The sequence below is a fragment of the Choloepus didactylus genome, chromosome 3, assembly GCF_015220235.1.
Source record: "Choloepus didactylus isolate mChoDid1 chromosome 3, mChoDid1.pri, whole genome shotgun sequence".
Classification (NCBI taxonomy): domain Eukaryota; kingdom Metazoa; phylum Chordata; class Mammalia; order Pilosa; family Megalonychidae; genus Choloepus; species Choloepus didactylus.
The window spans coordinates 74,569,844-74,641,932 of NC_051309.1; the positions used below are offsets into that span (position 1 = coordinate 74,569,844).

The 72,089-nt window shown below is 34.7% G+C and overlaps 1 protein-coding gene and 3 pseudogenes across 1 annotated transcript; 2 read left to right on the forward strand and 2 right to left on the reverse strand.

Annotated features, from left to right (window-relative positions):
* Positions 1 to 5,476: 5,476 nt before the first annotated feature.
* On the reverse strand, positions 5,477 to 6,120 carry LOC119528657 (annotated as a pseudogene).
* Positions 6,121 to 19,837: 13,717 nt separating this feature from the next.
* Positions 19,838 to 23,342, forward strand: CSN3 (casein kappa). The gene is made up of 3 exons (XM_037828963.1): positions 19,838 to 19,894; positions 21,717 to 21,749; positions 22,890 to 23,342. The coding sequence occupies exons 1-3, from the start codon at positions 19,838 to 19,840 to the stop codon at positions 23,340 to 23,342; spliced, it is 543 nt and encodes a 180-aa protein (XP_037684891.1).
* Positions 23,343 to 34,055: 10,713 nt separating this feature from the next.
* On the forward strand, positions 34,056 to 35,242 carry LOC119528660 (annotated as a pseudogene).
* Positions 35,243 to 47,710: 12,468 nt separating this feature from the next.
* LOC119530304 lies at positions 47,711 to 48,311 on the reverse strand (annotated as a pseudogene).
* Between the last annotated feature and the right edge of the window lie 23,778 nt (positions 48,312 to 72,089).

Here is a 72,089-nt window from a genome sequence, read left to right on the forward strand (position 1 = left end):
TTGTATATTTTCTTTTTTTCAGTTAGGAGTTCATGATTATTTTTCCATACTGATACCCACTTGCTCCAGCACAGTTTGTTAAAAAGATTATCCTTTCCTCATTGGATTGCTAGGAAAGTTTTTTGGAAATAATAGATTTTATGTATTTTATCTCTTTTTGGACTCTCTATTCTATTTCATTTAACTACTTTTCTATCATTACATCAATACTACTATAGTTTGAATACTATAACTTTATGTCTTTTGCATTTCCATATAAATTTTAGATTCAGTTTGTCAATTCCTACTTTGCTGGAGTTATATTTGGAGATGCTGCATCTATAGATCACTTAGGGGAGACTTGGCATCTTAACAATACTGGAAATTCAAATCACGATTATGGCATATATATATTTATTTAGATCTTCTTTAATTTATCTCTGAAATGCTTTGTGTTTTTCAGTGTAAAGGTCTTGCAACTTTTGTTAAAAAAAGCGCACATTAGAATCTAGTTTGATATGAGAAAGACATGCCAACATCTAAAGTTTATAGCTTCCTTTTGTTTGAGTTCTTCATCACAGTACATTTCTGAAGAAAAATAATGCAAGTCTTTCTATAAACCCAGAGCTGACAGATTCACCTTAAAAGTGAACCATAAAAGTCATTTCAAGCATAACTGACAAGTAGAGTTTCCACTGGAAACTTTTTTCTCTTCATCACTAACCTTAAAATTAAATTAACATTTTTTTTCTTTTCCTCACTTAGTTAGATTCACTTTTAAACATTAGAATCTGTAAAAATAGATGGCTCTTAGTTGATCTAGTAAAGTTTGTTCTTAAGAAAGAAAATCCATGGTTAAGAGAAAACTACTCATTCAATTCAGCTAATAATTATCTATTACCTGCAAGGTACACAGCACAGCACTAGATATTGTAAAGTCAGTAGACAAAAACTAAATATTCAAAAGACCTTGGAAAATGTTACATGACCAAATGTATTAAAACAATTGAGTCATATCGTTTGTTCATGTTTGCACATGGAAGAGGATTGAAATTAACTACTGAACACTGTAACTAATAAAAAGATTAAATGAATAAAATAAAATTAACTGGAAAACAATACTAGGTATTGTTTGATCTGTTAGATCCCAGAAAGAAAGGAACCAACATGTAGAAAGAGTTTCTAACCCAGAGGCCCCGCAGGTTATCTCACAGAAAACAGGTGCCCCATAAACTAAAGAATGAAGGCTGTTTAAGGCTGTCCCTGCCACAGTGGTGCCCCAACCCCAAAAGGTGGGTAAAAGCAAGATCACATATTTCTGTAGGACAAACAACTGAAAAGGCCTGCTCTCCCTAGATAGATAATGTAGCTGCTTTTCTGAGAAGAATAATGGGCTAGAATCCTAACAACCTATCAGCCTAGAAGTTGACAGACACCCACCCAATTGAGGCACAGGATGCACTCAGCAGGCACCCTTCTCCCCCAACACCCTTCCCTCCCCACGTGGGTTTTTCCTTTAAAAAATGCTGCTCTCAGATAGAGGGCCGGAGCCATTTTTTCCTTTCTTTCTTTTCTGATGGCTCCCACCTGCTTTCTTCTGCTTTCTTCCTCTAATAAACCTTAAACTCTCTACTTAAACCATGACTCGCTGCGTTTGTGTGGATTCTTGAACGGCTCTGAACCTAACATGATCCACAAGTCCAAAATCATACTATGAACAGTAATCCCAAGAAATATTGTGCAATTGCCTAGTAAAATTCATAATGGCAACTTTCATTTTTTCATTCAAAATCAGTTTTTATCATTTTAGATTAGAGAATATGACCTTTTTATTCCCTCCATAAAGCAATTCTTTGATTTTCCCAGTCTCTCCAAGCATATTAGGAATTAGTGAAATTCATATTCTTTGAACAACTAGTAATTTATTGAATACCTACTATGAGTAGTCATTATACTAAATACTGGAAACCTAAGAATTGAGAATGTATCACTCCTCCCCTGAAAAAGTTTACAGCCCAATAAGGGAAAAATATTCATGCAATAATTTTTGTCACTATTTTATTTTGAAAAATTTTAAAACTTCAAATGAACAAGAATAAATACACTGAACGACCAACTACATTTTGCCTAGATGTACCAATCATAAGCATTCTGTCATTTTTTATCACTTTCCACTATGAAATCAATTTTGTTAGTCACTGTAAGAATTTAAAAGAAATAAATTAGAATTAAATGGACAAGAATAGAAAAACTAAATTAGAGCAGAACAGAATGGATAGAATAGAATAGAATAGAATAGGATAGAATAGATCATAGAATAGAATAGAATAGAAAAACTATTCTGCATGTAGAAAGGATAGCAATTGTTTTATAAAATCTTTGTTTCAGTTATGCATGTGTGTGTGTACAGTGCACTGATTTATGCTTATAATGCATTTTTTATTAGAGAAGTTGTGGGTTTACAGAACAATCATGTAAAAAATAAAGGATTCCCTTATACCACCCCACCACCAACACTTGCATTGGTGTGAAAAATTTGTTACAATTGATGATAGCACTTTTTTGCAATTTGGCTATTTTTAACTGTGATTACATTTGTTACAACTGATTAAAGATTACTAAAGTAGTATATTAACAATTGCCCACTATTTACATAAGACTGTTTTCCCCATATTCCCAACTTATTATTTATATAATGCATTTTTATTTTTTAAAATTTAAAAGTTGTATTTTTTAAAGTTTGGCATCTACTTTAGAAGGATCATTATACAATATTATAGAAGATGGTTTGGAGAGAGAGAATATTGGAGACGGGTAATCTATCAGGTTGGTGCAACAGTCTGGAGGGAATTAGGAAGTAAACTAGGGGTGAGGAAGGATAGACTAAGGCATCAAGGCTGTGGTCCCTGGTCTTCTATTCAGCTTCAAAAGAGTTAATGCAGATCCTCTAACTTCTCATGGGACATTTTTCCCTAAAGCTCTGAAGCCTCCCCAAACCATAAAAGCTTGTAAAATCCTGGGCCCAAAGCAAACTCTTAGTTAATGAGAAAAAGCATGGGGTCATAAAGATGGTTAATCATCTCCCCATAGACAAATTCTGAATGTGTGATGGCAGGCCACAAGTCTTGATAGCAATCTCCTTCTAGGACAAAGAAGATACCTAGCTAATGCAAACCAAGGTTAATACAAACCTGATAGGACCCTAGAGTACAAAGGTTACTCTAGAAACCTGCCACCAGCAAAACTTCCCTTTTTAACAAGCCAGTTCACTTCCACTCCCTTGAACATGCTTTTCCCTTGAACATGTCCATGTTATCTCTTTAACCGGTATCTTTCTTTTTCTTTAATAAACTTTACTATTATTCCTACTGGCCTCTCTTGTCTGAATTCTTCCTGTGACAAGAGTTCTGCCTGGCAGGTGTTCTGCCTGGCACTGCTGCCAGCAGGGTACTGGTTACAAGGGGATGGCATTGAGGATGTAAAATAGATTGAACAGAGGACTATACAAGAGGAAAACCTTAATGACCATCAGCTGTGGAAGATAAGGGACAAGGAAAGTGTAGTTTGAGTCTCAGATTTCTGGTGTGTATGCCTATGGATAGAGTGACCATCAATTGAGGGATTAAATAAAAATGAGGTACAGATTTATAGGAAAATATAATAAGTTAAGTTCTGGTTTGAGGCACCCATCAGACCTCTAAATGGAGTATGTCATTGGATAAATGGGTCTGGGTACTGGGGGAAGAGTTTGAGCTGAAGGCATCAGTTAGGGAGTCAGGAGAATAAATTATTCAGAGCAAGTGTTGACTAATGAGAAAAGACTTCAAATGCAGTAAGTTAAGAAAGAAAACTCACCAAATAAAAATTAAAGTTGCTAATAGAAAAGTTGAAAAAGAACAGGAAAAAGTGGTTTTGCAGAAGCCAAGAAAGAGAAAAATGGTTTTTCAAATGGGGGTAGTCAGTGGTATCAAATGCAAAAAAAAAGGTAAAATAATCAAGGAAGGAAAGCACCTATGGTTTTAACAGCTATGGGGTAACTGGAAACTTTTGTTAGAGTGATTTCAAAAAAATATAGGAAATTGAGACAGGTTGTTAGATAAAGGAGTGATCGTTTTTATATGCACAGCAGATACCCACACATAGGGGCACACACCTCTGTCAACCCTAGCTCTGAGGAAATCTGCTCTTACCCTAGACTGGTTATGATGAAAATCAATATACAAAAAACAAAATCGGCTTAATAACTTAGGTTTCTGATTCAAACAGTTTTCAGTAAATCAGTGAGAAAAGGTTGATGCTCAGTAATAAGTAAAGTTTTATATATACTCTGGGTTTGCACTGATTTTTTTCTAACCTTCTGCAATAGTGACAGTATAAAGCACTTGTTAAAAGTATGGATTCTTGAACCAAATTCCTACTATTCAATACCATCTCTGTCAGAGTATTAGGTATGATAACTTATGCTGGTTGCTAACATTCTCTCCTCAGTTTCTCAGTTTTTTTAATCTGTAAAATGGGGGTGATGTTGATAATAGTGCTTTGGTCTTTGGGTTGGTTGTTGTGAGGATTAAATGTTGTAATACATATAAAGCACTTAGGTTCATGCATGAGCACTTAAAGTCCTCAAAACAGGTTAGTAGTTATCTTTCTGAGTTCTCTTGAGAACTGATTCCTGGAAAGGTTAAGAAGAGACTTTGATTACAGTCTTACAATTTGGGTTATTCAATCTCCACAGAAAGAGACATTAAAAGCAAGGATACAATTTTCTTGAGGTCTTTCTATTAAGAATTAAACTTGGCTACAGAATACAAACTATGTATACTTTTTTTTATTTTATGTATCCAAACCACATACCATTTTTATTTTGATAGTTCATGTATAAACCTTTAACAAACTTTCATGGCTTAGGCAAAACGAAGGCAGGTGGACATTATTTTACTTTGACTGCACTGACAATAAATCCCTTACACCAAATGGAAAACTGTTGACCTGTCATATCCAGCCTATTTGTGGGATATCATTCAAATGCACACACACACAAAAGTAGACACAGGGTGACTAACCTAATAGATTTTCAATTAAGAACAAAAAAGGCTATTAAAGCATAACATGGCACAAATTTCCCTAATAATGGTTTTGAAATTGTTATAAACAATTTCTAAACAAATTCTAAATGAAAAGGAATGGGTATGACAGTAACAAACAAGACTTCACCACTGAATATTGTGATGTGACTGCAGCAGTCTTATATTTGAAACTCAAAAAGGGAACAACTGTGTTCCAAAACAGCTAAATATGCAGGTACAAAAAATAAAGGTTTTTTTTTTTTTAACTGCCACATTCACTCCAAAGCCCATTCATCTCCTTCAGCATCCCAAAGATTAAGCACATGTTCTGCTTAGCTATATAATAAAGTGACAAACATGCTGCACCACTGACATCACAGGACAGTTGCCTATAAAACTAGACTCTGACGCTGGGCTCCAGCTTCACTTTCTCACAGGCCGTCATCCTCATCCGGCAGAGCAGTTGTCTGAGCAACCTCTGAGTCATGTTCATACTGTGCTGCCAAAGCTGGGTCCAGGACAACCTCTGGTGGGGCAAGAGCAGGCATGGCCACAAGCTCCAAGTTAGGGCCTTCAATCAGTTTTCTAGCAGCCAAAGGAAGGGCTTTTCAAAGTTGTAGTTACTTTTGGCAGAAAAGTCATAGTACTGAAGATTCTTCTTTTGGTGGAAGACGGATTTTGCCTTAACTTTCCTGTCCTTAATATCCACTTTGTTGCCGCACAACACGATGGGGATGTTTTCACACACTCATACCAGATCTCTATGCCAGTTAGGCACATTCTTGCAAGTAACTCTTGATGTTACATCAAACATTATAATGGCACACTGGGCTTGGATGTAATAGCCATCTCTCAGGCCACCGAATTTCTCCTGACCAGCCATGTCCCACACGTTGAATTTAATAGGCCCTCTGTTGGTATGGAACACAAGGGGATGGACCTCCACAACCAAGGTGGCTACATACTTCTCAAATTCACCAGTCAAATGATGTTTCACAAATGTAGTTTTTCCAGTACCACCATCGCCAACCAATACAAGTATAAATTGAACTTGGGGTTCTCCTTGGGCGTCCATTGCGATGGTTCTTCCAGAAGCATCTCCATCCTCCATTTGACTGAGGTAAAATATGTATACATTTTAAAAATGATTTTTGAATTTTTTTTTGAAAGTTGACTACAGAATATAAAAGACGTATACATTTTAAAAATGATTTTTGAATTTTTTTGAAAGTCTTAGGCTTGAGTTGAACAACTGATGATTTTACCCTGGAACACATTCCATTTTCTTAAATGGATCTTTAACTGAAAAATAGAGTATAGCATTCCATAAGGTAATCAAAACGCTCTGATACTTCAAAACATAATCCATTGACCTGTAAGGCACTAATTCTGATCACTAAAATCAAAGAAGAGTTGAAAGGAGAATCATGAGAAAACTTTTAATCCTATCTTCAACATGTAAAAAATTCTTCATTTTCTTAAAATTTCAGCACTACCAAACATGCATTCCAGTAGATTACAATCAATACCAGTAAGTTTATTAGGCAAATAATTTCAAATAATTATAAATATTAAAGGAAAAAATTAAAACATCAGGTGAAACTATGGAAAATTTGAAATCCTTGAATAGAGGAATTTGGTAAACACCCACCCAAAGTTTTTATGAAACTGTAAATGGGTTATTCCCAACATTTGGGTTATTCCCAATTTCAACACATTACTCTGAGTGTATAAAATAGCTGTAATGTTCCAGGTCTACTCACCTACTGTTGCTCATGGTAGTTTCAGAGAGAAAGAACTGACTGGAAAGTCTGAGGCAAGAGAAGTCTTAAAAAATCTTTCTAAACTATAGCCTTTATGATGATATATATGTATATCCTGTTTTATATATATATATATATATATATATATATATATATATATATATACCCTGTTATACACACACACACACACACACACACACACACACACACACATATATTCCTATAAAACCCTCAAAATTAAAATGATTGAGCCTATCATGTAGCAGTTGTTTGAATTTGTAAACCTAATCAAAAAATGTTTTAGGTACATCTGCTTACAAAAAAATTTCTTCAGGTCACCATTCTGCCATAGTAAATGCAATACTTAGAGTAACCATAAATTAATATTCATAGTGATGTGGTGCTGGTGAGGTGGCAGATCGAGACTATTAGAGAGCCTCAAGCTCATCATTTTAAATATGAGCAATCTCAAGTCTGCAAAGAGAGAAAATATGCACTCCCAGGGATTCTCTCCAATATGAAAAACAAACTAATTTATTTGGCACCCCCATGTTACCTTTAAAATGTATTCAGTATTTGCATTCCAGTCTATAATATACAATGTTGATTTTAACATAAAAATTACTTAACTGTTTTCACACAAATTGTTGAGTAAAATGAATGGTCAAGGAAGATGCACCTGGTTGATCCAGAGATTTCAGTTATTCTCCAGCACACAGCCATATACTGCTATGGGTACTACAGTTTAAAAAACAGAAAAATAAAGGTAAACGTTGGTAATCATCTTATGCCCTGACTATAAAGCATGACCTGGAAGAAGAGTTTGTGATGTGGTTTATTTATATTTTTGCTTGATGTGGTTTTGGACAAGTCCTTCAAACAAATTGTAAATTTGCCTATTATTATGGTCTAGCTTGAATTCTACCCTCTTCAAAAACTTTTCTTCATTTCATTTCTTCCTTCTATACTCTCTCAGTATTTTGTAACTTCTATTATGTAGTATTTATCACACTTTTCCTTACATTAGAAAAATGTCTTCCCTACCTAGCTGCCACATAGCAGAAATCATGCTTTATCATTATATCTCTGATAGCACTTAGTCCAATGCTTTGCATACAGAAGGTGTGCTGTGTATGTGTATATGTGTAACTGTGAGAAGTAGATGTGTGTGTATAAATATATAAATATTATTTTTACTATTAATTATCTATAGTGTCAATCTGCCTTTAGAACTCTGAACTTGGTTGGAATACTGGAATTTTAAGGTGCCATCTTATCAAAATCTGACATCACCTGGTATTTTTTGAATCCCAGCTAGAATTTTGATCAATACTATCAACAACAATGAAGGGGTTCAAAATTTCACCATATTTTTTCTTTCACTTTTTATTCTTCCATCTCTTAGATACAAGCATCAAAAGGTAATGAAACACAATCACCTCCAAATCTCCGTTAGTCACTTCAAAGCAACACTAAAGTAATAATAATGATAATATTCTTAGTTATGAGCAATTGACATTTTCCTCATTGAAAAACTGTAAATTAGTCTCTAGAAAACTTTGTAATCTATTGATCTGTAACTGCACTTCTGCACTTACTGAGCTCCTAGAAAGCAGGGACTTTATTGTGTCATCTTCAATATATACCCAGCAGCTAAAATAGTGTCTGGCATGTCATCAATAATCAAGAAATACTTCCTGAATAAATAAATTTAAAAATCAATGAATAAATATAAATGCAACTTCAAGGAAAAACCCATAACTGACCTTCCTTTGAACTTGATTAACTCTCCCAAAATCCTCCTACTTATTCTCTAACATCTACTACATCTGCATCATGACCAAGAAGATGATTAATTGCTAATGATACCATCAGTTCTGATTTGCTAATGTGGCCAGACTGCAAAACACCAGAAAAAGATTGGCTTTTATAAAAGGAGGTTTATTTGGTTACACAGTTACAGCCTTAAGGCCATAAAGTGTCCAAGGTAAGGTATCAACAATCAGGTACTTCACCAGAGGATGGCCAATGGTGCCCGGAAAACCTCTGTTAGCTGGGAAGGCACGTGGCTGGCGTCTGCTCTGGAGTTTTGGATTCAAAATGGCTTTCTCCCAGGACGTTCCTCTCTAGGCTGCAGCTCTCTTGTTCTTCTGTTTGTGAGCCCCTTTATAAGACTCCAGTGAACTAATCAAGGCCCATGCTGAATGGGCAGGGCCATACCTCCATGGAGATATTCAATCAGAGGTCACACCCTAATCAAAGGTGTCACTCACAGTTGGGTGGGTCACATCTCCATGGAAACACTCAATCAGAAGGTTCCAACCTAATCAACACTAATACCTCTGGCCCCACAAGATTGCATTAGAGAATATGGCTTTTTCTGGGAGACATACTATATACAAACTTGCACACCATCCCATGGGCAAAATTTCCCATTAATGTTTGAAATCAATAATATACACTAATAATATACATATTAGTGAAAATCAGGAGAACTGTATTTGATGACAGTTTTCCTAATTGCCAACAGGTTTTGTTATACAGAACATTTGTTCCTGAAATGGAGGATACAGTATAGTGAATATTTTTTACAAATACACCAAGGTTATACTGAATTATGTTGGATTACCCAGGTTTTTGTTTTGTGTTGTTTTTTGGTTTTTGCAGAACTGATAAAACCAAAGCCCAATAATGGCTGGAAATTCCAGGTTGGGGAATGATTGTACAGTTTACCATGAAAATCTCTGAACAGCCAAATGGTTTATAATTACCAGCTGCTAACCCACTTTATATTCAAGACTGCAAAAAAAATAAAGTATATTTCAAGTCACTTTTTCCTCTGAATGACTATATAAATATGAAAGGAAATATTCACATGGTCTCTGAGCAAAATGAAGCCTCAGAGAGTTTAAAGTAATATTAAAGTTATAACATGGGGCTAACATAAACTTTAATTGAATACTTTAAAAAATGCAAATGATTCTAAATTTTATTGTGTATTTCTTATATATATCATCAATAATTAAATCTTTAATTATCTCATTTTCTTAAATATTTATTAGCAAGTTTGTAAATGATACATAACAATGCATATCATAAGATAGTAAGTGTTAAATGATTATATTAGTTATTAACTTAAAGGTTTTCTAATAGAAATTAGAATAGAACAAACTGCTTTGGAAATGCCTGTTTCTAAATGGATAAAATAGGTCCCTCTAAATAGAGTGGGTTTGAGGGGACTGTTGGAAACCAATACAAATAATTCTGACGCCTAAATTAATTTCATGCCATCACTAAATAACTTCATATACCTGCATTAACATTAACTGTATAAACTGAGACATTATTTTATTTCAAAAAATTTATTTTTATTACCAGACACAGAGAATTATCATCTTCAAATAATGCTTGAATGTTTATTTTTAAAAGAATTAATGTAACATAATTGTAAAATTGGAAAGCACCTTCGATATTATCTTTAAAAACATGTTCTCCAGTAACAAGTAGACTGAGGTGTTAAGATTGCAAGTGACTTGTCCAAGTTCAAAGAGTTATGTGAAACAATCTGTACTAGTACTCAATCTTCTGAATTTGCATTATTAGATTTTCCTGCTGATTTCCTGGATTTTTCAGAATAAGATGAACGCTCTCCTCGTCACAGCCATCTTGGCAGTTAACTGTTGGTCTCCCCATGAGTGTTCATTTCTACATTCCAGAATATTTATAATTTTTGTTTTATTCGTGAGTCTTTGGTTTTTCTTTTCTCTACACACTTTGTTCTACTTTATAAGCATGTCTGACATTTTGCCCATTTAGTGTTATATTCTAGAAAATATTATAAATTATATACTACTGTTCAGTACATAGTTCACTTCCACATAGCCTTGATACAGTTATGCAGCTAAGCCATTTAGAATGCATAGTTAATTTTTCAGGAAAATAGTTTCTACAATAGTGTCTGCACAATCAAGTCCTACATTATGAAAAATGGATATTATCAAACAATATTATGAAGAGGCTAGTCAAATTATTTCCTTCATGCATATTTATAGATTTTGCAATTTGTATATCTTCAGCAGCATACATTGAAGTAATTTCTGTGTTTGAGCTTTAGGTTGTTCAAGACCGGGAACAAGAAAAACAAAGTGTAAATTGCTTTCCCTCTTGTTTGCATGTAAGCTTCCCATATGAAATATCCGTAAAGATATTTGTTTAACCAAACCCCCCAAACTCCAAAAACTTAAGAGTTTTGGGTATTAGTCCTCAATTAACACAGGTTAGACTTCAAAGATTTGGGCTCTGCTTCTTTAAAAGTAATCAGTTCAGCATCTCATGTGACAAGGGGACCCAGGTTGAAACTTGAATCACTCTGTGAAAACTGGGTTAAAATAGTTCTTATTAGACTCATCTAACTAAAGGCTCATAACTAACTCCTCATGGCTCCACTCTGCTATAATTCTACAAATCTAGAGAAGCTAAAAAATAATAATTAAAACTTGAGAGTTAGCTGTGGGAGAGCTCTGATGAGTCCACCAGGAGTAAATTCACTAGTGGGTCATTTTAATTTAAACAATGACTGAAACAAAAATGTTTCAGGAGAAGAGAATGAATTTTGAGGAAGGATCTTGTTGAGGGATTTATTTGTACTTGTGGATAGTTTGTTGTCTAAAAGGAAACATAGCTTTGAGGACAAAATTATAACCAGAGTGCTGAAGATGCAGAGATTGATGGGGATACAGATAGGTGGAGAGGGAGAGAGGGAAGAAAGACAAGAGAGACTGTGACTGTTTCTGATACGTGGTTTATATAAAGACTGTACAAAGCCAAAGGGAGAAATCTGATGTCCCCCTCATCGTGTTCCTTGGCCTTATAGTTAAAGAAACAATTATCAGACAAATGTGGTTATGAACATGGTGATCTGTAAGTAATTTTCTAACATGGCCCAAATTAATTGGATCCTTGTTTGTAATTCACATAGAAAGGGTAAATTACTTAGAGAGTCCTAAGACTCCCCTTAAACATAAAGTCCTACATGTTAAAAGCCTATTTTATAGCTCTCTTGTGTAAAGAATGAAACAATTTCCTTTTAAATTTCTTTCTTCCAATGGTCAGTGGAAGCAATGAATCACCTTCACAGTTTTATGTGCCTCTTTACCAATATTTACTTGGGCCCTACCTGCCATTTATATATCAAGGATATCTATGGTTTGGATATTATTTTCTTCCTATTCCAATACCTGTGTCTGTCCCTACAAATCCTCCACCTAATGGAAAGTAAACAAGAGAGAGAAGTCCCAGTGCAATTTAAGAGGAAATAATTTGGAAGCATACACAATTAAAAGTATGTCTTTGGGATAATTGTTTGTGGATTGGAATGCATCTTTCCGTGAAAAAAGAAAACAGTATATTACAATGCTCCCACAGCCTCAAAAAGTTGCAGTTTGTTTCACTGTTTTCTTTGGTAGAAAACACTGGAGTCTCCACTCAGAGTAATATAAATCTGTCCCTGCATGTCCCAACCAGTATAACATTTCAAATCACTCATTATTTTCTCATTAAAAATGTTTTACAAAATAGCTTTTAACTTTTGTTAATAGACATTTTAGCCTAAATAAGGCAAACTTTAACCAAGGTGGAGGTCATAATAGATAAACTTGTGAATCTAGGTTCTAGGATAGAAAATCATGTGCTTTTTCTAATTAATATGAACACCCCAAGCCTAACTTCTGATTCTCTTGGTAATAAAATCCTAAAGACCACATTTTCCAAGTATAATAGAGGCAGGCTCCTATCATCTCATCATATAAAAAACAATATGGATTGTCTTTCAATCACCAGGTGAATTGAGGGGTTATAGACTATAATAAAGATTAAGTTAGGAATCAGAAGACTGTTCTAGGAAACAAATCTTTCACTACAAGCCTCATGCATCCATTCAGTCTTCTCTAGAAGAAAGTTTCCCAGTCCTCAAACTAAGTATACTTTTGAGGCAATATTTGTTTTTAAAGAACAAAAGCATAAATTTCCAAAAACATTACTCATTGGTATTAATAACTTTATGCCTGTCATTTACCTCAGGTCACTGTAAAGTTGAATGCTGACTATTTCAGCCACTTCCTTGAAGAATCAATATTCCTATTAAAGAAAGAAAAATAAATGTAATTGAAGTAGCATTTTGTGTTCTTTCATTAATATGTTTAGTGATCTTCTATAATAAAGGTAAAAGGAAGACCTTGATTTCCTGTTTTCTAAATGTGCACTCCTAACTATATGTCCACTAACTATATTTGATAACTGATTTTAATATATACTTCTTGATGATAAATCTGGAGAAAAGATGAAAAGTGAAGATGACCAAAAACAAACACTCTGGAAATTACTGTGTATGACAGTCTGTGCAGTAGTTTATGCCAGGTAGTTACACCAATTTGCGGATGATTCAATTTAGTTAAAAAAAAAGTATGTGAGCCATTGAGTATGTACTTCATAAACAACAGGACATTAAGCTTGACGAATTCATAAAGGATACCAACAACAACCCAGTACTGTCTTTAACTCCAAGAAACTGTTAATGGGAACAATCCAAAAAATAACATTTATATCATTTTTGTAGTTACAAAGTGCTTTTTTCTAATCATTACATCGCTTAGTTCTCACATAATCTCTGTAAAGTAACCTCGTTTTATACATGGGAAAACTGATAAACACAAAAGTCATGTGGGCATACAGTCAAAGATTTAGTAAGTGGCAGGAAAATAGTGCAAAACCAGGCCTATCCAACATCTATGCCTTTGTTTCATTAGCATATCTACTAAAATAAATTCTGAGTCCAGGGCTCTGAAATGGTAGTCCTTAAGACTGCTTAAATTCATCAGTTTTCTCTTTCTTTCAGGAGGAAAAAACAAAACACCTGCTTAAGTAGGGTAACTGCCACCCATCTCCTCCGCCACTAACCAGACTCAAAACTGCCACCACAGTTATCTTTCAAAACATAGGTTGGATTATATTTCTTACTTACTCAAATCCCATGGAAGCAAATGCCTACACTATAAAATCTGTTTTCCTCCATATGGCATTCTAGGCCTTCCACATACTCTCCTCGTGCTACTTTTCCAATCCCTCTCCCAGCCAAGTCAGTCACCGACACCATGAACTACTCCACACAATTGTCCCTTTACTCTCACAGTTGTGCTTATGTGTATGTTGCTGTCTCTCATCGAATGCCCATTCCTCTATTTCACTGTTAAAATCAATTTATCTTTCAAGACTCAAATCAAACTTGCATTAAAACGTTCTCCTATCCCTCCAAAAGAAATGAAACACTCATCACTTTGACACTCTCCCCCAGCATTTTATTTCCACTTTTTCCGAATCTTTGTATACCTTTCCTTCTAATAGAGTGATTCATTTACATTTCTGTGTCCTTATTGAGGAGATTGAAAGCTTCTGGTGGATCACAGTAATATAACTATTACCTAGTACTTAGCAGAGTATGTTGTACCCAGTGAATGCATATTTGATGAATGGAATATATTAGTAAAACTAAACTTTCTAAATCTTAACAAAAAAGAGGTTTTCTCAACATAAAAATTAGAAAAGGGTTCCTTCTTGTAAGAAAAAAAAACCTTCTTAAAATCAGTATTTGAATGGTAGCATTTCTCTGCCCATTCAATTACATTAGCACAAGCGTGTAACTTTATGGCAACACATGCTCTGCTATAGAAATTGTAAGGCCCATAAAATATCAAGCTGTGAACAAAATTCCTTGTTCCAAAACAATTCAAGAACCATACAAAATAATGTCTTAAAAGATTTAACATTTGTGTCAGCTATGGAAAAACCAAGTTCAGAGGCTTTTTATCAAGTATATATTCTCTTCTACATAGAGCAAATGCACATAGCAAAGGCTTTGTGAACTCTGTTGAGGAAAAAGTTGTCCTGACCATCAGTCCCCATAAATTCTGTGATGAACATTCTAGAAACAAATCCTTGATTGAGATAAAGGTAGAAGGTGGTGATGAAAAACTCTCCTGCAGCATAAGACAAAAACTCATCTGACAAGCTCCTACTGCACAATGAGCCTTTCATTGTGTCACAATGGCAGCCTTTGTCCTCCCGGATTAATTACCAGGAAATTAGAAAAATTCCCTTTGAACAAAGATTATGTTTCTCCACTCCAAGTTTAAACTGTTCGTAGGTAAGACGTTTTGCATCAGTGAGGGAAATTCTGCCACATCCATCCACAAGCTGGCTACAAGTCAAGTCCAGCCTAAGGAGCTCCTTGGCATGACTGGAACAGTGAAACTGCTGTCTCCTTGAAAACGGCCTTTAAATATTTATTCATTGGCATTAAAGCCAGTGATCCCAGTTGAAACAATGGGAGGGGACAGCAAGAAGACCAAACAGTTCTCAATATAATATGCTAAAGTAATTTTATAGGGATTGTTTTCCAACCTTACAGCTGACAGAATGGAGACCACTGCATGACTGGGGAAAGGCAATCATGAGTAACCAAAGTGGAGGGGTATAAGGAGTCAGAAGTCAGAACCCTAAAGAGGGTCCACAGGCAACCCTGATTGCTCTGCAGTTCAGGAGAGTCAGCTCTACAATAACTGTCTTTCATCTGTTTTGTTCTGTTTTTAAATTAATCATTGATTTATGTGTCTAACTCTCAGACTGGTATTTTTATTTCATCCACCTCCGTGTAATTTTCTGGAGAAAAAAAGGCCCTGTAATTTATTTTTAACTACTAAAACTTTGTGAAACAAATATATCTATTAAAATTAGTCAGTTATTCCTCTAGTATATTTAGGCAATATCAATCACAGTACTAACACCTCTGATTAGCGTGATTGACCTGGCAATCAAATCTTCATTTTCTTTTCAATACTAATGTTGGCTTATGGGGACAGGATCCACAAAAGCGCTATTTCCCAAACTTTTTCCTGAAGCATTAATCTTACCAGATGGCCCCCCAAGTAAATATTCCTCCTCAAAATATGTCTTTTGGATATTTTCAGTATATATACATATTACAACATTCTGAAAATTGACAGTTTAAAATTCATTTTGCTTAACCAAGTTCCCAAACTAAACTGACCATGGAACAACTCAAACCCACCCATCTGAAGCAGTGGATGAAATTAGTGTATACTGAACGGCCTATGCTATTTTGAAATGTAGTCAGCTCTAGAGGCCGTAGGTTCCAGTTTCATGTGTAGTTTATGTACTCATTCTTGAAGGAGACTTTCACGGTAAAGTAAAACAGATAGCTAAATTCAGCTGCACTATTCTGTTAGCTCCTTGAAGGCAGGAGCCACATGTCTCCCACGTAATCTTTCTGAATTTATTCTTTCATTAAAATACTGGATATTGATTTTGTGTCAGTCACTATTAAAAGCTGAGGATCTAAGAAAAAGAACTTTATTTTCACCTTTTCAGTATCTTACAGTGTAATGTCAAGTAGGTACATAATTTAATAAGTATAAGAAATGCTCCAATAAAATATGCAGAGGGTTTTTAAAAAGCAAAGCAGAAGAGGCACTAGCTCTACCTGCAGAGTTTAGAAAAGGTCACACAGGTTGATCTTGACAGGAACCTTAATGGATAAATAGGTTATTGACCAGAACATAATCTTCCAACTATCACTTAACCCTGGCAACCAAAGGAAAATAGTGTGACCAAGAAGTCTAAATAAGAATAGCTGGTATTACACCTTAGTAGCTTGTTTTGGCCATTTTGAAATTCTTCCATCTGTCCTTGAGCATCAGAAGTCAACTATTCTGAGAAATAAAAAATCTGAATTTACTCTGTACCAAATGAATAAGCATTCCAGTCTTCTGAACCTTTGTTCCTAACTTTCTAAGACATGAAATAGTTCTAAGAAACAGACAGGAACACAGAAATAACTACAATGCCAATATTATTCATTGTTTGTGTTCTGGAAGTCCTACACTGATTCCTGTAAGTACCTCAGACTGAGCAGGACTCCACAACCAAAGTAAAGTTACAGTTAATATTATTCCCAGAGAAATGGAGGTAAAAGAAAATATCTTTTCCTGAATTAATTTGGCAAATTATTTGTTTAAACATATTGGCCACATATCACTGGTTTTATGATATATACTCAACGGTCAGAATGAGTGGTCCTTGAAACAAAAAAATTATAGCCAATTTAATAATTTAATCTTGTACATCCAAAATAGTTCACCTATATTATCAAAATTTTAAATCTAAAGGAAATTTGTATCTATAAGAGATTTATCAATCAATAAGTATGCATTGAATGCTTGTATCATGAGCTTACTAAAGAATATATTTTGCAGCTCAACTGCGAACAGGTACCTAATTTATATTAATTAAAATTTTTCATATTTGGATTTAGCTTATAAGAAGGTGCTCTGGGATATGTACAAGATGGTTTATTTTCTAATCTTTAACAATCAATTATTTTCATTGTGGAAGGAAGAAGACCAGTTCATAGCAGCTATAGGATGACTTAACATCCAAATTCTTAAATTAAAAAGAAACATTTAAAATATGAAAGTGTGGTGGCTAGCTCTTTTTCATTGTGACAATAGCTTTAAATTTAAATAGATGGTATTAGTTGATTAAGAATTAAATTAATGTTTTCAAAACAGTCCTATATCTCTTTGTAAAGTATAAAAAGGATCATTCTTTAAATTATGTGAATAGTGTCTTTTCAAGCTTTATGAATGGCAACTCTGTTTCTCTGTATTTCATTAACTTTAAAATTGACCCTGATGTTGTCATTTTTTTCCTTCTTGTCATCTTCTTATTGGGTAATAAGTAGGAAGGAAATAGAATAGCGTGACTCAAGGTACTAATATCCTTTAATTAGTGTGAGTTTTTTATCTTGGGTCTTCACACAAGACCAGCTGAGAGGCCAACTCAACCTACTGCCAAGCAAGACTTGATGGGCACGCGGAAAGGTAATCATACGGAAGTGTCCAGAGAGAATGATTCCTCTTCACGGTCATTGTTTGGACACCATCAAGTTATTTTAGAAACATATTTTCCCCATTTTATCCTTTATTGTTAAGCTTGAATATGTCCTAGCATTGTTTTAATATTAATTTCTTACCTAGACTTTAGATTCTACCATGGTTTTATAACATTTATTTTAACTGTACTTTGGGGTAAATTCAGAAGATCCTGACTATGTAAATTCAAAGAAGAAGGTGTTCAAAGCAATGAACCTATTGCTATAGCCAAAAATGGAGGGTTAACTTCCTGAGAAAAACCTGCAACAATGTTTCAGGTTGATCCCGTGGTAACTTTCAAATTTTATTTTTGCCTAAGGTTTATACCTTAATTTTGTTTTAGTGTAATTGTTTTAAAACATGATTTTCATATACTCATGAGAGCTCAATAGTTCTACTGTTTCACAAATTAGTTCTGTTTTACTGAGTGATGTAGGAGAATGCAAGTACTTATTGTCTTGAGTAGCTGATATGTAAAGTATGGTCATGCTGCTTCCTGATTTATGTTCATGCTGAAAAAGAAGGAAATACTGTCATTTTTCAGAATATTTTTGGTGTGTGTTACATAATTTTGTTGCAAAGGAGTCCGTGATGCATCATAGAAAGATCTGATTATTGTTCAATCTGTAATCTTAAAAGGTAATGGGCAAATAAGGAGTTAAAAAGGAACTCCATCCCCCTCAAGGAAACGAGGTTGCTTGAATTTGATTCCACTTGGTCTCTTTTTCACACAGTGACATCCTATAGGCTGTTCTAAAGTCAGCTTAGTAGACAGTTTTCCTCATCATTTTAACTTGAGAATCAGAGGCAAATGAAGCCCTATCCTGGACTTTAACTCCGTGGCTCTCTTATATAAAACTCAAAGTTTGTACCAACTCAAGTCTATACAAGTAAGACATTAACTACAGCTGTTACAAGATATAGGTTTTCTTTAAGTCTCAAATTTAATATGTACTTAATTGTTAAAAGTTTTAGGTGTCAGATGCATCTACCTAAAAATACAATTTATTAAAAATCAAATAAATTGGTATGACACAATCTATACCTGTAGAAAGGCAAAGCTAATTTCTTTCTTTGAATATGTCACTCAGTGCAGTTGTACTGTCATATCCATATTTTCTTCATGAAACATTAAAGTTAATCATTATCAGTGGTGGTTACTGGCAAAGCAGATGATGAAGAATGCAGCCATCCACATCACCCTACATGCTTCTTTCAGACTGATCATGAAGCCCAGAATTTAAGAAAGCCCTTAGTCCAAACTCTAATTTTATAGGTAAGAAACCTGAGACCCAGGGAAGGGAAATGACAAGTAGAGAGAAAGTCTGGGCTAGAACTTAGCCCTTCAAAGAAAGTATAAATACATTGGTTTCTGTCATTTATACAGAATGGTCGTGTCTAACTCTGAACAGGCATGTAAGGCTTTTCCTTTTTCTGCCCTAAACTTTCTGTCCAGCTTCAAGGGGAGGCCTTCTCCTACAACACTCCCATCAAAATGTCCATGAGTATCCTCAAGACTTTCTACTCTACCTGAAAAATGTCTTGCCTTATTAATCACCATATGGGCAAGTCCCACTTCTAAGCCATCTCCTGCTCAAAGACTTTCTTAATTCCTTTAACTGAAAGTCTACATCTCCAGAAAACCACTTTGTGGCATTTCCCACTTTCTTTCCTCTTACAGCCATTTGTGTGTGTTGCAACACTCTTCCTAAAATCAAGGCTACTGGTCAGCAAGGGCTGGATCAGATTCACTTTGGTAATCCCCACACTTGGCATAGTACAGTGTTCCTAGCTGGTTCTTAGTATTTGTTAAATGAATGGATGATTGATCTTGTAATGATACTTTCATTAATACAGCCAGAAATTAAATTCAAAGTTTTTTACTTTAAGTTTGGTTTTCTCATACTACTTTTGACAAAACAGATTTTCCACAATGTCTAAATTTGGAGTTTTTTAAAAGCAAAGCATAAAATTGTTCCTAACCAATCTTTTGAATTTAATGTTTTTATTTTTATTTTTAGGTGCAATGATGAAGGGATTTCTCTTGATTGTGAATATTCTGGCATTAACCCTGCCCTTTTTGGTAAATTAATTCATCCAATTCATTTGTCTTAAGACTTTAGGAAAATTTTACTGAAGTGCTTTAATTAGGCAAATCTCTAAATACAGTTGCATTTTACAGAACAAAATAGCTGCATATTAGCTATATTTTTTAAAGTAAATTTATTTTAGTATTTATTTTTGTTATTAAAGTCATGTTCTTCTGTATATACAAGTCACATTCTATCAAGTATAGAAAACCTTGAAAATTCTCATACTATAGAGAAAATACATTCTGGGGAAAAGAACGATACAAAATTTATATGTAAATTATCAAAGATTCTAAATATAATTAATAATGAATAAATACAGAAATCAATAGTCCAGGATCAGAAATTCTTTCAATTAAATTTCTATCTCATCCTGCCTCCAATGTCTTCAAGGATCAAATCTGTCAAAGAGTAAGAGTTTGGTTAAGCTTTTCTACCAGTTTCAAAGACTTTGACACATCTACCATTACATTCCAATCATGGCCTTTTGTTCTACTCTTCCCCTATGTACATGGACTAGCTCCTTTTCAGGTATCCATAGCCATAAGCAGCCCTGTGGTTTGCAGACATCTTTTTGGATTGCAGCTATATTTTAAGGTTATTGAACCAATAAAAAGGCTTTGTTTCTTACAATTTTCTGACTTATTTTAGTCGTTGCTTTGGTTATTGCTTTTACTTTAATGTTCATTTGTGGTTTCCAGGCACTGACTGCATATTTTATGATACAATCATTGATAGTTTATTTCTCAACTATAAATATAGTAAATAAGAAATCTATAAGATAAATGGGAAAAAAATATAAGAAATATGGAAAAATCAGGATAACAAATGAACATATACCAAGGAATACTTAATTTAGGTTGATATTGTATTAAACTGGTTAGATATCAGAATTTTTGAGGAGGAGGAATTGGCAAACATTTTATATTGTCCATATTATTCTTTCAAAATTTTAAACTAATAATGTAATACATTTAGAGAAAAGCAAGTCTCTGTCTCAATACTACGTATTTTTTGCTTAATTCAAATTTCTTGTTTTATACCCATGCCTTATAAAAGGTTTCTAGGAAAGATATGTGTGAAAAGTTCTAAACTAGAACTGTTGATTTTAAATATTTACTATTATGACCTTCTTTCAAAAATTTATAATAGCTTTGTGAGTTTTTAAGGCCTTATACATACATGTCTATGGAAACTGTTCTCTCAGTCCTGAATCCCTTTACATTATGCATTCCAGAACTAAGTACTATAAAAATAAATAGAAGATGATGGAAAAACACTATTATTTACTTGACATTTATATATCATTGTTTTCCTAGAGGCAATATTTTAAATCTTCTAAGTAAACCTCAGAAACCATCTTAGTGTGAGAGCAGAAAAACAAAATTGCTCAATTCTCCTCAAATTTTTAACAATGTACATTTAGTACAAACAGAATAAAGGCTATTCATATTTTTCATTTAAGCAAATATTATTTGTGTTTGTTGGCACAGGGGTCAAATGATCAGTTTATTTTCAGCAGTGAATTTCTCTCCCTTGGTAGTGATTATTAAAGTAAATTTAGCCGTAGAGTTCATTAGCACTATTTTAATCAGTATATTACTGTTGCTTCTTGAAAGATTCACAGGCCTTACAGACTGAATAATCATAGGAAATGCTTTTTAATTTTAAAATGAAAACAAAGAAAACGTTTCTTTAATACAAAAGATATTTTTTAAAACCCTAAAATATGTAGATTCTCCTTTGCTTTATTTATTTATTTATTTATTTTTTGGCTTATTTCTTATTATTTCTTATTTCTCTGAACCTTACCAGGCTGCAGAGGTCCAAAAACAGGAACAACCAACAGTAAGTTTCTTATACTATTTTGATTAGAATACCAAACTCCAAAATATAATTATTCTGCAAAGTTCAATGATAATGAATGCCTTCTGGCTAAAATCTAAATAAATATTTTAAACCCCATTAAATAGTCTAATAGTCTTTTAAAAAACATTACTGCAGCAAGCAATCATGAATCAATTTCAATGTCCATCTGAAAGCTTGGTTCCATTTTGTAATTAAGTTATTATATATTGCTGATTTTCATGTATGTTTAGCAATGTGAGATAACTCTCTAAGAATTTAGTATTTGAAAAAATGGAAACAAAAGTAAAGTTTTTATATCTCTCCTGCTTTACTTTTAAAGATGTCTGCCTGACTCATCTCTGATTAGCCCTCATACACTTGTATCTATTCCTAATATGTTTCCCAAATAGGTTTGAGTGAATATATTTAAAAGTGTCCACTTCTATGAGAAATGCTTGCTTTGCAGTGTAATTCTGTTGAAATGCTTCTATTCATTTGGAGAGATCTACAAACAAATTTCTACAACTGCACATAATTGATAGAACAGGGGCAAATGAAAAAAAGAAAATTCCCTAATTGATCTTTTTTGGAGAAAATTAAGCTGAAGAAACCTAAGGTATAAATACAGGAGACCCCCATATCACATTATTTTACTACTCTGCTAAAAAATGTTTATAAAAACAAATGGTAGGCCTAATCTCTAGATAAATAAAATTTGTAAAAAAATTACAAATGTGGTGAGAATACAAATACCATTTTAGGATGTTAAAGCTCTCAATGAGATTGTTCTAGCTCTTGTCTATTAATAATACTTATTATAAATACCCCAAATTTTTATTGAGCACGTTCCATGAATGCCAAGCTCTCAATAGTGTGCTTTACATTATGGATTATTTCACTTAACCCTTTGAAACAAAACACTATTTTTAGTATTTGTTGAAAATCATTAAGTGGAAGAGAAATCTACAAATGCACATCTTGTGAAATAATTTGACTGCTTGACTCACTACTTTCAATATTGTACTAACTTGATATCAAATACTATACATGTTACTTCAAAAAATGCTAGTTTAAGAGATCTGTGCATTGTAGAGTACAATAATGACAATCTGCATAATTTATTCTTTTTTCTTGTTGCAGTGCTGTGAGAATGATGAAAAACAATTCTGTCAGAAAACAGTCAAATATGTCCCAATTCAATATGCGTTGCATAGCTATTCTCATTATGGACAAAATTACTACCAACACAGACCAGCTGTACCAATCAATAATCCATACCTGCCTCCCCAGAAACCAGCTGCAGTTAGGCCACATGCACCAGTTCCTCAGTGGTCAATTCTGTCAAGTGTCTATCCATCCCCAGTGGTACATCACACATTCTTACATCCATCATTTATCGTCGTTTCCTCAAAGAAAATTCAGGGTAAGGCACCAATCCCCACCATGAACACCGTGGCTGCTGTTGAGCCTACACCTGTCCCTACTGCTGAACCAATACTGAACACCGAGGTTGCTTCAGAATCTTTCTCAGAGTTCATCATCACAAGCACACCTGAGGCCACCATAGCCCCAGCTACTTCACCCATTGTGTAAAACTGCCAAGGAAACATAAAAGAAGATTCACAGGTAAATGAGCAAAAGATGCAAATGAATAATCCAGAGAAGATGCATGGATTTATCAATGAAATCATAAATTCTATAACAGTAGAAAATGATAAATTAAGTATGCTATGAGAGACAAAATAGGCTAATTATAATTCTAATTTTGTGGTGCCACAGAAATGATGCAATACATTCTTTTCCAACAAGAAATGAAAAATCATCTAAATTTATAAAATGAAGAAAATTGGGATTTTATTATTATTATTTGATTTTTCCAACAATTGGAACACTTCTAGCATCTAATTATTGCTTTTGTCACATACTTATTCACACACAAATTAAGATAGCAGAGTAAATAGTTTTAAACTCTCATGATTTTTCTTATCTCAAAAATGAATGTTCTTAGAAAAATTTATATATATATAAAGTATGATACTAAATACACATTACTTAGCAGAAGCTCTTGCACTCTAATTTTGAGGAGAGTGAAAGGAAATGATATATTTCCCTTGCATTCGTTGATTAAAACATGATTTCTGAAAGGATCTATGGAGATAGGCAAACCAGATTTTCTCCCATCCAAAGATAAGCCCATGGAAGAATTATAATTCTTAATTTGAAAAACAAATAAATATTAAGAGGGATACTTTCAAACCTTTCATGTAATGTAAAGCATTACTATTTATTATTTGGATCAAAGGATAATGGCAGTCTAAAATAATTTGAAACTCATGGAACAAAGTTAAATAAAGAGAATATTTAATAAAATAGTATATGACCAAAGAATGTGAAATAATTTTGGAAGAAAGTTAGGACATTTTGAATTTTTGCAACAAATATTTTCATTTCATTATATGACTACATGTTTTATGATCTAAAATACCATACAGCAGTCTGTGATCTGATGGGAATAGCATCAGACTGGACAAGGAGACTTATTCCATTTGTGTGACCTTAGACAAGTCATTACTCTCTCTGAGCCTTCAGTTTCTCATCATTTTAGTTGATGAGAATGCATATGTGAAAGAATTTTCAGAACTCTCCAATCTGTACAATATAATGTTTCATTATGCAATGTAAAATAAAATTGATAAACATTAAAACTTACTTTTAGACAATATTCTATGTCCTTAATAAGTGATAAGAACTTTATATAATTATCTGTTGATTCCTATAACCATATGAAACAGATTTTATTATTATCTCTAATTTATGAAAGAAATAATAGGCCTAAGGATGTTAAGCAAATTATCATAACTAGAAAGCTGCAAAAATCAAACCAAACCTGTTTGATTTCAGATAATGGAGCTTAAATACTATGCTATATACTTCCATCTGGGTTATCTAATTTGCAGTGAGAGAGAAAATATATCACAATTTGTATCTGTGTACATCGTGACTATTGAGGTGCTATTTAACAAGATATCTATCAAGAAAAGAGAAAAATAAGCTGGACAAATATTTGACATTAAATTTTAGAAAACAAAATGAGGAAATTAATGGAGACAACAGGAAAGCAAGTAATTAATATGTAGTGATTTATTGATTCAAAATACAATATTACAAGGTATGCTTTTAATGGAATAAACATTATTTCAATAGCTACATTTGTTCAAAAATCATGATCCTATATTCCTAAATTAAAACCACTATATAAAGAAATATTTAAAGGACAGTTTTTTTTCTGTAAAAATTAGGAAAAGTCTATTATTTTCAGTTCACTGAAATGACAGTTTTAAATATTTAAATTTAAAAATTTAATTTGATAAGCTCCTTGGATACAGACATAAGAGACCAGTCGTGAAAGCTAAATAAAAATCTACATAACATAAGAACTGTTAACACATTATGGACTAAATTCCTAAACTGCTATTATTTTTACAGGTCTTGCTGAAACCAAATGACTACTTCAAACTCTCTACTCAAGCCGTTAGTCTGCCTTCAGTCAGAGAGAATGTGATTTTTCACAAATTTGGCTCCTTTCTCTTCTTCCCTTCCATTTTACATTCATAACACATTTAATTTTTTTGATTCTTGCATAATAAAGCCAATTGAATGCAACTTGATCTCTTAACTTGAAAGGAATCTGTGAATAAGCCTCAGGAATCCTTGTAACCTTAAAATTCCAAGGCAAATTTAGTATGAGTTTGAGTATACAAATTTATCTGAGGACAGAGTTCATGGTTTCATGAGGTTCTTAAAGTGCTCCATTGCTACATACCGGTCAACAATTTCTATAAGATGACAGTGGAACATATAAAGTTACAGCTAAGTGATTGGGACCAGAGAAGAAGCAAGCCATGGTGTTCCAATCCAAAAGACCACAAAGTCACTTTGGGGAGCGATGGGAGCCATGGGAGCCATGGGTTAGCATTAGATTTGTGTGCTCAAATGTACTGCTAACTCAAGAACATTCCCCCAAGAACAAATGCTGGGCACGGGCCACACACACACACACACACACACACACACACACACCCTGGGGAACTTGGAGCTGAGAATCGCCAGTGTAGAAAAATTGATGAATATTCAAAGTCCAAAAACATGACTTAGCTTTTCACTTAAATACTTAATATACTTAAATACTGCAAAGAAAATTTGTAGGTCACTTATATGCTTGTCCCATATTTAACACATCCTACCAGGAAAAATACAAATCACTCAGCTCTTACTAAGTGCTTAAGGGTTACCTATCTAATCTTTGGCTCTAACCCTGAACAGATGGGCTAATATTAAGAGTGATTTGCAGGCTTTTACCTGCTCTCTCACTGAAACACTAGAATCTGAGAGAAACATATGGTGAGGAGAATGGCATGGCTGTGCATCCCTTTGCTACAACCATTAATAAATTACTAATTTCTTGGTAAACAAAGCAAAAATATGGAATTGGTAAGATTTATTTCAGTTATTTAAAACCATTTATCACCTATTATGTACAAGGTACTATAAAATGTGTTGTGGGGGCACAAAATAATAATATTTAATAACAATACGCAAAAAACAGTTACATAGCACAAAAACACATAGATCAGTCAATCTTTATTTACATATATTTACTCACTTAATATATATTTCTGGCTGTCATCATCATATTCTTCTTCTTCTTCTTAATATTATTGTTATTATTTCTACTACTAAGACAGAGGAAAGAAATAATTTTCCCCATGTGGAGCTGGACTTTGAATCTCAAGAGTCTTGCTTCAGAATCCAAGTTCTTAATCATGTGAAAATTCTCACAAAAACATTTGCAACCTAATAGAAGAAATAAGATATGAAGCAAAATAATTCTGAAACAAGAAAAGCATTCATAAGCATTCATATTGGCTCATATTAATTTCATAATATGCCTAATTAAATTACGTTAATAATCAAAGTTGCTAAAAAAGCAGAACTGTAAGTTAAACACTTACCTCCCTGATTTGATGTTACTCCATATTTGCATCAATTGAATTAACTAGTTGAAGTAATCTGAATACCTAATATTGCATAGTAATTCCTTCACCTACTATTTATATGTTAATAAAATACATTGATGAGTTGGTTCTTTTGGATTTGGATAAATGGACTTTCAGATACCAAGGGCCATCTAGCTGATCTGGAAACTCACAGATAAGTCATTCATTTATCAATTATTTGCTGAATGCCTGCTATGTAAATACACTATGTTCCTTCCCCACCTGTTGGTCTCATACTCTGATGAGATTTAGAAAAGTATTTCATTACTCAGTCATGAAATAAAAATAGCCATATCTGAAAGTTCTCAGTTCTCCAGAATGAAGTTTTAAATTATATAAGATTTATATAGACTTTAAAATTTATGAAGTGCTCTCACTCATATCAACCTCTCTTAATTTTCATCAATAACTTCTTGAAGTAATTTGTTATTGATCTTCATTTCATATATGTGAAAATAGCTTCAGAAAGTTTAAACATAAGGTAATGAACATTTATGGGCTTTAGATTTGGATAGAACCAGATTAATTAGCTATGTGACCTCGGGCAGTAAATATAATGGAAACTAACATTTATTGATAATTTACATGCATTAGGCTTTGTGACAAGGGTTTTACAGGTACCTTATTTAGTCCATATAGGCTCTCTTAGACAAGTACTGTTATCAAGCTTATATACAGGTGAAGAAAATGAGAGTTAGAAAAATTAATTCATCCAAGATCAAAAGGCTACTAAGTGGTAGAGCCAGTCTTTGAACTCTCAGTCTACCAGCCCTCATTATCTTATTACAAGGCCATAAAGACCTTTAATCTTAGATATTTATTAGAGTATCCTAAGCACTTGGGCATTCAAAAATGTTCACTTTTTTATCCCTTAATTAACTGTCCCAAGCACAGCCATTATCCTCAAGAGAAAATCAACTTTTATGATCCCGCTATTGCCTTTCCCACCTCATCTCTCTGCATTAGATCCTCATCTGATGTACCCCATTAACTCAAAAATTCCTATGACTGCTCTAGCTGCAACATCACCACCATCCACCTCTTTTCTGAAGCTGCTCAGGTGCCTTTGATAATTTATATCACATACTCAAAATTCAAAGTCTTGGATTAAATATCATGTCCTTGGAAAAGTCTTTCCTGAGCTTCCCAAATCATGTGCTGCTGCAGCCTCCTGCCCCTCACGGCCCCTCCCTCGTTACTATTCAAACAGGATTATACCTGCTTGTCTACCTCTCCCTATACTAGGCTATACGCTCATTGAGAATGGAACTATGTTCTGTTCACTACTGTCTCTCCAAGATAAGGCCTAATGTAGTGGAGGAACTAAATAAATATTGACTAAGCAAAGGAATAAGTTGATTGTTAATGAATGAAGTTGAAATACCCATTTAATTGGATTAAATAACCAAAGCTTTTCTTACAAAAATCCAGAAGTTCAAGTAGGAAAATAATAATAATAATGTTGACCTTAACATTTCATTATTTATGATGAATCAAATCTACCAAAGTCAATGATATATTCTTAGGCCAATTTTGAACTCAAAAGAAAATTACAGCAAATCACATTACCAATCCTAGCAATGTTAAAGTGTAAAGAGAGAATGTTTTTATAACTTGTTAACCTCATTTTTCAAGGAAAGTTGAATGCCAACGGAACAAGAGCCAATTGGCTATGCCAATATTATGTATTATCTTAACTACCGCACACTATTTAGAAGAAGGATATGATGGCATATCCTCTTTCTAATCTTCCTAATGTGATACATTGTAGTAGTGACCAGATGCCCGTATCATTGGAAAAAAGACTATAAAAAGCTACTAGTCAAGGCAGATGAACCAAAACACACTTGAAAGATCAAATGCATTATTTTTATGTATATGTTATTAGAATATACAATACAGAGAAATCCCATAAGTTCTTGAAGGCAATATGTAAACCTTTAAAAGTTTCCATAAAATTTGTGTTTAGGTTTCACATAGCTATTTTCCATGATAAAAAATCATTATTTTGAATCATTCATCACAAAATACTTATGACCATTGTTGAGACGGTTAAGACAAGGACCTTAAAGAATAAAATATTGGCATACCTCATACCATAGAGATAGTTGATTTTAAACTAACTTTTAAATATAATACAAATAAAATGTTATAAATAGTAAAATTATTGTTTATGTTTTCGAAGCAGAGATGTAATAGTGAAACAATATTTCCACAAGAAAAATCCACACAAGCAACTAAGTTGTGTCAAGAGAGTTGACTTTCTTTTAATTGTTCTTAACTCTTGCCAAGAGTAATCATGTTTAAAACTTTCTCGGTCTCTCTGTAATAGGAAATAAGTAGGAGGGACATTGGGAAAGAAGGATCTATTTATTGAAAGAATGCACACTAATTTTCATTTAGAGATAGCAACTACTGGAGACGAGCCAGCTTGGTTAAGAGAAGACAAAACCTTACCTGAACATAGAAGAGAAATCTAAGGTATCTAAGGTTTGGGGATGTACTTTTTTTCCTTTAGGCTCTGGGCTTTTGACAATTTTGACTTAAGTTTAATAGTTACTTAAATGAATAATTGAAATTATCTGCTGACAGACAAATCAACATGTTTCTAACACTGTGATACTAATTACTGATAGAAACAGATCATACTCTTTTAAAGGTTAGCATCTCACTCAGTTTCACTATCTCTGCAAAGAATAAAATATTGGCATACCTCATGCCATGGATCAAAGTTTATTCCTTTGATCTACTCAAGTTTTATGGTGTATAGTAGCCATTGGTAAAATTGTGTTTAAGTAAAAAAATTTTACGCAATCTTATTTTTGTTGACTAACTATATCTCTAACAGGAATGCTTTATTCTGCCTAAATACCTCCTGGTGATAAGGTAGGTGCCGACTTCAACAGTTGCTTCAAACCTGCCAAGCCCCTATAAAAGCATTGGCTATATTATTGCTTTAACATCTTGAAAGTATGAATTATAATTTTTTAACTATGAACTTTTTTTAAATCAATTTGTGACTTAAATAATTGGTTTATTCCTATATTCAAAGAAACACTAAGCTGTTAACCCCAATTTCTCTAAATAGTTCTCACTCATATTATTAGACCTTTAAAAAAAAGGTTACAGAAAGCTCAGAGGTAACCAGCAAATTATTTAGTGAAAGTGTTACTTCCAGAGAAGTCTTAAGATCATAATATCCTAAAATACATATTAGAATAATGTATTCTATTATTAAGTATGTATTCTCTTTACTCTCTTTTTGTTTTCCCTTGCTATTGTCCATGAAGAAAAGATGAAGGTTCTCATATTGATTATGATCATCTTGAACCTTACTACATTCTTCTTGGTAAGTTTCCAATGCTGTCCAACAAGTAATTTTTTTCTCATTTAGAATAAAAGATAAAAATCTTATAGTAAAGCATCATTGTGTTTGTAATTGGAATAATGAATACGTTTCTGCTTTAAAAACTTGACCATGAACTTTATTATATCCTATTCTACATGTATATTCAAAGTAATTTGTAGTAGACAAGAATCTGATCAGAAATGCTATTTATTTTTTACTAACGAAACTTTTAAAATTCACCCTTTGTGACTTGACACTACACATATTTAATTCTTTGCCTTATGGTGTTTGGTTGCTGCTGTTGTTTTGGTTTTCCTTCACAGACTAGTGAGAGTCTTAAAACTACTGATCAGTCAAGACAAAAGCCATCAAGACTGAATTCCTCTTCCAAAACTGGAAAAACAAAATCATCACCTACACAGGCTGCTCTAAGACAAGCCAACATTCAGATACCAGAGCAATTATCAAGCCAGGATTCACTTTCTGGGACTCAACCAAAATCACCTACATTGATCTTAACAACCCAACCTTCAGCATCTAAATTTAAAAAAATCTTCAACTTCCAAGTCTATATCCAAGAGCTCTTTACCTTCCCAGGATGCAGCAAAGAGGTCTGTATCTACCAAAAAGCAACTTCCAGCTAACAAGATTGCACAAAAGCAGCCTCAACTAAAAACAACTGCAAAAAAGCAGAAGTCAATTGGCAAGTTGAAAACAAGCCAACCTTAGGTGACAAGTCTAAATTTCCCTCCAAGCCTTCTATAAAAAGAAGTCAAACTGCTAAGCCTAAACAGAAACAGTCAGAAGTTACCAAGTCTACATCCAAGAGGACACCGTCATCAGACAATGCAGGAAAAAGGTCTTCAATTGCCAATTCTGTGCAAAAATCAGCTATAAAGACAGCAGAAAGAAAAGCCCCAGATATCAAACCTACGCTTAGAGAGACATCATTTTCCCAGGACACAATAAAGAGGCATCTCGTTCCTAAGTCTAAAGAGCCAATGTCTAAAGTTTCAAAGAGTAAAAAAAGAACTTCCTCTAAGAAGTCTCCAGCAGGATTCAAGACTACTTCAAAAAGAGTTCCAGGTGCTAAGTCTGCAGCCAAAAAGAATCAAAGATGCAACTCTGCTACAAGCCAGCATCTGGTCTCCAAAAACAGGAAGATGAGACCTTTGCATCCTGTTAACAAGTCTCCAACTTATCCAGCATTACCACATGCTTCCAAGCTCCATGAACACAAACCTCTCCCACCACCATCTTGTAAAATAAAATCTCATCCATCTCAAGTTCAACCTCATACATCTAAACCACATAAACCTTGTCCACACCAACCAAAGAAGTATCCATCTGAGAATTCTGTAGAAGTAGCTACTACTATCTTTGTCATGGTGACAGCCACTGGAGGTACTAATGACACCGCAGAGACTCTTACTACTACCCTCTCACCTACTAACACTGTCTCTGCATCTCAAGTCGTCACCCAGCATGCCGATACCACTACCACCAGACAAGGTTCCACTACCCTTGAAGGTGTCACAACTACTGCTGAAAGTAACCCTACTGCTGATGCCATAGGTGAAACCACTTCTACTGTAGTTGAAACCACTACTGCTACAACTGGCACAACTATTGTAGAAACTGATGTCACGTCTTCTGTGACTAGCCCCACAGCCACTGTAGCTAGCATGAATGCTGCAACTGACACTGCAACCACTACAGAGGTTTTGAGAACCACTGCAGCTGCTCCAGGAGTGATCACTTCTGCTCTTAGCACCACTCTGCCTACAACTGGTGGCACTTCTGCTGCTCCTAATGCCGCCACTGCTCTGGACAGCACCAATGCCGCCACCAATACAACTGATAACCCTGAGCCTGAAGAATATAACTATGATGCTGAAGATTATGATTCAGTCTCTCAATATGAATATGACCCAGAGCTTGCTGAAGATTCTACCACAATTCCATAATCTGATGGCACAAGCTCTGCTACTGCTTCAGCTCCAGGGGCTGCCACTCCTATACCAAATGCCTCAAATCCTACAAGGGATAACACTACTCAGAACCTATAAATGATAACTACAACAAAGAGCCCTTGAATATTGATTAAATACCCCAACCAATAATCACAAAAAAAAAAAAATGAGATGAAATGCTGAAAAATATTAGCAGTAAAAATATAGTAATTCTGTAAGCATACTATAATGTAGTTGCTTGGTCTTTCTACTTTGTCTATCTGCCAACATATCACATCACATATTTAAATTTCCATAAGAACTCTCATTACATTTTATTATGATGACTTCAAAATTTCATAGGTCTTAATACTTAACATAGAAATGGAATTTGCCTTTTATTCTAATTCCACTCTAAAAGTTACACGATGTCCTAAAAACCATAGTCCCAAAATCCTCTTAATTCCCCTCTCTTAAGTGCTGCAATCAGAATACACTTAATAAAACAAAACTTTTAGTATTTTCTATAGAATAATCACTATCCTTTATTACAGGAAATGAGATTTCTAGGATTCATTAAAATTGGAGACAAAGATATTATACAGGGAATCTGATAACTGAATATGCTTCCTCCCCTGAATGAAAATTTGGCCATGATAGTTACCAAGAGGATCCCTAAAGTCTGTAAATATTACCGTATATGAAAAAAAGAACTCATTTAAATTGCTTATAAACTATGATATAAGAATTTGTTATTTCAAAAAGTGACAGAGCAGGAAATGAGATCCCATAAGACCTTGTCTTGCATGGACAATGTCACTAGTAGTTTGGGGATCCCCCACCCCACCACTGTAATTACACATCCAAAGGCTGGAGCCTAAGGGGAACTGAGAAATCCTGCCCTGGCTCCTTCTCTCCACGATTATTATGCCTCCTTAAACCTATATATCCTTAGAGAAATAAGTAGGGTACTGAACCTAATTTACAGGATGGATATGTGTGTGTTGTGCGCACAGCAGGGAAGGAGAAGGGATCTGCCTGCCAATCTGTAGCTCATCTAAAGGGCTACACTTCTTATATTTATTATATCCGTTTCCCATCACTAAATTCTCTCTCCTTTCATACAATATATTACCTATGGAATCAAAAGGATATATACCTCATTAATGCAGCATTGAGAAAAAGTGAGAACAAAGATTACTTTTTTTCCCTCAAGCCACACGTTTTGGGTTTAGCAGTTTTATCTTAAAATAGTCCTTCTCAAGGCTACCCCACAGAAGGTTTTAAAATAAAGATACACATGATATTTGATTGACCCATATTATTCATATTATGAACCTAAACATAGTCATTAGCAAGGCTTTTCTTCTTTATGTAGCTTTTGAAGATATTTTAAGGGTAGGTGAGAAATATTGTGAGGGACTGTAAGCACAGGCACAAATTTGCATCTGACCTCAGCACCCTGCATATTTCACTTTAATAAATTTCTGCCAACTGCACCGCTCCTTCTTATGCATTAACTATAAATTCTCATGCACCTTTTATATTTTTCAAGGCTCTTCATTGTGTAAATACTTCTTAATTTCAGATAATACAATATATTAAAATAACATGTTTATTTAGATATATTTGGAGCATCTACTTATAGCAAGTCCCTGTGCTAGGTAAAGTGTGACAATACAAAAAGACCAAATAAAGATTCTGGTTTAAGGGAACTCACAGTAAACAAGGGAATATATCATCCATGTATAACTAATGATGGCTCAGTTTAGAATAGAAAAGACTTGAAGACCAGATCAGTAATCAGGAAGAAAAAAAAAAAAAAACAGTACTGCAAAAAAGGTGGTATTTGAACTGGACATTAAAGGACAGGCTAAATTTTTATTTTTTGAATTTTTCCAGTTTCAACAATACTTTTAAAAACTGAATTAATAATCAATGCTGGTCAGACGTCGCGAGCGCAGCGGCCGCTCCAACGTGAGTCGGCAGGCCGCGCCTCCACTCACCTAGCTCGAGCGACAGTCTCGAGTCCCGGGGCTCGACTCCGGCCTGGCCTTGGGGTCCTGGTTGAACGTGATTCGGAGACTGGGGGGGACACTGGCCGTACTGACTCGGGTCTGGACTCACGGCTTGGATTGCGGAAGAGACCGCGGGTAGCACAGGCTGGATGGGCGGCGGCTGGAGGAGTAAAAAATACTTTGCTGAGACTTCTGCTTCTGGCCATAATAGAGTAACAGACACTGGATTATTCATTTCACATGAAACAACCAAAAGATGGATAAATATATTAAACAGTGATTTTCAAGACACTAGACATCAGATCCAAGAAGCTCAGCAAACTCCAAGCAAGTAAAGAAAATGTCCCTAAAGCACATCATAATCAAGTTTCTCGAACTCTGTGATAAAGGGAAAAATCTCAAAAGAATCCAGAGTAAGAAGACAGGTTAAGTACAGAGGAACAAAGATATGGATAATAGCAGATTTCTCAAGGATACAGTGGAAGCAAGAAGAGGGTGGGGCAACATCTCTAAAATACTGAAAAAAAAATCAACCTAGAATTCTATATTTAGAGAAAACATCTTTCAGAAACAGAGGAGAGATCCCACCCTTGCTACTCGGACTTGTAGAACCCTCATGATGAAGTGCCTGTTTGTTACTGTGGGGACCACCAGCTTTGACGACCTCATTACATGTGTGTCGGCACGTGATAGTCTCCAAATCATCAAGAGCCTTGGTTACAACTGACTTATCCTACAAATTGGTAGAGGAACGGTGGTACCTGGACCATTCAGTACTGAATCATTTACTCTGGATGTTTACAGGTACAAGAATTCATTAAAAGAAGACCTTCAGAAAGCAGATCTTGTTATTAGTCATGCAGGTGCAGGAAGTTGTTCGGAGATTCTGGAAAAAGGAAAGCCACTTGTCATGGTTATAAATGAAAAGTTGATGAACAATCATCAGCTGGAATTGGCAAAGCAGTTACACAACGAGGGGCATCTTTTCTATTGCACCTGCCATACGCTTCCTGGGCTGTTAAAGTCAATGGACTTCTCAACCCTGAAAAGTTTTCCTCCTGGCCAGCCAGAAAAATTTTCTGCATTTTTGGATAAAGTTGTTGGATTACAAAAATAAATGCTAAACTCTCAACAATTTAAAAATACCCCCACATCTAACCTATACATTGTGATTAAATCAAGTATATATATTTGCAGAATGATATAAATTAATAAAATTCCTATATCCATAGAAGGCATAGAAAATTTTATGGTGTGGACATTTGCATTTGGGTCCCAATCCTAACTGCAATTTAGTAAACCTTGATTTTCCCTAATCTTCATATTTTAGTAAAAGAGATGTATAGTGGGCATTCACAGGTTTTATCCTAGAATCCCAAATGGTTTTGGAATCATGAAAAAGTCAGTTAAATTTGGAAACTTTTTAAGAAAAAGTTCTTGATAAGAACTATAAATGTAGTTAGTTTGATGTTCCTTAGAATATAAAATGAATGAGTGTCAGCACCTATAACTTCACAGTCGGGGGAGGGGAGGCAAACAAAAATGATAGATTGTGCTCTGTGAAAGAAAATGCTCAATCATTGCCTTAAAAAGGTTAACTATGAAGTCAGTTGATGTATTGTACCCAGTCAAACTACTTTCATCCTGAAGAACAGAGGAGAATGTCTGTGCTAACTCTTTTCTCTAAACTATAAATAGAAAGTGACAAAATAATCTCATCCAATGTCAAAACTTTACTGGTTTGAAAAGAATAAATTAAAAAAGACTTCTAAAAAAAAAAAGCAAAAGAGAAAGGCATTATCAGACATACAAAAGCTGAAAAATTATATCCCCAGCAGAACTGCACTAGAGGAAATGTTAAAGAAAGCCCTTCAGATAGGAAAAAATAAAAATGTCTCCAAATGTAAATCTGGATGTTATGCACAACTTTATACCAGTAAGTTAACTGAAAGAGACAAACATCCATAAACCATTCATGAAGAATAGCCCTATACAATCCCTCTAGTAAATGTATACCCCAAAGAATTGAAAGCAGAGACTCGAACAGATTTTTACACACTGGTTTTCACAGTGGCACTATTCACAATTGCCGAAAGATGGAAGAAACCCAAGTGTTCATCATTCAGTGAATGTATTTAAAAAATATGGTATATAGAATGGACTTTTATTCAGCATTTAAAAGAAATGAAGTTTTGATTCATGTGACAACAGGGATGAACCTTAAAGACATTATGCTGTATGAAATAAGTCAGACACAAAAGGACAAATATTTTGTAATCTCACTGTTATGAAATTGTTAGAATAAGTACACTCATGAAGTTAGATTCTAGAATGTAGGTTACTAGGGACTGGGTTGGGGGTAAGGAATGGGGTGTTAATGCTTAAGTTGTACAGAATCTCTATTTGAGTTGATTATAAAGATTTGGAAATGGATAGTGGTTATGGTAGCACGACATTTGAGTGTAATTAACAGCACTGAATTATATATGTGAATGTGGTTAAAGAGGGAAATTTTAGGTCATATATATGTTACTAGAGTAAAAAATTAGAAGATAAAACGTAAGACTACAACATAGTGAACCCTATTGTAAACAATGCACTATAGTTAATAGTACAATTACAATAATGTTCTTTGATGAATTATAACAAATGTACCACACTAATGCAATGTGTTAATAATAGGGTGGCATATGAGAAAAAATACACCCTGATGTGAACCATGGATTACAGTGAATGGTACAATTATTATATTCTTTCATGAATTGTAACAAAGGTACCACACTAGTGCAAAGTGTTAATGATAAATGGTAGAGTATACGGGAACACTGTATGTTCTACATGATTTTTCTGTAAACCTACAACTTCTCTTATTAAAAAATATTAAAAAAAAATAATCAATGCTTAAATTTGATTTAAAAATCCAAATTTTTCTCCACATAATGGGCATGCAGTCTTGCATGACAACCGTCAACTACACCGGTGCTATTCAAAGTGTGGCTTAATGGACTGTTACTGGTCATTTCAAGTGAAGGACATGAGCCAATTTTGTCATTCCACAAACTTTTTAGTTCAGTTTCCTTTTTATTTATCTATTTAATAGCAAGATTTTCTTGATGACAAAAGCAGTGCCTTCTGGCACAAGCTTATTTATCCCCTGACCAGTACTCTGAGTGGGGACAAACTAGAGCTAAGGAGCTGCTACTCCTTGCTCTCATAAATGAGGCCTGGAGAGAACTCTAAGATGGCGGTAGGTAAGACAGGGCAAAAAAACACCTCTGTGAAAAATACCAGATAAAAACCAGAAAGTGACCCAGAACACCAGTCCCAGCAATGAACCAGCTGGACAAGGCCTACTAAAACCACAGAGACCATGCACTTGGTGAAACCGGGAGTCTGCATTCTGAAATGAGTGAGTAAGCCAGCTGAAAGTCCCGTGGCCGTGCTGCAGTATGGGGAAACCAGGGGTTGGCATTTGGAGACAGACTAGTTCTTTAAAAAAAAAAAAAAAAAAAAACAGGAGCGTGTGCAGTTACGACAGTGAGAACCATGCAGTGAAGCATGGCAGAAGCAGGCTGTGCTAACCTCTAGGTGTCTGGCGTGGAGGATAGACCGCTGCTGATTCCCAGAGGGGAGAGCCAAAAGGAGAAAGAAACCGTGCTGCTAGCAGCTGGCTCCCTGGCGGGCTGGAGACACTCCTTTCCAGGGCCAGACCCATAGCCCAGAGCTGCACCAGGAAGCCAAGTGTGATGGGGAGTGTATCCCACGGCACCGTGCACAAGCCACAATATCAGCCGTGGACAGTGGCCTTGGGTGCACACACAGCTAGTTGTCCTGGAGCTGGGAAGGCAGAGCTGTGCATAAAGGGGGGGGGATTGAGACACCCCATTCAGCCATCTTTGCATCAGGCTGGAAGCGCCCCTGCAAGGCCCGGCGGCCCGGGGCTTCCCTTGAGGGACAGCACGCACTTGTGACGTAGAACAGTCTTCCCTCAGCAGAGGTCCTGGAAGATCACAGCTGAGAAGGGGGGCTCGCTCAGAAATCCCAGGGACCCTACATCAATGCCAGGGACTTGTGGGTCAGCAGCAGAGACAATCTGGGGCAAAACTGAAATGAAGGCATAGACTCTTGCAACAGCCTTGAATCTCCAGGAACACCTGGGAGGTTTGATTATTAAAGCTGCCCTGCCTCCCTGACCATCCAGACACATGCCCCGCATTCATGGCGGACAGCACCAACAACACACCCAAACTGGGTGCACCAATTGGACCCCACAAGAATCAGACCCCCACACACCACAAAGACAAAGTTGAGGAGAATTGACTTGAGGGGAATAGGTGACTCACAGATGCCATCTGCTGGATAGTTAGAGAAAGTGTATGCCACCAAGTTGTAGAGCTGAAAAATTAGATTGGTATTTTTTATAACTTGAAAGAACCCTATCAAGCAAAGCAAATGCCAAGAGGCCAAAAACAACAGAAAATCTTAAAGCATTTGATAAAACCAGATGATATGGAGAACCCAATCCAAAACACCCAAATCAAAAGATCAGAAGAGACACAGTACTTGGCACAATTAATCAAAGAACTACAATCAAAGAACAAGAGCATGGCACAGGATATAAAGGACATAAAGAAGACCCTAGAAGAGCATAAAGAAATTGCAAGAGTAAATAAAAAAATAGAAGATCTTATGGAAATAAAAGGAACTGTTGGCCAAATTAAAAAGACTCTGGATATTCACAATACAAGATTAGAGGAAGTTGAACAACCTCTCAGTGTCCTAGAAGTCCACAGAACAGAAAATGAAAGAACAAAATAAAGAATGGAGAAAAAAATTGAAAAAATCGAAATGGATCTCGGGGATATGATAGATAAAATAAAACATCCAAACTTAAGACTCATTGGTGTCCCAGAAGGAGAAGAGAAGGGTAAAGGTCTAGAAAGAGTATTCAAAGAAATTGTTGGGGAAAACTTCCCCAACCTTATACACAATATAAATACACAAAGCATAAATGCCCAGTGAACTCCAAATAGAATAAATCCAAATAAACCCACTCCAAGACATATTCTGATCAGACTGTCAAATACTGAAGAGAAGGAGCAAGTTCTGAAAGCAGCAAGAGAAAAGCAATTCACCACATACAAAGGAAACAACATAAGACTAGGTAGTGACTACTCAGTGGCCACCATGGAGGCAAGAAGGCAGTGGCATGACATATTTAAAATTCTGAGAGAGAAAAATTTCCAACCAAGAATACTTTATCCAGCAAAATTCTCCTTCAAATTTGAGGGAGAGCTTAAATTTTTCACAGACAAATGCTGAGAGATTTTGCCAATAAAAGACCTGCCCTACTTCAGATACTAAAAGGAGCTCTACTGACAGAGAAACAAAGAAAGGAGAGAGAGATATAGAGAATTTTAACAGACATATATAGAACCTTACATCCCAAATCACCAGGACACACATTTTTCTCTAGTGATCACAGATCTTTCTCCAGAATAGACCATATGCTGGGACATAAAACAAGCTTCAATAAATTAAAAAAAAAAATTGAATATATTCAAAGCACATTCTCTGACCACAATGGAATACAAATAGAAGTCAATAATTTTTGATTTGTAACTCTACTATTTACTTCCTCCAGGATATAAAATACATAAACTCTAATGACAAATCGGTGGTTTTGGACTCAATGTAAAATATGTAATTTTTGACAAGAACCATATAAAGGTGGGGGAATGGAGGAGTATAGGAACATAGTTTATGGATCCTATTGAAATTAAGTTGGTATCAAAGAAAAACAAGATTTGTTATGGATTTAAGAGGTTAAATTTAAGCCCCACAGTAAACATAAAGAAATTTTCAGAGAATATGACCATAGAGATGAAAAGTAGAGTATGGGTTACAAGAAGTGGGGGAAGGGACAATGGGGAGTTAAGAAATGAGTGTAGGGTTGCTGTTGGAGGTAAAGGGAAATTTCTAGTAATGGATGGCGGGAAGATGATAGCATTACAACATTCTAAATGTGATTAATTCCACTAATGGAATGCTTGGGAGAGGGTGGAATGGGAAGATTTAGGCTGTATATATGTTGCCACAATTGAGAAAAAAAAAAACAGTCTAAATAGATGACAATTGAATGCCAAGGATGATCCTGGATGGGATCTGAGGATGGAGGACAGGAGACTCAAAGGGACACAGTTGGGACATAAGAAAAAAAAAGGAAATATAGAATGTAAACTTTGCATCAATGTTGAATTTCTTGAACTTCTTAGCTGCGCTTAATGGGATTGCATAAAAGAATGTTCTTGTTCATGGGAATTGTATATGTGAATTATAGTGTTTGTTCAAGAATGTGTGCAGCTAGCTCTCATATGTTCAGAAGACAGAGCAATAGATTATGGATGATAGATAGGGAGGGAGGGAGGGAGGGAAAGAAAGAAACAGTGATGTGACAGGATGTTCAAGTTGGTGGACCGGAATATCAGGGAAGAGGGGTCAGGGTATGCTGGAGTTCTGTGTATGGGGTTTGTATTGTTTTTGCAACTGTTCCTATAACTTTGAATTTATTTCAAAATAAAATTAAAAAAAAAAAAGACTCAGTCCGAGCAGGTGACCTGGAAGATAGTCCTTTGCAATTCAAACACTGCCTGGACGAAAACTTTGTGCCATTCCATGAAAATGCATTTCTTAGGAATTAAGTTCCAGAATATGGGGTAAAGATTATTAAAGGTCAGTGCCGATTAGACAGTCTCTTCCACTGTGATCTTGTCTGTTGAGCTAAGAATAAAATTGGAAAAAAAAAAAATGAGGCCTGCTTCCCTCATTTCATCAATCTCCACCTGGCCTACTTCATAGATTCACACTTACCTTGGTCTTCTAAGCATTTAAACTTGTAATTCTTCTTATAAACCATGGGAACCCATTTAAGATTTTTGAAAGGGGAGTGGAATTATTTTGGCCATTATTTAGGAGGGTTAGTCTATCAGTCAAATGGAGGATGAATTTCAGGAGGAAGAGAGTGAAGAGGAGTGGTTGGACATCTACTGTGATAACTCAGTACAGAGGTAATTGGTAAATAGCATGGGAATTCTGAGTGAAATGAAGACAGGCAGATATGTGTTCTCTCATTTACTGAGATAAGATATAGGACCTACTACTAAATTTAAAGCAATATTCTTAATACAAAAACCACCAGTTTTGATTATGTTTTTGCTAGCTAAGGAGTTTATATCTTAAGCAGATAGTTACTCAAAATTATATAGTGTTGCTAATTCATTCATCAACTCATAAAATATTATTTTTCATTTTAATGAAAAGTTAAATACTATGATATTTAACTTTTACTGGTATTAACTTATTCGTCCTTTCACACCCCCCAATTTTAGGTTAAACTTATTTAACCAATATTTAAAAGTTTTGACCTTTTACTGCAATACTTATAAAACTGAGAATTGGAATATGAAAATTCAGTCCAGTTCAATAATATATAATGAAGACTTTTCCTGTAGGAGATACTCAACTAGGCACTTGATGAGAAGACTAAAGGTATCAGAGAAGCTTTTCACAAAATGGCAATACATACAAGAAGGGTTGAAAGGATGAAGAGTTAGGCAGACGATGAGGAATGAAGGGAAAAACATGAGCAAAAGGCAGGAAGACTTGACATAAAAGAGTTAAACTAGGGGGAGAGTTAATGAAGGCCTGATGATGGAATTGAAGGAATTTTGTCACTATGCACACAGCTAGGTTTCCTGAGAGATATTCAGGAATAAGTATCAGATATCAGTAGAACTTTGTTTCAGTTTGTTACAACTGCCAGAATGCAATATACACAAAATGGATTGGCTTTTACAATGGGGAGTTATTAACTTACAATTTACAGTTCTTAGGCCATGAAAAATGCCCAAATTAAGGCATCAAAAGGAGGATACCTTCTCTGAAGAAAGGCTGCCAACATCTGGAAAACTTCTGTCACATGGGAAGTCACATGGCTGGCATCTGCTGGTCCTTCTCTCCCAGGTTTCATTGCCTTTTGCTTCTAGCTTCAGTGGCTCTCTCTCTCAGCTCTTCTGGGGGCTTTTCTCTAAACTCCCTCTGGGCTTCTTCTGTCTTTTATCCTCTCATAAAGGATTCCAGTTAAAGGATTAGATCCACCTTGAATGGGCTAGGTCACATCTCAAGTTAAATAACCTAATAAAAAGGTCCCAGCCACAATAGATCTACAACCACAGAATGGATTAAAAGAACCCCCATGCCCTAAAAAAAAAAGAGAGCATGAATCATTTCAAATATCTTCGGTAACTTTACAAAAATGGATCACAGATTAGGTTATAAATATAACACCTCCACCCCTGCCAAATGTTAAAACACAGAAATTCTACAATTGGATATCTATCCAGCTGGAATACAACAAAACCAAAAATTAATTTTAAAATATAATAAAAAATGCTCAATCATTCTTCCAAAGGAACAAAGCTAAAGTTAGCTAGGTATTAATAAGGAATTAAAAACAGAAAATATGAATATATATCCAAACTCATGGGATGTAACCAAAGTTACATGAAGAGGTAAAATGTTGTCTTAATTGGTAGCAGTACTCGAATCTTAGAGCAGAGTCATTAAAATTTGTGTTGCTATTTATGCATCCCATAACTTAACCAAACGAATTTCAAATAGAGCAGAGAAAATATAAAAAGACTAAGCTCTTTATTTGAAGACAACAGATATTTTTCTTGATATTCAGAAGAAAAGAAAAATTCTTACAATTAAAGCTTACATTCAAAAAAGAAGAATACTTGCCATATTCTTGAGTTTGTCTCTGAAACAATATACTACTTCTTAGGTAATCTTAAATTCATATAGATAAAACACTTATGTAAACAGTTATACTTAAGGAAAGGGATCAAAGCAGCTTTACTAATTAATAGCTATTGCCTTAGGAAAACAATATACCTTTAAAAACGTTTGTAGCTACAAAAATTCACCTAAAAATAATAGTCAACGGCACAATAATAACACAAATTATAAAACCAGTATTTGTTATTGCTTTCCACTTGTTATATCATTTTTGGTACAGGATTATCATAGAAAAACATATCATGCCCTATGTTTGTTTGTTTGTTTGCTTGCTTGCTTGTTTTTGGAGTTCTAGCAGGCTTTTATTGAGATAAATCAACAAAAATCAAGCTTTTACCAACCATCTTTTCTGAACCTTATAAACTTAGCAGAGATTCAGGCTCATATACATGTATGTATATACAATATAACACATCCCAACAAAAACAGAGCCCTACTGGAACATTTGGCAACTAACAGAAAGCCAATTTTTCCCTTCCCCAAATGTTTTCCAGATTTTCAGTTCCCACTGTTCACTTCTCAGTGCAACTGGTCCCTTATGGCTAGGGACTTTGGAACTCTCATTTTCACCTAACAAAAAGTAAATTTTTTTCAAGTTTCAGTTGTTTCAGTAAAGGGAACAGTAACTTTGTTTGCTCCAGGCACCTCTCCCCGATAACCATTGCTAAAAATACAGTGACCTGCATCTTAATAACCCAACCCTACCCCCTGCCTTGCCCTGCCCAGCATTGTCTACTGGAGAATTTAAATGCACTTCTATTGCAACCTATCAGCTATGGAGGGGCAGAGTCCAGGTGCCAAGCTAGCTCCCTCTGACTTCTTGAACTATTACAGCCTTTGGACACTACTCTTTACCCCAAAGACAAGTTTTTAGATCAGAAAGGAGAGAGAATTTTCTTTGGGCTTTTTTAAAACTACTTTTAGGGATAAAGTAGAACTGAGTTCACCAAAGTCCACTGAAGTTCACTGAAAAGTTGACAGACTCCAGCTCCTATGAGGCTAATAATTTTCCTTAACAATGGTATTTTTGCCAGAAAATGATTCCACAAGAACAACTTTTAAGATACATAGAATGTTGAAAGTAGTAAATTAAAATAACATGGTTTAATTCCCAAGAACTTATTTCATCTTTTTGTTATTCATCTGCAAAGTCAAGAGTGTGTCTAAAGGCAGTTTCTGATGAGGTTAAGAGCTTCCAAAGTTTCTGAATCCTTAGTGCAGATACCCTGCCTTTTGAGGCACAATACCCTCCCTCCCACTCCTACTAAAAAAAAAAAAGAAATAATTAAACCAATTGATCAGAATGAGATGTTTGATTCCAACAATATACACTCAAGGCTTTGTGTCAAGTTGTCTTGTTCTAACCCAAGCACAGTGGTGTCATACACAAAGCACATGGCAAAGGAAAGATGCTCCCATCTCATTCTGAAAACAGTTATTAATAACCAATCTCTCCTCCCCCAAGCCTTTGAGGCCAACATATTATGATGTTTGGACTAACCTGAAAATAATTTGGAGACATGTTTTGGTTTCCCTTTTCCTTACTGCTTCCCATGAAAGATCATTTTAGAATCAATTTATTACATTCCTAAGGGAGGGCATGAAACTTCCTTTCCCCTATTGGAACTTGGGACATAAAAGCCAAGAGGCAGAGAGGTGTGTAACAGTCCATAACCCATTACACAAGTACACAGCCACAGGCCCAACTGTGAGTTGGATGTAGTTTAGAAACTAAAAATAGGGACTAGTTCCCATCCTAATGAACCATTGGAAAAACACTAGTACTACTTTTAAAAAATTGAATATTGGAAAGAATCTGAAAACAACTTCCAATAATAAGAATGTTCCTTATTATGATGGGGATTATAAAAGAGACAGACAGACAGAAAGACAGACCAGGCTTTGACCTAGTCTTTAGAGCATATTTCTATTCAATAACTTCTATTCAAGAATCAAGCACCATAATTGTGAAAACCTTGTGGCTCATACTCCCTTTATCAAGTGTGCAAACAGATGAGTAGAAAAATGGGGACAAAAAAGTAACTGAATAATAGGGGGGATGGGGGGAATGGGTTGGTTTTGGTGTTCTGTTTTTACTCTTATTTTTATTTTTATTACTTTTTTGGGTAATGAAAATGTTCAAAAATAGATTCTGGTGATGAATGAACAACTGATTGTACACTTTGGATGACTGTATGGTATGTGACTATATCTCAATAAAATCGCAAGGGAAAAAAAGAGTCAAGCACCAGAACTGGGCAGCTGCCGCTAAAAGACTGTGTCCAATGGTGGTGTCCCAGATAGTTTAAGTGGCACTCCTCATCAGAGGTTGTATCTCAGTAATACTTTCAGTTTTAAGTCTGTGCTTTAAGAGGGACCCACAGGCATGTGGCACCAAGCAGAGCACAGTCCAAGGTTGGCAAAGGAAGACTGTGCTGTTTGTTTGGTTGCCCACAAGCTCTCCAGCAAGATACAAAATTACATTTGCACTCTGTGATGGTTAGGTTCATGTTTCAACTTGGCCAGGTGATGGTACCCAGCTGTCTGGTCAAGCAAGCACTGGCCTAACTGTTGCTGCAAGGATGTTTGTGGCTGGTTAATAAACCAACAGGCTGGTTTATCAAATCATTAGTCAACTGGCTGCAGCTGTGACTGATGATGTCAACAAAGGGCATGTCTTCCACAGTGAGAGAATGTAGTTGGCTGGGTTTAATCCAATCAATCAGTTGAAGACTTTTAAGTGAGACAGATAGGGGACCTTCACCTCTTCTTCAGCTGACCAGCGAAGTGTTTTCTGAGGAGTTTGTCAAAGTTGCCGGTTCATTTCCTGAGAAGTTCATCAAAGACATTCGTTGAAGTTTCCAGTTCATTTCCTGAGGAGTTCATCGAAGTTGCCAGTTCATTTCCTGAGGAGTTCATTGAACATCTTCATTGGAGTTGCCAGTTTGCTACCTGCCCTATGGAATTTGGACTTGTGCGTACCCACAGTTGTATGAGTCACTTTTATAAATCTTATATTCATAGATATCTCTCATTGAGTCTGTTTCCCTAGAGAACCCTAACTAATACACACTCCTTTCTTGTTTTTCTTCTGTGAATGATTTCTTTTATCTCGCCAGAGGTGGATGGGAGGAAAGAGCTGCAACAGTACAAAAGCAAAATTTGGGGGATCAAACTTTCATGCCTTTTAAATTCCCTCCCCATCCCCTACCTGGAAAAAAGTCATTTCCTTATTAGAGTTTGCATTTAGTAACCAACATTGGTTGGATAGGACATATGTGGTTTGGGTGCCAAATAAATGAGTTTTCTCTTTTGAGTTTGTACTGTGCAACTCTTGCTATAGCTGGTAAGGAGTTAGGGCTATGTCTGATCTGAAGGCATCTGCAAGATTTTGATCCTCAAGGAATTTTGGGTAAGTCACAAATAGCTTTATTAAAACTAGTCAGAGTCAAAAAAGAAACTTCAAATAGTTGATTTCCTTATCCAGGTAAGTTAAGCATAAAAGCAAATATAGGACTTATCCTGTAATATATTAGGGTTTTGAAAAACAATAGAATATGGAAATTAATTTTTTAATTTTGTTTTTGCTTTTCTTTTCTCCTAGATGCCTTCTGATTGTTCTAGTACTGGGTTAAAAGGGAATTAAATATATATATGTAAAGTTTACTGGTTTTGTGTCATCTCATTCCTTTTGCCTGGAGATCAGGCCAAACATCAAGCATGTTGGGAGGGGCACACCTTAAAGCATCACTATAGATTATAAAGCATTTGTCAGCAATTTACAATGCAAAATGACTGATAATTCTTGTCACAAAGCAGAGGATGACAAGCAGCTTTCTGTAGCATTAAAGTTAACAGCTCTCGGGGGTTGCCCATTCCTGCATGAGTTTATTTATCAAGGTGGGTAGAGGAAGTGATCCACAGAACTCTTCACATTACCAAAGCTGGTTCTGGCTAATATTCTGGAATGTAAATCCATGCTTTACACATACACTGCTCAAAAACACTGCTATCCAACAGAATTCCCACATTGCAAGGTAGGTTAATCTTTGCCCCCTTTTGCTGAGCTTGAAAAAAAGTTCCTCAAGTTATTAAAAAGGGGGAAGTAAAACCAGAGAGCCTCTCAAAAAACATCTTGAATTAGAGATTTTTGAAGCTTCCTTGCTCTCCAGGTGGCCTTCTCTAAAGGAAGGTAAGACAGCGTGGTAGCAGTGAATCCCAGACTTCTGGGCCCCCTTTCCTACATAGGATTCCCATAGATATCTGCTCTCTACAGTAAGAGGCCAAAGTACTTTTAAAATTTAGTCTGTATATTTTGTTGGGGTAGAGTAGGAACATGTTGGAAGTAATGAAGTTATTTTAGGTTAGGTGTCTTTTTCTTATTCCCTTGTTTTGGTTTGTTTGAAATGTTTTTTTTAATTGCATGTGTTTTTTTTTTAATTTTTTGATATAGTTAATAATTAATTAAAAAAAATTTAGTGTTGCAGAAAACTGAGTTCCTCTCATCTTTAGCTGTTCTCATAAACGTTCTAATCCTCTCAATCCCAGCAACCTTCATCCAACACACACACACACACACACACACACACGTGAATCTGGGGGAAAAAAACTTATTTACAAAGTTCATACAAATATACACACCCAGTTTCTATAGGACACACTTTACCACAGAGGAGGGTCAGGGGTCTGACATAAGTGCCAATGGAAGCATTATGTAAAACAGTCTTCAGTGTTCTGCAATAGAGCACAAAGGCTTGTCATATGGCTCCTGCAATAACTGACTGCTCTCTCCTTTGGGAGCAAAGGCTTGTAGAGCAAGTTCTCTAGTGGAAACAATCACCATTGCTTGTATATTGTCCTTCTTCAGATCTAGCCAAAAAGTAAGGGAATGAGATAGGCACCTCTCTGGCCTCCCTGTTTTTTGCTTCAGCTAAGATATCCGTACCAAATAGGAATGCTTTCCTCCTGAATAGGAGATGGCTTTTCCCAGTCCGCTTCAAAAATTCCCATTAGTAACTCCTGTTTCAAACAGTGATCTTCCAAACTCATTTCCTTTTGTGGAGGTCACATCTGAAGGTCTGTTTCCTAGATCCTTTGGAGGGGGTTTTAAAGTCTTTCTCCAGTCATCACCAGGTTTAATAGTGTGGTCATACTCAGTGCTTGCCAGTGAGGGCCATTATTGATTGTGTAGGTCTTTGGGTGTTTTTCAGTGACTATGTCCCACTCCCACCTCCAGGGCCACCACTGGGCTTCATAGGGCTACTAAGCTGACCATTTTGACTGGATAGACCCATTATAACAGGGTTCTCTGTTCTGGCTATGCTCATGCTGTGCTAATTGTAAAGATGTCTCTTTCAAACTTTAAAACTTGTAAAGTCAGTGAAGAAACTGTAATAACAGTGTATTAGGCTCTCCAAAACAAAGAGATAAAATATATACCTTGCCCAATATATTGAGTCCTTTATTGCAATGCAGGAAAGCACCTGTAAATTTCTGAATGGTAAGTGGCAGTAACTTGCTCTCAGGCATCAAATCAACTTGTATTTTTTAAAAGCCCTCCAACAAGGTTGAGTTATATCTGAATTCACTCCTTCAGTCTCCACCACTGTCTGCTCTCAGGGATCCCCCGAAGTTGCCGCCCTGGCTAAGCTAACTCCACTCTTCTGCCCACACCCCTGCCCACTCCCTTGCTCCCTCTCTCCCATCATGCCCTTCTGAATTTGCTTGTGTATGAATACTGGACAATGGATGCCATGATCAAAATGCATTTTGAATGCACATTTTGAAAACTCGAGTTAATATAGAGAAGTATGTATAGAAAGAGACTAAGACTCATGCATCTAAAAATGCACAGAAAATCTTTTTTTTAGTTCAGTTTTGCTGAGATATATTCACATAGCATCCACAGTGTACAATCAGCTGTTCACAGTACCATCATATAACTGTGCATTCATCACCACAATCAATTTTTGAGCATTTTCCTTACTCCAAAAAAAAAGAAAAATATAAAAGTAAAAAAGAACACCCATAACATTCTAATCCACCCCCCATCCCACCCTATTTTTCATTTAATTTTTGTCCTCATTTTCCTATTCATCTGACCATACACTGGATAAAGGGAGTGTGAGCCACTAGGTTTTTACAATCACACAGTCACACCATGTAAGCTACATAGGTATACAATTGTCATCAAGAATCAAAGCTACTGACAGTTTCAGGTATTTCCTTCTAGCTATTCCAATACATTAAAAACTAAAAAGGGATATCTATATAGCACATAAGAATGTCCTCCAGAGTGACCTCTTCACTCCATTTGAAATCTCTCAGCCACTGAAACTTTATTTTCTTTTCAGAAAATATCTTTGAAATATTTTTTAATTTAAATATTTCATGCAAAGACTTAAAGTACATTCTAATCAAATATTCACACCAAATTTCAAAGACTATCCTTGAAAACATTAAATCAACCGCTAGTGGGGCTACAAGGTTGAAACAATAGAAAATAGAATTTCTAACAGAATAAAACTTGAACTAATTTTTGAAAATTTAAATGGCTGACAGATGCATAATATGCATAATGCATAAACTACTTATTTAGGTGGCCTTACAAAATATCACATTCTATTGCCACTAACTACAGTTCCATGGTAAAAGTGTGTGCATTCTTGAGAGAATTATGTGAAAATGGTAAATGCTTATCAAACAAATATCACTTCTTTTTTTTCCTTCAGGAAACTTTTAGAATTTAAACTCAAGTAATCATATAATTGTAAATATTTTTTTAGACTAAAAGTTGGAAGGAGGGAATGCATTCTTGGTTTTCTCATTAGATTTAGGTTCAACTAACTAGTTCTCAATAAATTCAAGAACCACTGACTCATTCATAGGACTCGGAAGCTTCCCAACACTGGAAATGGCCCCTTTTTAACAGATTCATGATTCTTTTCCCTTCCGGGCATGTTTTGATATGTCTTTACAATATATCTGATATAAAGTCCAGTCGTTTTGATTTCACAACCTAGATGTGTGGAAAAAAGTTAACCCAGTTAAGAATCAATTTTAAAAAAATGTGTTCAAGAATAATCATGATCTATTAATTTATACATTACCCTTAATCAAGGGTGCTTTTCAATTTGAATCTGAACCTTCAATGAAATTTTTCTTTTATCAATCAGCAAAATCAGTGTAAGAAAAATAAGGATTTTCTTGAAGAAAATAAAGTTTTGATTGTCACAAAAATAGTTATTTAAAACTAAATATTACTTGCTTTTAATAAAACATGAAAATTTAACTGTCAGTGGGCATGATATATTTGTTCAGAATTATCTTGGTGCTTATTTTCTAACAGGTGATGGAGTCTCTAATCATAAAAGTTGTTCTCATGTTCCCAAACACTTACATATTGATAAGTTTAATTGCTGGTTTATATCTAACCATGATTCTGAAAAAATGTTCCTAGAGAAGAATCAAGAGTGGCCATGCAGCATCTATATAGTAAAGTATATGTACACAGACACAAACAAACTTGCATGCAAACATTAATGAACAAATTTGACTATATAAAAACAAACTGAAGTCATTGCATAAAATCTCTTACAACTGAATTATAAGAAGCTAATGGTGCTCTGCAGGCTTGGAGTACTGAGTGATTTGTGTCCTTTCTCCATGATGCTTGATTCTATGGGCAAAGGTCTTTACATCTCTTGCTCTGCTTTGGTTTCCAATATATTTTGCTCCATTAGATGTTTGTTATACTTCTCTCTAGGGATATGTGGTATAATGTTTTATATAGAAATGTAACCTAGAGTTGTTCTAGGAATTTGCACTAATTCATAGGGAAAATATCTTCAATCCTTCTTGGACAAATTATGTGCTTTTGAGAGAGAGATGGCCTGGGTTAATAGTGTAACACTAGCTCATGCTTTGGTCTCATCTGTTGTCTTTAACTAATTTATCTCAAAATGGGATAAGATACACATGCCAAGGCCCCTACAGGAAGAGTGAATGGGTACAAAAGAAAGTAATAAACCTTTGATCTTTTTTAATTCTAACCTTTTAATTCTCTGTTTTGCTATATTTTAAAAGTACATATTTGAAAAATTATATATGTGTATAGTTTATAAATAAATGAAGTTTTGTTTTGTTTTGCTTTGTTTTTAACTAGTAGGTGTGGATAACTAAAAATGTCTGGAGACATTTTGTCTACTTTACAAAATTTTGTCACGCTTGTCTTGAAATTCAAACAAACAGGCTCATCATTTTCCCGTTTCTGTCTCTGCAAGGAAATTGTATATCCTTAATGTGATTGCTCAGAAATGCTACATTTCAAAATCCTCATTTTCATGTGTTAAGGCAACTTGCTTCCCTTTCACATGAATCATAGGAAAATTATCAGACTAAGAGCTCCCTCTTTAGGAAGTACTAAACAGAACAAACAAGATGACCGCCTGCTGGATTCTCAAAGGTTTCAGATATTTTGGCAGTGATAATTAACCTAATGCTCATGCAACTTTACTTCAATACAAATCACTCTGCAAAAAAAGAAGCAAAAGGAATTAAGAAAATAATGCAGTAACATTATAAACTAATGCATCATAAATAATGAATAAAAATAAAGATAGTGAAATAAATGGAATGGAAATAAATGGAAATATCATTATATAATAATAAATAAAAATAAACAAAAAGGAAAATAAGAAAATGTTAATGAATTATATATTCATCTCAAATTATTTATAGTAATGAATAATTGAAAATTATCAGAGCATGGATAAGAAACAGAATATCCATATGGTAAATCATAAGTCATTAAAATTATGCTTATGAAGAGTTTGTAGTATTATTAAATGCTTATATAACTAAAGAATATTTAGTTGAAGGCTTAAATGATGTCGTGTGTATAATTTATGTTTAACTCTAAGCCACAGCATTCTTGAAATCGTGTTTTAAACCAGTGATCATAATATAAACTATATTTCCCAAAGGAAAAATTATACCAGAGTTCATATTTTCCAAAGAACTCAGCACCAAAGAATCATATCACCAAAAGCCAGAATAAATATACAGCTCTAATAGCAGTTAAAAGATTGTCAGAGAATAACTTTGAGACATTTATTTGTTCACATGCAAATGAGGAACACAATTTGCTGTTGTTAAGGAACAAAGAAAACACAAGATTTGTGACTGCAGAAGAGGGGAAGAGATTTAAAACATGCAGTCAGTCTGGAAACAGTGAATTCGCTCTTACATTTTGGGGGTAAATTGGCATCTAGCAAAAGGGCAAGCCAAGACAGGCTCTTTGAAAACCTTGATAATTTAACTGTGAAATAAATGTGACAGGCAATTACGTGTAAAATTTTCCATTGTCCTTCTGTTGACACCTTCTGCTCACTTAGGCAAATCTGCAGCCCTTTCTTTTATAGAAATTTCTCAAGACTTTTACTGAAAATTCTCAACTGCATTAAAATTTAAAAATAAAAATAAGATCACTAAACGCACTCAACAAGTCCAATTGTTGTGGAGTTTAATAAAGCACATAAAATATAACATTACTGAATCAATATTTGACCCCAAATTACTTTTTATATTATAAACATTAAAAATTATGTAATGCATAATTTGGTTAGCCTTATTAGAATGTAGAAGGAACACTTTAAGATAAATTTGAAGATCCAATTAGGGAGAAAAATCTGTCTCTTAAATTTCCTAGAATAAAGTAAATCATTTAAAATCATTCTAGGAAATTTGCAGTAGTTAGTAATTAGCATTCTAAGTTCAAAGTCATTTAAAAATATAGATCACAGCATCTAAATATTTACATTGAGAAGATTTTGAGGAAAGACTCTTGGATTTGGTCTCCTTTTTGATTTTTACATCCCTAAAATATAATCGGCAACTGGAGTGGGAACAGACATTCAGTCACACTCCTTTTCTATGTGGAAGTTGAAAAAAAATGAGTGAAGAAAAATGAGTTGGGAGAATATTTTTCACATCATGATATTTGACTATTAACCTCGTGATATGTATATTCTAGATGAACAAGCCCCTCTAAGTCACTGAACACCCATTAATCACAGGAACACTTGTAAAAGGCTTTAAGAAGGGGATTTCAGGATGTAATAATTAAGCTATCAATTTGTTTAGAAATAATTTTTTCACACTTAATATGGAAGCATGCAAATTTTTATATTCTTTACATAATTAGAGCCTGTATATTTTACACATATTATAATTCTTTAATTCTAAATTTGACAGCTTTTTATATTTTAGCAATTCTGAAATAAAAATGTGTCAAAATTGGTGAACATTTATTCTGTTAGTGATCCTTTCTTTGTGTTCATTATCTGTTGTACTAAGTGTTCCTAATACAATGGTTGACATCTTAGAATTAAAGAATAATGGTATTTTCCCAATCCTCACTATAACTTGTTAGTATTTGCTATGGTGTAAATGGGGAACCTCAAAGATATTAAGAAACATCCAAAGTCACAAGGCTGGGAAGAGGCTGAATGGATTTGAACTCAGGTCTCTCTGATGCCAAAGTCTGCAAAATTTGCACTATGTCCAGTTGCCTCTGTCAATGACATAAAAAACATTTTCCTGTTATATTCCTATTAATGGTAATTACACTAATAATAGTAATAATAAATAACATTGAAAGTTTATTTTAGACCTTGCAATAGTCTAAATGCTTTATACATATTAATCATTTAATCATCAAAATGATCTTATAGGGAGACTACTATTACAATCCCTGTTTGAACACAGGTAAATTGAGGCACAAAGGTAATTTTTAGAAGTTGCCCTATTTTTGTAACAGTGGCATCAATTATTTATTTCTCTTCCTCTCTTCTTTTACTTTTCATTTGCTGTTTTTTTTTTCCTAAAGTAGTGAATATGAAAAACTTCTGTACCTCTATCTTACCCTTTTGTTTGATCTTACTAAACATCATTTGCATTTTGATGGAATTTTTTTCCCTAATTAGCAAATGGTCAAGAAAGACCTGATCAGTCATGCCATGTGTCTTTAAATCATCCACCTAACTTGATCCCCTCATCATGGACTGAGATACCTGGGTTGTGCCATATCAGCTTCCACCTCAACCATATGCATCTGCGTCAGCCACACGACAACCTTGGACAAGATCTATCATCAACTCTTCAAACGACAGCAAACACTGCCCTTCCTTGCCTGTGTACATTAATTCCAACTCCAGCATACACATCGCAAATTCTAAATTCTCCATATCCACTAGGCCCAGTTCATTCTTGCCCAATTCAAATTAGAGAAATAAAGCAACCTTAGTTTCAAATAAGTATAACTCCAGCATATCCCCCAACAGGTAAACCTTTTCAGTGTGGCTATTTTCCACTAGCTATGTTATCTTAGTAATCTACCACGGAATCCTTTCTCACAATACATTCTTTTAGAAATTTCAATTACTTCTTCTAAGCCAACCCCTGATGATATCATGTCAATCCAAAATCTATATCCTGACACTATTACTACAGACAATACTGGTATTGTCACCACAACCACTCCAACCAAGCCTACTACCACAACCACACAGCCTACCACAATAGATGCTCTCTCAAATACCAGCAAAAATGCTGTACATCCTATTCATTTTGCCGGTATAATTGTTATTTTATCTTTTAATTTTTATTCTAGTAACGTACATATGACCTAAAATGTTCTCTTTTCCCTCATTCGCATATATAATTCAGTGATGTTAATCACAATAATAAGCTACCATCACCACCATCCATATCTAAAACTTTACAATCAACTGAAATAGAAATTCTTTACAAATTACGTGTTAACTCCCCATACACTATCCCCAACCCAGCCTCTGGTAACCAATATTCTAAATTCTAACTCTATGAGTTTTCTTATCAAATTATTTCATATAAGAAAGATCACACAATACCTGTCCTTTTGTGCCTGGCTTATTTCATTCAATATAATGTGTTCAAGGTTGATTCATGTTGTCACATGCATCAGGACTTTGTTCCTTTTTACAGCTGAATAATATTCCATCATCTGTATATATCACATTTTGTTTATCCATTCATTGGGTGATGGACACTTGGGTTGCTTCCAGTTTTGGCAATTGTGACTAATGCCACCATGGACATCAGTGCAAATAGCTGTTCGAGTCCCTGCTTTCACTTATTTCAGTATATACCTAGTACCGGGGCTGCGGATCATACAGTAAGTCTATACCTAGCTTCATGAGGAACTGTCAAACTGTGTTCCACAGCAGCGACACCATTATACATCCTACAAACAATGAAAGAGTGTTCCTATTTCTCCAACACAATTTAACACTAGTAGCCATTCTAGTGGGTGTTAAATTGTATTTCATTTTGGTTTTGATTTGCATTTCCCAATAGGTAGAGATGGAGAGCATCTTTTCATGTACTTTTTAGCCGTTTGTATATCTTCTTTGGAGAAATGTCTATTCAAGTCTTTTTCCCATTTTTTAATCAGGATGTTTGTATTTCTATTATTGAGTTGTAGGATTTCTTTATTTATTCTGGATATTAAACCATTATCAGATATGTGGCTTCCAAATATTTTCTCCCATTGAATAGGTTGTCTTTTAGCTTTCATGACAAAGTCCTTTGATGCACAAAAGTTTTTAATTTGGGGGAGGTCCCATTTGTCTATTTTTCTTTTGTTGGTTGTGCTTTGGGTGTAAAGTCTAAAAAACCATTGCCTAAGACAATATCCTGAAGATGCTTCCCTACATTTTCTTCTAGTCCTGATTCTTCTAGTTCTGATTCTTATATTTTGGTCTTTCACTCATTTTGAGTGTATTTTTTATACAGTGTGAGATAGAGGCTGTTCTAGTTTGCTAATGCTGCCATTATGCAAAATACCAGAAATGGATTGACTTTTATAAAGGGGATTTATTTCGTTACAAATTTAAATTTCTAAGGCCATAAAAGAGTCCAAACTAAGGCATCAACAAGATGATACCTTCACTGAAGAATGGCCAATGGTGTCCAGAACACTTCAGTCAGCTAGAAAGGCACATGGCTGGCGTCTGCTGATCCTGGGTTGTGTTTCAGCTCTTTCCTCAGCAACTGTGCATCTTTAGCTTAGCATCTCCAAACATCCTTCCATATGCATCTCCAAGTGCCTCCAAGAGTTAGCAAGTGTCTGGGTCTCCTGGCTTAGCGCATCCCGGAGCATTTTCATCTCTCTGTTCTCTGTGTGAGATCCCTTTAAAGGACTCCAGGAAACTTATCAAGACTTAACCTGAATGGGTGGGGCCAAATCTCCATGGAAACATTAAAGCAAGAGGTCACACCCTAATCAAAAAGATTAGTAATTCTGCCACCACAAGATTGCACTAAATAATATGGCTTTTGGGGGACATAATATACTGAAACTGGCACAGGGGCCCTCTCATTCTTTTGCATATGTTATCCAGTTCTCCCAGCACCATCTGTTGAAGAGACTGTTCTTTCCCATTTGTGTGGACTTGGCAGCCTTATCAAATATCAATTGACCATAGATGCAAAGGTCTATTTCTGAACTCATTATTCAATTCCATTGATCAATATATCTATCCTTGTGCCAAAACCATGTTGCTTTGACCACTGTAGCTTTTTAATAAGCTTTAAAATCAGGAAATGTGAATCCTCCAGTTTCATTCATCTTTTTCAAGATGTTTTTGGCTATTCTGGCTCCCTTACACTGCCATATGAAATTGATAATTAGCTTTTCCATGTCTGCAAAAATTGAATTTTGATTGGGATTACATTGAATCTGTAAATAATTTTGAGTAGAGTTGACATCTTAATGATATTTAGTCTTCCAATCCATGAACACAGAATGTCCTTCCATTTATATAGATCTTCTTTGATATCTTTTAGCAGTGTTTTGTAGTTTTCTGCATACAAATCCTTTATATCCTTGGTTAAATTTATTCCTAGATATTTGATTCTTTTAGTTGTTATTGTAAATGGAATTTTTTCTTGATTTCCCCCAACCACTGATATTTATTTGCTATGTACCCTACCCTACCACATTGCTGAATACATATATTAGCTCAGTAGCTAGTTGTATATTTCTTGGGACTTTCTGTATATGTGTGTGTATGTGTGTGTGTGTATAATCATGTCATCTGCAAAGAGTGAAAGTTTTACTTCTTCCTTTCCAATTTGGGAGTTTTTTATTTCTTTTTCTTGCCTAACTGCTTTGGCTAGAACTTCAAGTACAATGTTGAATAACTGTGAAGACAGTGGGTATCTTTGTCTTGTTCCAGATCTTAGAGGGAAAGCTTTCAGTCTTTCATCATTGAGTATGATGTTAGCTGTGAGTTTTTCATATATACCTTTTATCATTTGAGGAAGTTTCCTCCTATTCCTAATTTTCTAAGTGTTTTTATCAAGAAAGGTAGCTGGATTTTGTCAAATGCCTTTTCTGTATACATTAAGATTATTGCGTGTTTTATTTCCCTTCATGTTGTTAATGTTGTGGATTACATTAATTGATTTTTTTATGTTGAACCACCCTGGCACACCTGGAATAAAACCCACTTGATCATGGTGTATAATTCTTTGAATGTGCTGTTGGATTTGATTTGCAAGTATTTTGCTGAGGATTTTTCAATCTATATTCATAAGAGGAATTGGTCCTTAATTTTCTTTTCTTGTAGTATTTTCTCTGGTTCTGTTGGCCTCTTGGAATGAGTTAGCTAGTGTTCCTTCCTGTTCAATTTTTGGAAGAGTTTGAGCAAAATTTGTGTTAATTAATTCACCTTGGAATGATTGATAGAATTCATCTGTGAAGCCTTCTGGTCCTGGTCTTTTTTTGTGGGGGAGGTTTTCGAAGACTGATTCAATCTTTTTACTGGTAATTGGTCTACTGAGATCTTCTATTTCTTCTAGAGTCAGCATAGGCTTTTCATGTTTTTATAGGAATTTGTCCATTTGTCTAATTTGTTGGCATACAGTTGTTCATAGTATCCTCCCCCTCTCATCTCTGATTTTATTTATTTGTGTCTCCTCTCTCTCTCTCTCTCTCTCTCTCTTTTTCTCTCCCTCTCTCTCTCTTTGTCAATCTAGTCAAGGGTTTGTTAATTTTATTGATCTTTTCAAAGAACCAAGTTTGAGTTTTGTTAATGCTCCCTATTGTTTCATCATCAATTTCATTTATTTCTGCTCTAATCTTTGTTATTTCTTTTCTTCTGCTGGTTTTTGGTTTAGTTTGCCATTCTTTTGCTAGTTTCACCAGTGTGCAGTTAGGTCACTGATTTTAGCTCATTCTTCTTATTTAATGTAAGCATTTAGGTCTATGACTTTCTCTCTCAGCTTTGTCTTAGCTGCATCCCATAAATTTTGATATGTTGTGGTCTCATCTTCATTCATCTCAAGATATTTACTGATTTCTCCTGCAATTTCTCCTTTGGCCCACTGGTTGCTTAAGAGTGTGTTATTTAACTTTCATATATTTGTAGATTTTCCAGTTTTCTGCCTGTTATTGATTTCCAGCTTCCTTCCATTTTGGTCAGAGAAGATGTTTGGTATAATTTCCATCTTTTTAAATTTATTGAGACTTATTTTGAGACCCAATATGTGGACTGTCCTAGAGAATGATCCATGTGCACTTGAGAAGAATGTATATCCTGCTGTTCAGGGGTGCAATGTTATGTATATGTGTGGTAGGTCTATACAGAGCTCATTTATCATATTATTCAAGTTCTTTGTTCCTTATTGATCTTCTGTCTAGTTGTTCTATCTATTGATGAGAGTGGTGTATTGAAGTCTCCAACTATTATTGCAGAGGTGTCTACTTCTCCCTTCAGTTTTGCCAGTGTTTGCCTCATGTGTTTTGGAGCACCATAGTTAGATGCATAAATATTTATGACTGTTTTTCCTTCCTGGTGGACTGCCACTTTTATTAATATATAGTATCCTTCTTTTTCTTTTATAACAGCTTTTGACCTACAGCCTATTTTGTCTGATATTAGTATAGATACCCCAGCTCTTTTTTTTTTTTTTTTTTTTTTTGGTACTATTTGCATGGAATACCATTTTTCCATCCTTTCACTTTCAACCTACTTATGTCTTTGGTTCTAAGGTGAGTCTCTTTTAAGTGACACATAGCTGGCTCATGCTTTTTTGTCCATTCTGCCAACCTGTGTCTTTTGATTGGGGAGTTTAATCCACTAACATTCAGTGTTATTACTGTAAAGGCACTACTTCAGCCATTTTGCTGTTTGATTTTTATATGTCAGATCTTTTTTGTCTCTCTTTTCCTTCATTGTGACCTCCTTTCCTGTGTAGTTGATTTTTTGTGATGTGTCTTACTGGTGACTTTATCATTTCTGTATATTTTTAAAATACCTTCTTTGTGGTTGCCCTGGAGCTTATATTACACAATCTATATCTATAACCTAACAATCTGAAAAGATACCAACTTAGCTTCAATAGCATACACATTCTTTGCTCCCATACCCCTTTGTTTCCCCTCTTTATGTTGTTTTTGCCCCACTTTACCACTTTATATTTTGCATATTCAATTATATTCTGACTCTTATTCTACAGTCAATATCATCCTCCAAAGTTCTAACCAAGTGGGATTTATCCTTTTATTAGCTTAATATGAGAGAAGACTTTTCCAGGGGATATTTTCACATTGTCATGCTGATGACATCACTCTCCCAGGTATCATTTTTTATGCCTAGGACTTTGTTAAAGTGTGTGTGTGTGTATTGTGGGGTGGATAAAGTTTGCAAAGCATACTGTCTCCCATCAAAAAACTAAAAACCTACTTACAGAGAAATAAAAACTAGTACACATTTTAAAAAATAAGTTTTGACATTTTTTAGAGACTTACAGAAGGAAGCTTCTTAGGATTAGGATTTAGCCATAGAAGGGAATAAGAAGCATTTTCTAAGGATGGAGAACAGTGAAGAACTCAAGATGAGAATAAGTATAGAACATTCAAAAGAGCTAGAGAAACTGACTTCCTAGAGTTATTTCATGTAAAGGGCTAAGCACAAAGCCCACACACAGTAAGACAATTCAGTGTATGCTTGCTGTCATTATTTATTTTAATATAATGAAGGTTAAGTGAAAATAATATTAGATAGGTAAGGCCAGCACACATAAGGAAGGCTTTAAGGCCCTGAGCCAAGTATTTAGAAATTAAGAATAGAAAATAAGGAACCGTTTTTTTTGTTTCTGTCTTTGTTGTTTTGTTTTATTTTATTTTATTTTTAATAGGGAGTAACATTTATTTTGGAAAAGTATTGGTTCTCTCAAGCCTCATTTCCCAATTACTTATTTCTACCTAAAATGTTTGTCACACTTTTCCTCTTTAGACAATCACCTTACTTGGATCTTCATAGACTGCCATTCATTTTGTCCCTCAGAATTTTCACTATGTGACAGTCAAATATGATTTCCTACAAGAAAACAAAAATCAGCAATAGGGAATTAAGAATCTGTCACAGTCTTAAAAATTTTGATTCATTCATCCATTCAAGAGAAAAATAAGCCACTTCATCCAAGCATTGTAAATTTATGATTTTTGAAATAAGACATCATTTCACATAAATATACAGCATGCCATGAACATTCTAAAATCACACTGATACTGGATTAAATTATGATACTTGTACATATTAAGTGAAAGCCATACGCATTACATTAAGAAAGTGTTATCCTACTGAGATGGTACTTCATGGCATATGGATGCTTCCCTTGAAGAGCATTTAATTTTTATTACTGATTGAATACTTGAACATATCCCACAATTCATTATAATAAAATCTCTACCCTAATTATCATGATAAAAACAATTAGCATCTATTCAACAGTTAACTATGTTTCAGGCACTGTGCTATGCACTTCACATTCATTTATTCATGTAATAATTATAGCAATCTGGTGATGAAGAAACTAAAGCAAAGAAAGATGAAACACAGCTAGGAATTAAATCCAGGCAGCCTTACCTCAAATCCTGAGCTCCTTACTACATGTCTCTTTCTGAATAAGGCTTTCTACATTAAGATTGTGTATACATTTATCAATGCCCAATGAAAAATATGAACTGAATGAAACTGTATATTTCTTTAGGTTAAGGAATAGTAAAGTTTCTCTCCATAGTCATATGCATATTCAGCAACACCCAATATAAGGTACTTTACTCTGGAGTTTCTCATTTATCCTTTTATTTAAGAAAAACATATTGAGAATTCATTTGTAACATCCTACTTTGAAGATTATAAAAATAAAACAAAGTACAACTACAAGGAGTTTGAGAGTCCATCCTTGAATATAAGTCAGTTACATAAATTTTATGTCAAAATAAAAGTGACAAATTTCATAATAGAAGGCTGTTTAAAGTATTTTGGGGCTTCAGATGAAGGAGAGATTACTTCAAGTTGGGCACATAGGAAGGTTTCCTAAAAGTGAAGATGTTTAACCAGACCCTTAAAGAACATGGAGCCCTTTTAGGCCCTTAGATTAAAAGGCTTAGAACATTCCAGACAGAGTGAAGAGCATCCAAAGAGCTGAAAAGCAAAAAGAAAACAGGATTTAGTTCATATAGGCAAGAACATATGGTGTATGAAGGAAAGTATTGAGAAGAAAATAAGATTAGAAAAGAAGGTGGAGTTTTTGAAAGAACACATTTGCAGGTAATATACTTGGTACTTCTGCCACCCAGCTGATTTCTGTCACTTTTGCAGGAACAAATCCTGCTATTACTACTACATTCAAGAAGCCATCACATCAGTCCCCTAACAGCTCCCAAATCTACCATTTCCTCAAGGACCATATTAGCAAGAATCTTCACCGATATGCTTCCCAAAGTATCTTCAACATCTCCTTCAGCAGCACAGTTCACTACAAAAACATCATGTCAACCAACAAAACTGAGATGAAGTTTAGCACAAAGGGATCTGCCAACAAACTGGGGACTGGATGGAAGGCTACACCTTGGCTTTGTTGAATAATGAGAGACCTAGAAAATTCAGAGCTTCCTTTAAATATAATAAGCACAGTTCTAATGTTGTTGATCTTGTGGGTTTTGCCATTTATTTCAAAGCTGATTCAACTTTTTAATTAATAGACTATTTTTAGAACAGTTTTAGACTTATAGAAAAATTGCTCAAAAAGTAGAGAGAGTTCCCATATGGCACCCCTTCCCTCACACAGTTTCCCCTATTATTAACACTTCGCATTACATGGTATGTTTATTACAATTGATGAACCAATATTGACAAATTAGTTTACAAGGCTTCACTCTAGTTCTATGAGTTTTGACAAATGTGCAATGTCACATAGTCACCATTGCAGTATCATTCTGAACAATTTCAGTGCCCTAAAAGCTTCCTTGCACCACCTATTTATCTCTCCCTCCCTTGGAACCTCTGGCAACTGCTGACTTTTTTAAAAAAAATTTATTTTAGTAATATATATACAACCTAAAATTTTCCCCTTTAGCCAAGTTCAAATATAAAATTCAGTGGTGTTAATTAGTCACCATATTGTGCAGCTATTACCATCATCCATTACAACTTTTCCATCACCCCCAACAGAAATTATGTACCAATTAAGCTTTAACCACCCCTTCCCTAGCCCTCCCCACCCTCTGGTAACCTGTACTCCAGTTTCTGACTCTATGAATTTATTTATTCTAATTGTTTCTTATCAGTGAAATCATATTTGTCTTTTGTCTCTAGCTTATTTCACTCAACATGATGTCTTCAAGGTTCATCCATGTTTTCATACGGATCAGAACCTCATTCCTTTTCATGGTTGCATAATATTCTAGCGTATTCATATACCACATTTTGCTTATCTATTGATGGACACTTGGGCAACTTCCATCTTTTGGCAATTGTGAATAATTCTGCTAGGAACATTGGTGTGCAAATATCTGTGCTTTCAGTTCTTTTGAGTATATATCCATAATTGGAATTGCCAGGTCATATGGTAATTCTATACTTCATTTTATGAGGAACCACCAAACTGTTTTCCACAGTGGTTACACAATTTTACATTCTCATCAACAATTAATGTATTCCTGTTCCTTTGCATCCTCTCCAATCATTGTTATTTTTTTTAATAGTAGCCATACTAGTGGGTGTAAAGTGGTATCTCATTGTGGTTTTGATTTGCATTTCCTTGATGGATATTGATGTTGAGTACCTTTTCATGGCTCTTCCTTTAAGAAATGCCTATTCAAGTCTTTTGACCATTTTTTAAATTGGGTTTCTCTAATTGTTGTGGAGTTGTAAGATTTCTTTATAGATTATGGAAATTAAACCCTTATTAGATATGTGCTTTCCCAATATTTTCTCCCATTTTATAGGTTGTCTTTTTACTTTCTTGGTGAAGTCCTTTGATGCACAAAGGTTTTTAATTTTGATGAGGTCCCATTTATCAATTTTTTTCTTTCACTGCTCATGCTTTGGTGCAAAGTTCAAGCAACCATTGCCTAACACAGTTTCCTGAAGATGCTTTCTTACATTTTCTTCTAGGAATTTTATAGTCCTGGTTCTTATATTTAGGGGTGACCCCACTTTTGAAAAAGGAGCAATTGCTCTAAATGACAATCCCAATGATGATTATATTCCAATATGATATATGCAATAGATAATGCTCCAATCACAATTTGAAAAAAGGTATGGAATAGTATGCGTCAAAGACCAAGCTAGAGAATCAAATGTGTAGCACTGTAGAAATTACTAAGGAAATGAGCTTTCAGTGTATGCTCCCTATCAATTAGTGTCTCACAAAATTTTGTATTGCTCTGTAAAGCAATACTTTCAGCCCCATTGAAAAAAGATACTTCATAGATAAATCACTTGAGTAGATACTACAAAGAATACAAAGGACTTTGAGCATATACCGATTTATAGTAGCTAATGAAATCTAAATTATCTCCACTTTCATTTGCCAATATACTTCTCTATTGTTTTAGCCATTATTTCAAAGTTCTACAAATTCTCCAAATCCCTGTTATAAGAACCTACTTCTGCTGTTGCTGCTACTATTACTACTATTACTACTACTACTACTTCTTCTACTACTACTACTACTAATAATAATAATAATGATAGCTAACACCTCTGCAGTGCTTATGATGGCCTAAGCACTGTTCTAAATATTGGACACATAAAAATTCATTTGCTCCTCATACCATCCCTCTGGAATAAGACATATTATTTCCTCATTTTACAGAGAAAACTGAGGCATGAAGAAAGTAAGCCATTTTTCCAGGGCTACACTGCTAGTCAGCCTGGGAGATAAGGGTGGAACTCAGGCAGTCTGGTTCCATAGTCCATGCATTTGACCAGTGCCCTGTACTGCTTCTCAACCTAAGTGCCCACTGAAAATACTCACATTCTAGTATCAGTTGAGGTTTCCAATACTCTTCCCATTTGTATAAAGATATAATCAATAAACAAGATTTTTATTAATTTAGTGCAATTTTATCAGCAACTATCTTCCTAAGGGAAAAAAAAACAAATAATTAATTGTGCTTTCCATGATTCTACTATATAGCTCAGAGAATGCTTTCAGAATAAAAAGATCAAAAATAAAAATAGTGGCTAATAGTGGATAAATAATGAGACATGAAACATGCCACATTAGAATGTGGGAAGTTATTCAGTAGGATTGGAATTACCAAAATAGTCACAGAACACTTTACAAATTGGTTTGAGGCAGGCAAGAAGAAGGTAATAGGGGTGAAAAATATAAAGAGAAATGTACGTATCAAGTATTTTTTTTTCAGAAATTAAAATAAAAGAACCAGGATTATTTTCAATAAGTCCTAAGTTATAAACCTATAATATAGCAATATATGCATTGAAATATCATGCTATGATATCAAAATATCTTAAATTATACACTATTACCAAAAGGGAGAAATATATTATCATTATCAATATTGGAACCTTTTAAAAAAACTTAAATAAGTAATACAAAAACACAAGGTAATTTTAAAAATTTTATTTTAAATAAACCCAGAAGTGATTTTTTAAAATTTTTGTCTTTTCTTTCAGGTCTTCTCAACCTCAATCAAGCATTTCTGGTATGTGAGAGATGTTTCTCAAAGCTCAGTAGCATCTGCATGAAATACTTTTAGTACCATGAATTTTTCCCCCCATTTTGTCAAGATACTTTAAAATTTCTCAAGTATATTCATAATCATTCAATAAAACTTTCTGAAAGCATAGGAATCTTTGAGTGAAGTCATTTTAAATAATTGGGTCCAACAAAAATTAATAATTTAGGTCATTATATTTTAATTTTTTAATATGATTTGAAGAGTGATGTGAGTTTATTCTGGAATTTCAGAAAAAAGAAGAAAAACAGACAAATCATTGTCATTCAACCCAGTTAGGAAAGAAATTGTTCTTCTACTGCAAATATATACATCTCACACTGTTAACAGCAATTTCCTCTACTTACAGGGGTAATTTCTATGTCATTAAACAATATCATGTAATAAAAGTCTTCATATTATTATTTGATCATAACTTATGTAACTAATTCTCTCTTGTTCGACAAATACATTTTCTTCACTTTCTTTCTCTTACCAGTTCTGTGATATACATCTTCATGACTATGGCTTTGCAGGGACATACAATGATTTCCATGAGATAAAGCCCTAATCACTGAATGGTTGAAAGCAACATGACATTATTCTTAAGTGCACAGACATTTTTCTGTAGAGAAGATTTTACAAAACGTCTTATATTCCAGCTGCTCATTTGGGAAAGTCAGAAAGGACTAGTGGCAAATAAATTTAAGCAGTGTGTTGGTTTGACACAAAACCATCACATACTTGCTGTTAAGCACTGATGTGTTAGAAACCAATTAGGAGGTCATTGAAATAATCCAGATTACAGATGACTATGGCTTGGATCAGAAGCTGAGAGGAGGTAAATTCCTGATAGTGTATGAACGATTGCCTGATGGATTAAATGTGAGAGGTGACAGAAACCAAAGATCACAATGATTCCAAAGATGTGGGACTGAAAAACTGGAATGATGGGGGAAGGAAGAAATATAGCCAGTTTTGATTGTAGGGTAGGGAAGATCAGGAATTTCATTTTTGAAATATTGAGTTAGAGATGTTGATCAGTTGTACAAATCACAATTATCAAGTAAGCAGTTGCATATGCAAATCTGGAGTAAAGGAGAGAGTTCAGAACCAGGGAGATTATACATTTAGGAGTCCATGGCATACAAATGGCATTTGAAACCATTAAACCAGAAGAGATCACCAGGGAAGTGATTATAAATAGAGAAGGGAAGAGGTACAAACCCAAGCCCTGGGCACCCCTATATTAAAGATTTTCTAAATAAAACTATGTTATTTTATATTTTATCAATAACAAAACTGAATTTGTTCTCCTTGTCTAAATTTTCTCAATCTCCTTGTGTTAACATGAAGGAAGAAAAATTATTTAAATAAAGATCAACATATAATGTCAGCATGATGCTTTTTTTCCACTAAGGTTGTTAGCCAAGTGTATATCAGGTACGGGAAACACTCCAGGCAGAGGACACAGCTAAAGCAAAGAATAAGACCTTTTTCTTAGAAAGTTGCTAAACAAAACTTGTGATTTTAAATGTCTGAGAACAAGAATCTCTTCATCCAAAAAATCCTCTTGGCTATGAACCAATAAATGGTTAACAAAACTATAATTTGGAACTTCATGAAAGAAAATATGGTCGTGCGAGTTCTAAAGCAAATGGGACACATACGCAAAAGAAAGCAAGTCTCATTACAAGTCAAATCCATATAACAGTCTTAAGTGCATGTGGCCTTTCGGCCTTGAAACTGATTATCTCAAGTTTCATGAAAAGACACCATTATGCATTGTTCTACTACTGGCACATTTAACATCGTTGATTATCCAGAAAGCATCCAGCTCAAGAGACTCTTTGAGGCAAATGTAGATTAGAAGAAATTTTATAGCAGAACAACTGCTCAGTTGAAACATGTTGATTCTACTAAAAGTGTCCATGGAAGAAGGCGTTTCTTTAAAAGCTGATCTTCATTATCATCATTGTTAGTATCATTATTATTAATTGAATTATCCTCATTATCAACCGCAGAGCCTAACACATAAGTGTTTTATAGTATTGGATAAATAAATAATTGGAATTTATTGTAACAAATGTTTTAAAAATGAGATTTAAAGTTATGATAAATATATTTTACATACAAGTCAATTAAGGTAAATAGTTTTAATTCAATTCAACTTATAAAATAATTACTCTTATTTGTTAACCAGATTTACAAACTACTTTACCAGGTATTACACATATTAATATACATTCTCATTTAAGTCTAACAATATTCCAAAATGTGAATCAGGAAAATAGCATTTTTCTATAGATGAAGTTAAGTGAGTTCACTATGTTCCAAGACCTACTAAGTGACAGCTAGGATTTAAACATAAATACTCTGATTCCAAGTTCAACTCCATTTGTCATTCTAGAACTCTCTTACCATAATTACTGCAGTGAATTTTTAAACACACTGATTAATTCTCACACCAACATTTTCTCAGACACAGAATGTTTACTAACTGTCCTGGCTTGTTATTTAACATATATTTACACCTGAAAAAATGGTAAATGTGTGAGAATGAAATTAAAAAAAAAACAGATAAAGTAAGTCATTTAATTGAGAATATACTCAAAAAGCTCTAAAGTTGTTACAAATAAAATAATTCTGATATTCATTTTCATGTAGGTTGATGAGAAAGATGTTTCCTACATTTTTTCCAAAATAAGTTATTTAAGAAAATGATTCATTACGTTTTAAACAATTAGAAGAACATTTATTTAAGTTTTCTTCTTGAATATTTTCATACATTGATTATTTCAATTCTTCTAAACTTTGGAACATGGAAGCAAATTGTTCAAAAATAGAGCTGATGAAAGTCCTAAAATCATAGTGATATATGGCAATATATTAATTAATTTGTAACTAGTATTAAGTTACTAAATAATGTTTTTCTTTGACAAAATTTTTCAGAAAAGAGTGAAAGCCTACAAATTATAAGATAAATTTTTAAGAATAAACATTGTCATTTTTCTATACATAAATATAAGAAATTTAATGGTCTTGAGAGAGAAAATGCAAAGGGCAAATGCTCCTTTTTAATAAATATCTATTAATTTGGTTGCTGTTGTTTCAGGATTAACATGGAGGACCCCATCAGCATGAAATCTTTTCCTCTAACCTCAGCACCTAACTCTCTCCATCCTCTTACCCCCATCCCTGGAAAATTAGAAGGACTAATAGGAAAAACCAAGTTTCTTTATTAAATGAAAAAATCATTGAATCAGTCATGGAAGGTGAGGGAAGGTGGCATCAGGACACTTAGAGATACTGAGCAGGTTCAAAAATGAGTAACTCCTGACCAGGATCCAGAGGAACTCCCACCAAGCTATCTAACTGGATAACCTCATCTCTAGGGCATTCTTCCTTAAGATTTATTAATTTCTCTATCATTCTTCATGAAAGGAAAAGAGATCAGGAAAAGGTAGTAAGGTCACTTGGGGACATACTGGGCCTGAGTCACTTTAATAAGAAGAAGAAGGAGAAGAAACTGTTCATTAAAGCAGTTGTATGCTTGGGTCTTCAACAATAGACCTGGAAGTTATCAGTGTATGGAAGATACTGATGCCAAGGCATATGACTATGTGCACGGATTCTATAGAAGGACGTTGTAGAACTGAGTATCAGTAACTGAACATAGGTAACATCAATACATAAGGGAAGGAGGAAGAAAGTAGAGCCAAGAAGGAGACTGAAAGGTGGAGCAATGTCAGAAAGAGTCATTTCACAGAGAAAAAGAACATCTAGCAAAAATGTCAAGTACTGCAAACAATTGAGCAAAATACAAACTAAAAAATAACCATTAGTTGCAGCAACAAAGTTGTCACTAGAGGAAATGAAAAGAGTAATTTCAGGAAACTGTTGAGGAGAGATGCCCAATCGCAGTGGGTTAAGGAGGAAGAAGGGGTAAAGAAGTAGAGATGATCATTTGATAATGTCCAAGCAGATTGATGATGAAGCAAAGGAGAGAGAGAAGACAGTAAATAGAGTTAGAATATAGGTTGTAGGGAGGGAAGTTCCCAACATGTTTAAATGCTAACAGTATGAAGCCATGAAACAAGCAGAGATTAGGGAATTGAAAATATCACCTTTAAGAAACTGAATTACCCAGCATGATGAAGGAAATTGGAGTAAAAAGAAATAGATTTGTGCATTGTCACAGGGTTACGCATAGCTAGACTCATTTAACAAATATTGATGCATAGCCGTCTATGTGCCAGGCACCTTTCTTATATGGTGGGATACATTCATATCCAAAATAAACACACCCTCTGCTCTCATAGAGTTTAGAGTCCATGGAAATCAGCCTTTAAGCATATAATCAAATAAATGTATAAATTGTTGTAATTATTATGAAAAATCATTATAAATGCTATGAGAGCAAATAATAAGAGACAGTGGAAGGTTTCCCTGGAAAAGTAATCCTAAACCAGGATCAAAACACTAATCAAAAATTCTCTTGTTTTGAAACATACAGAGGTTAAAAGGACAAGATATAACTTTAACACTGATTCATTTCATTTTGGTCATTGCCACTTGTTGCCAGGCAAAGATTCTGTACTCTGCAAACCTAGAAGACTCTCTAATATTGAGATAGAGAACGCAAAGATTTTGGAGTCATAATACGACATTGAGTTTTTAAAACTACACAGAGTCAGGTGGAAATGAAGAAAAAGTAATACTTCTTTCCTGCCTTCAACAACCATAAGAACATGCTTACTTACTATTTGTTTAAATTAGAAGTGATAAATAAAATAGAGTCAGGAAAGATAAAATTGAGATGTGAGAAATTTTCTAAGCAGATTGGGAGGACTAGAATTAAAGTTGTGAAATATATTAACAAGGCGTGTGTTTCTCCTCTATTCCCACATCCTCCCACCTTAAAATCATATATGGGAGTGCCCTCGGAAATCCAACTAAGAGGGATTTCCTAATCTCTCAAGCTTGTTTGCTTTTAGTTAATCGGATATACGATTTTGTCTTTAGAAGTGAGAGCAATAAACAATATTTCCCATCAAACAGCAAATACACACTTGTGCCCAAACATGACGATTCAGATTATATAACCAGAATATAACCAAAATTATTTTTTGGAGATTGGGTCTTTTAATTTTAAGCACTTTATTTTTTCTTTAATATCTCTTGAAGGCTCATCAAATAATTTCTTTTTTTCTCTTCTATCTCAAGTGAACATTATTCACTAGCTTCATAGAATTTTTTAAAAAAGACATTGTTTCACAGTTTCTGTAATTTCAAAATAATCTATGCCAATTGATTTTAACAACTCTCCATTTTTCCAAATTTTCTTCTTGACTTTTGTCCTCATTTCTTTGAGAATTATTTATGCAACATTGTAAGCCTCACACAAGGCTTTAACTCAATAGAAATACAATAAATATTTTATGTAGTTTGTTAATTAACTGCTAAGCAAATTATTTTTTTATTGCACTAGTGTTTTGTCAAAACATTACCTTTGAGGTTCATGTGACTTGAGTACCTTATTATAACAACCTCTTTGCCACTCTGTCCTGTATAATATTCAATTTATAACTCAGAGACCAATTATTAATTGCAAAATTCCATGGATACAACAGTAAAATTTCACCAATTCAAACTGGCTTTGCCAATCAATTCAAACTGATTTCTCTTAGTTAAGTTTCAATATTTTGTTGAATTACTAAGATTACAGATTGGCTTGGGCTCTTTATAACCATCAACCTAATTTAACCACTTAATTCCAAAAGATGGTACAATCTTTTGGAATTATATAAGCTTTAAATCTATTTAATTCCTAAAATCTCATTATTCTCAAGGTGGAGATATCCGTAATAATAAAACAAGACCACTTTACATAAATACTGTTATGGTGTCTTCTCTCCTCTCCCTGCAGTGTAGTAAGAGTCAGCAATCACAGAACCAAACAACAGGAAAGAAAATCAACAGATGACCAGTCCAAAACTCCCCTGCCAGGACATAATAAAATAGATCTCTATCTACCCTAGTCAATAAGAAGACTTAAGTGGGTTCATATGTCTCTGACTCCCCTACCCATAAAGATCCCCAGACAGCTCCATCTTTACTCCATCTTAACCAAAGTCTCTGCCTGCCAGGGTTGCATCTTCCTCTGCTGTAACAAAGAAGACAAGGCCAATGGGCACTGGAAACATTAGAACTGAGTCATAGATTTAACTGATGCCTTGACCGGTCCAATCACTACCATACCTGGAGCTGTTACTAATTTAGCCATGATCATTAATACAACAGCAAAAACCTCTGGTACAGTTGTCACAATTAGTGCAACTACCACTGCACTCAGGGATCAGATGCAACAACCAGAACATCTGGAACTCTATCCTCTATAACTGCCACCACAACCTGAGGGACATCAATCACTAACTCAGCAAAAGAGCCTATCTCCACTACAACTGTCCAGTAACTGGGGTGGACTCAGTGGCACCTTCAGTGCAATCCACACCCCAAGGGTCTGCTGCTTCCACTACTGCAATCTCTGTAATGCTCTCAGCCTCTGCCTCCACCATTGCATCTGATTTTATCACATAGGCCTCTGATGATGAAGCACATATAGCAGATAATACCACTTTCTCAGCACAGATGATTCCTCTACACAAACTGCATCTACAACCTCAGCAATCACAGGCACCACATTCCCTGCTCTTTCTACCACTGCAGTTACAGATACAGTCTCCACATTTGTTGGAGCCACACGTACAATACCTTCTGCAACCCTCAGGGTTGATGCCACCACCAGGGAAGTTATTATGTTTACATCCTTGGGTGCCACACTCCTCATTCTGTTGCCACCACAATTCTACCAGGTGCTACAACCTCATCCCCAGAACTTTTTGCTTCCATTTCTGAACCAGATGCTTTGACCACTAAGGATGGCACCAATATCCAAGTCCTCTGAATTGATGACGCCAGGATAGAATCACCATGGCTCATCTGATGACACCACCACCAAAGA

Bases quoted from the DNA above. Each gene is read 5' to 3' on its own strand.
- CSN3 (XM_037828963.1), top strand. From the start codon at position 19,838: ATGATGAAGGGATTTCTCTTGATTGTGAATATTCTGGCATTAACCCTG. The intron at 19,895-21,716 runs GTAAATTAATTC...GAACCTTACCAG, and splicing joins CATTAACCCTGCCCTTTTTG to GCTGCAGAGGTCCAAAAACA. The intron at 21,750-22,889 runs GTAAGTTTCTTA...TTCTTGTTGCAG, and splicing joins AAAAACAGGAACAACCAACA to TGCTGTGAGAATGATGAAAA.